We start from the raw sequence: 64,815 nt of genomic DNA on the forward strand, positions 1-64,815 counted from the left end.
CTCTGTGGGTTTCAGCCTGAAACTGCTGTTGATGCTTCATTTGATGAATTCACGGTTGTTTTCGCTTCCTCGGTTATTGCTACATGAAACCTTATACTTTCCTTTCCAGGTTTCAATTAGCATCTACAGACACCATTAACTACTGCAATTGGCCAAATCAATACCTTCCCAGAAAGCGTTCAAATCAGCTCAAGATAAAGTGATCATTCTCTGTTTTCAGCTCAGTTCTACCCTGACTGTACATTTAACCGCATACAGAACTTCAGAGTTTTAAAACCTACAATTATTTAAACTGCAACAACCCAGTTTGCAAATCTCTTCCTTTCAGTACACTCTCCTCGTTCTCCTAGGAATCTCTACTATGTAATCTATTCAGCAGTGAGGAATGAAAGCAGAACTTGCATTTTGAAGTTAGTTTAACCTTGCTCTGACACCTATTGCAAATGCTTTGAAATGGTCGAAAAAAAATAGTTTCCGCATGGCGGGTTCTGTAATTAGGCGGCACATCTGCACCAGCAGCGGTATCCCAGCATCCCTCCAACGTCCAAATCCGGCGTTCTCTGAGATTGGTGTTGGTTTGCAGCCAACACAAACAATCCCCTGAATAACTGTGAATAATTTTATGAGATGGATTCCGACCGGCCAATTAGATGGGTTTCATCTGTGAATATTTCGAGATCGCCGTGCATTTCTAATCAGCGGGAGGAAAGGACCGATCAAGAGAGCGAGAGAAACAGCGACTCAAGTGAGGGGGCAACACGGGGCGCAGAGGGTTGAGCAAAGTGGAGAGGCAAAGAAGGATCAACGGAGAGGACGATGAAAGAAGGGGAGGAGAGACAGTGACAGCCACGAGACTGAAATTTACAACCAGATCATCAGTTAACCACTCCAATCACAATGGATCAAGCCATTAAATGTGCATTTTCGTTTAACGACCTCCTGACTGACAACGACTACAGATCACGAGCCTGTATTGATGGCCGCTGGAACACTGTGCAGTCCCCGTGTCAGAGGAGTTCACTGTTTCTCAGTCAATCCCCGCACATGCGGTCAGGAACAAAACAAATGTCTCCCCTCTCAACTTAGGCACGTCTCATTAAATGCAGTCCGGTTATTTCAAGCTACAAGACTAATGTTAGTGCTCTCAAGTTGGCATGTTTACCTTGCTCTCGTTTTTCTTGTGCTGAATAAGCACAGAATGTGACCATTAAATATATTGCTGATGGAGAGACAAGGAGAGGGAAACATCAATATTAAAGTGAACTGAAGTCACTGCCAGCTGTATTACCTGATCGGTGACATCATCACCCGGGTTAGATAAAGGATATGCTTTGTGAATTCACGTATTAAGTTTAATTGATGAATGTGTAAGCGTTACTCTAATGTCGGAATCCACTAATGTTCTGGGAGATAAAAATGGGCGGATAAAAACACACACGTTTTAAAAATGTGAATTATTCACTTTTCAATTATCATCACGATTAGCTTCTGTGTAATGGAAAAAACATGGGAAAGAAAAGACTTCAGGATACGGCATACTCCATAAAGTCCTACTTTCAGCGCCTCTGAAATTAGACCTGAAGTCCCCCAGAGGGGTTATTAGACGACAAATCCCTGCCATTGACCAGGTTCTGCCCTCTGCTTGCTCATGACTAATGTTCCAACCTCTTTGAAGTCCCTTACCACAACAACACCAGTGCTACTACTACTTCTCCTCCAGAAATACAAAAAAAAAAAAAACTTGAGTTGCCCCTGTTAGAATAGCAGAGGAAAAAAAAAAAAGTAGAAGGTTTAAGGGAAGAAAGGGGAACCTCCAACATTCATAATGAGCCAGATGTGTGCGAGCATGTGGAGATGTACATTTGCCGTGGGCCTGCATTAATGAAGGTTGAGATCCATTTGGAAGGGCGGGGGTCTGATAGGCAAGGGGATACTGTGTGATAGGCCGTGGCCCGTACACACACTCACCCGGTCACATGTGCAAGCAATAAGTTAGCCTCGCTGCCACTCCGAGCAGATGGAACAGGGCTGACGCACTTTTTAACCGAGATGAGAAAGAGAATAAAAAGCCTCAGAGAAGAGGCATATTCTCATGAAATGCTGCCAACAGAGCGGATTTCAAAAAGGCTGAAATTAAAAATATCGGGCTTAAGGGGTTAGAGAGAAACTTAAAAAAACTATGTTGGTTATTAACTATGATTAAAGTCATTGTAAAATCAATGCATTTTCTTGGGAAAATAGACTAAAATACCACTTCTTTTTTTTAAATCAATGTGTACATCATGTGGAGACATTTTTTCATAATTAATATGATCACTATCACAGTGCTGACGACTTGAATTCTTCTATTTAAGTTTGACAAGTATCTGTGAGTTTGAGATTGAATTTTTAAACAGCAAATAAAATATAATGCTTTTGTAATGGATATTATTGTGGTAATATACCATAAAAATGCATTCAACTGAAATATGTGCTCCCATTCACCCAAAACAAATACTGCAATCACTCCAACAATGTTAATATAACGTGAATATAATCTTTCCATTCTTTGGTATGAAGTCCTGAACAATTTGCTTGTCAGTCGTAATTTGCAGATTTATGTACTACACTTCTATGCCATTATTTGTGTTTATCCCTTAATTGACCTTTATGGCTGGCATGAATAAGGCACTTGTCCGTCAGTACGTCTAACTCTGTTAAATCTCTTCATACAATGGGTCTTTCAACTCGACTAAAATTCTTCAGACTGGAGAGGGTGATTGCCGAGTGGTTCTGGGATTATGCTGGTTGTCAATACAGACACTTACATAGATACTTATAGAGAAATATCACTATATCATTTCCATAAATATAACAACAGATTTGCATTTGCAAGTGGTTGCTGCTTTACTTTTATTAAGAATTTTAAAACCACAATTAAACGGCCCACTTCACCCAAAAAAAAAGATACAGGTTTTTTTTTTACTCATTTCCAGAGTTAGATGTGTTATTTGGTCATTTGTGTCATTCCCACAACAACAGAGGAAGTTGGTATTGTGGAAAAAAATAAATAAAATTGACAAAAAGTCGATGCCAAAGTCACTTCCTTCAGAGAAAATAAAAGCCCTACACCGTTTACTGCTCAGTGTGTTTCTGTCACGTTTTAGGAGTAAAAGATTTATTTAAAAAAAAAAAACATAAATAAATCAATAACAAACACAGCAGCATCATCATCATGATTATAAGTTTTTCCTTCATTTGACCAAGTGGGGGGGATGTCAAAGAACTGCTTTCTTCGACATTCACCGAGGAGCCAAACTCTTTGACTATCTCGCATTTCATACTATTTCTGGCCCTATTGCCCAGCCCTTGTTCCAGTCCATGCATTGCAGTGTGACTCCGTCTCTGTCACGACTCCTGGGCAAAGCGCGAGCACGCACAGCATGAAGAGCAAATTATGTCCACGGTGAGAAAACAACTGCTCAGATGGTAGCGTTACAAAACGAGACAAGGGGAAAACCGTACACATCCGTGAAAGGAGGGAAGGGAATAAGGCTGTATGAAAATGTCATGGCTGCGTGGAATGCTCTTGCGTGAACTTTAAATGAACCGCTGAACCCAAATCTGACCCCCTGACGAAATCTGGTCTCTGCCCCGACACACAGCTACAAGAAGGATTCAGCCAGCAGGAAGCAATGTCACCTCAAGATCACAATTACAGTAACTCTCTGTGGGCGCTAAAGGGAAATATTTCCGTCCCAGGAGAGGCTGCAGAAATATTATACAATTCAATAATTGAGGATCTTTATACACTCAATATGTTATCATCCTGCTTTCTATGATTGTCTTTGGGGAAAGAGGGAATATTCGCAACCATGATACCTGAAACACACACTAAGGCCTCCTCAGGGAAGTGTTGACTATTTGAAACTGCAGGGCTTGTTTTGGAAAAACAACAAAGGGGCAAAAAGGTCACTGAAGAACACGAATGGGATATTCCTCACAATAACACGCATTGTACACTCCGAGATTAAACTTAATGACCTCGCGTACAAAACATATGAAAGTTACAGTTGGAACATTTTGCATCGGCCTGGACGACGTCCAGTGCAACACGTCTGTAACGTGGAGCCACACTGCCGGCTTTGTGATGTCTCTCAGCTGTCATCGGTAGCACACGTCGCTTTAAATCTGTGATTGAAGCGAGGTAATGAGAACCACAGCAGCATGGTTAGAATGGTATTTGAGCAGCCTAATGCCCTGTTTGTTTTCCTATGTGCTCTCCCACCGGTGCTCTCAACCTAGTGAGAGTGTGTCGAGTGCTACCATTGGTGTGTTTTTGTCCGCGTGCTCTGCTAAGCTGGGCAGGTCTCTCTCTCTCTCTCTCTCTCTAATTCTCTCTCTCTCTCTCTCTGGGACTGTCTCTCTCCTTCATTCAGTCGCTCACTTTCCCTCGCTCGCTCTTTTCTTTCTCCTTTTTACTTCCCCGCTTTATGTCTGCTCATTTCCTCCTCCTTCTTCTTACTTCTCCCTCTCTCCTCCCACAGGGCCTGTGTGCATTCCTGCCAGGAGGGGCAGAGGTGTCTGTGATCCAGGCTCGATAAGGACCAGGCCTCGCTTCCACGCCACCGTCCCTCGTGTTCACCCTCACCCTCACCCCCTCCCTGGGAAAATGGGTGCACCCTCCTCCCTGGCAGGGCACCGGCTCCCCTTTGAGTGTGCTGCCAGCCGTGGCAGCAGAGACTTAACATGATTTGTTTGTCTGCTGCTGCACGTTTGCACCAAACGTTAGCGCCGACCCCCCCCCCCCCCCCATTTCTCCTGCTGGAGATCCAAAGAGCTGGTTAGCTGGTACAGAACAGGAGTGAGGCTCCTGGGGGCAGGGGGTGAAGGGTTAAAGGGGTGTTAAAGAGGGTGAGGCAGAGGAGACAGGGGATATAGGGAAGAGATGAAGGTTCAAATGAGTTGGAATATGATCTACAGGCTCGAAACATTTTTTAAAAAAATATGTCTGGCTACTGCAAAGGGCTAGGCTCTGTTTATATACGCGATACCAAAAAACACACACACACACACAGGCACACGACTTTTTCACTAATCAGTCCGTTTGAATTCTCAAACACTAAGGGTTTTCCCATTTTTTTCCCCTCTTTTTTCCTGCTGTTCTGTAATTGGCTTGCTTCCCAGTGCAGTGGCGGTCAGCAGACGCAGCAGCGGTTGCCCAGTCGGCCCATTGATCTTTCATCAGCCCATAGACTTAAAACTGAAGGCATGAGGGAGAGGCTCGAGAGGCAGCCCTCTTTTTATGGCAGCCCACTGGAGCCTGGCTAAGATTGTTCCCCGCTTCCTCAGATTGTTTTTCATTTAGTCAGGTTGCAAAGCTGTGCCGCTCTGAGAAGGTGAGGTGGAGTGCTGCAGACATTTAGGGGAGCACGTAACAGCCGCAGCCTGGGTAGGTGGATACAATGGTATGGCAGGGGCTTGTGTGCTGATAACATTTTGGTGTGTGTGTGTGTGTGTTTGTTTGTTTGCTTTGCCTTTATGTTTCACGATGTGTGTTAAGAACGATTTTCATATGAATGTGTACATGTGACTGAGGTGCCAAGTACAGTGAAGATAGCAGCTTCTTTTCTTGTGGATAAATGTAGGCCGTAAACTGAGATGATAAACAGCAGCACCACTAATTAAGAGGATTGAAGAGGAACACTGAGCTTGATCATGGAGAATATCTCTCTGTGGAATCCCAGACTATTAATCAAAAAACCCATTTTATATTAAGAAAAAGTAACAAAACCTCTTAACAACACATCAAATTTCACTTAGGGGACTGAGATTACCTTTATCAATTTTCATGAAAGCCATCACAGTGGTCACGACATCCACGTGATATCCAATCAGAGGGTCTAATCAGTGTGTGGGTGTGGTCCAACATATCCCAGGCAGTCGTCCATTGATCCAAGCTCCAGCACTGAGCTGCAGCAGTTGTGCAGGCCCTGAACTTGGTCATCTAACTGATATGTGATATTAGCCTCCTTCTTCGATGCAGTTCCACAGGGATCTGGTCAGAGCGGGGGAGAGAGGGGGAGAGAGAGAGAGAGAGAGAGAGAGAGAGAAACAGACTTCAGATGAGCAGATCAATTTTCACTGGACCTTGAATATTTCATGTAGATAGTGTTGAAGCAGACACACAGATGAGCTACAAATCTGGCCGACAACCATGTCAGCTCACAAACATACAACCTGACTGTGTGTGTTTAAAATGTGGGACACACACACACACACACAGAGAGAGAGATCACACCAGATATTTGTACAAAAGTGTCATGTTTTCAATCTATATTTATCTATCAGGAAAAACTGGACCACGTTGGCTCATCCAGGATCCAAAAAAAAAATAATGTCATGACCCAAATGTTACCGCAACACAAAAAAAAAAAAAAACAACGACAATAAGGTGGTTTCAAATAATGTAAAGCAAATGATTATAAAGCTACAAAAACCAGAGTATGACGAGAACATTTCCGTGAGAAGATGTTGCATAGGCGTGCACACACACGCACACACACACACACACTCTTTACCCAAAGGGTTGGGTTAGGGGAATCATGTCTGGATCTTGTTTCTAGTCCAAGAAAACATGTGGTCAATATAAGGCTGTGATATACTGACTCTACATGAGAATAGAAAAGGGGAAACGGGAACAAAAAAGCTCTTCTAAGCGCTTTCTATGTACAGAAGAGATGTACTCGTGTTCACAGGTGAACTAATTTCTTAATGTGTGTACTTTGGCTTTCTATTTGATATGTCCTCTGTGATTTACCTTCTATTAAACGGCGCAAGATCATAAAAAAAAAACTTGGAACGTAAACGTCAGATAATTCCAAAGAAAATGTGAAATTATGCCCCGTGTAAAACGGACAGTAAATCCATCAAGTGTATGAGCAGCAACAATGCAACGGCATGACACGCTCTCGCCGCAATAACCCACACCTGACCCCTAAACCTTCACCCACAGAAAGGATGTTGTTTCACCGACTGTCTTCAAATACTTTCCTCCCAGAAAGACATCAGTGAAACCAGAGCTTGTCAGACCCTGTATTTGTTTATTAAGTATGCTCTTGGACTGGCTTGGTCCCAAGATGGCTGTAACTGAGAGATTTGTTCATGTAAGCATTAGGGCTGGCTATCAGTGGTGAATTATTTATTGAAAAAAATCTCCCCATCCTTGACGGATGAGAGAATATGTAGGGCTGCTGCTCACCGACTCTGCCATATATTACAGGATTGATGAAAACATTGTTAAGCACTGCACTAACTAACGAAGGCTATAAATAACTAAAAGAAATTGGACAAAATAACTAAAAAGAAATTGGACAAAGTCTGGAGGGGTAATGTTTTTAAATATACGGAAAAGGTAAAAGTGATTCTCGGAACACAAACACATGACCTGGATAAACGTGCATTAGTCGGTGCTTCTGCCACAGTGCGCAACTTTGAAATCGAAGTGAAAGAAAATGATCTTCAACACAAACATATAAACATAATAATAACAAAATAAGATTCCCCATTCTGTGTTTCCATGTGGCTCGTTATCCCAATCTTAACCAAAGCTTTGTTATCATTTCATCTCCTTCTTAAAATGTTTGAATAATGTATTTTTTAATTCTTTTTTTTACAAACCGTATCCTCTAGAATAAAAAGCACCAACTTCAATCTATAGTGTGCAAGCATTCCACAGAGAAGACGCTGCCATTGTGAAATATGTGCTGATGAGCCCTCGATATCCCCCTGGTTTTGGCTGCAATTAAATGCACAAAGTACAAAGACGGCACGGCATTGCACGGCGACAAAATACGATGCTGCCATATTTACATCACAAGTGATTTGTTCAAATCAGAATAAATCACATTTGGTCATTTTCTCTGGCCGCTTTATTATGTTAGTTTTTGTAGTCTGTGGCAGTGAAAGAAAGAGAGACAGACAGAGGGGCCTGGCTATTGTCATTCAATGGCCAAGCCATTTTGGAAATCACCGCTCTCGGTTTGCTCCCGCTGTCTCCCTCTCTGTATTCCCTTATGGCTGCACTAGATGGGAGGCTTCCTTTTACAATTTCTAAGCTGCACATAGGCCACCAACCCCCCCTCCCCTCCCCTCGCCTCCCCTCCTCCTCAGAATAACATACACATGTCAAAGGCTGAGTTGCATGATTGAATGAGTCAGTGACAGAGGTAAAAAAGTGAGGAGGGGCACACTTTTTGAACGTATCCATTAACTGTCAGTGGACAGCAGGATGCAATTATATTGATAAAGCTATTAAAGCCTTGTTTAAGATTTCACAACAAAATACAATTTAGCATCTCCCAGGATAATTTACAGTTTACAGACATCCACATATTGGTATTTAAGCTAAAAGCTCCTCCATTACCAGAGGAGACTAATAATCATGACCTATGCCTGCTCACTCAGCAAATAATCAATCATGCTTATTCGGTGTGTTTAAACTGGGATTTCACTTTGGAGTAACTGGAATTCACAGTGAAATATTGTCTTACATGTGAATGGGCACATTTTACGTCTAAATGTTCAGGAGACATTCTCTGAAATACACCAGTGTATTGGGTATAGAATGCCAGCGCGAACTGTAAACTTCAGACATTATTTAAACAATAACACTCTGGCTCTGTGACCCAGGGGGATGCACAAACTATTTTCTATCTTGGCCCATATTTTTCCACAAATGAAACATTCTGGAAATGCCGTTTCTCCATGAATCAGCATCACACTATAAACAAAAAACTGAGAAAGTTTGGTGTGCAGACGTTTAGTGACGAGAAACACAGGGGAAAAGTGAACAAACTAGAACACACTGCGTACAATCTGAGACATACATGGGGGAGCTAAGCATGTGCACGCCGGCAGCTTTTCATTTGCAGGAATCAGGCCGAACCTCCACACTGCCAAACCAACAGTGTGAGAATAAGCCCCCTGAGGGAGACTCTATTCTCATCAATAGGGCATGAAATTCACTGGCTGACCACTGGACATCCTGCCCGACTTGAGGCCAACAGAGTATAACAAGTGAACGAATGTGCCAGCGTGTGTGTGTGTGTGTGTGTATTTGTATTTGCTACTACTTTAGAACCTTTTCTGGCATATACACTGACCTTGTCAGGCATGCGCGTGTGTGTGTGTGTGTGTGTGTGTGTATTGCTGAAGTATACATCTTTAACAGTGTGGTGGTGTAGTTCTTTAGAAGTTCTGTTGAATTCTTCTTTTTTTTTTTTTTCCTGCAGACATTTTGTCTCTTTTACAGTTGAATCAAAGTTCAGCATCTGACATCTCTGTATTTTCAGACTTACTCTTATCTTGCTATAAGAACCAGGGAGTATTTCAACCAAGTATATATTGTTTTTGAAAGTGGAGCATGATATATTTTAATAAATCACCATTAATGATTCCCCCAACTGGAAATGTGACCTTACAGGTGTACGGGATAAGATCCACACACTCGGCTCAGCCCAAAGGTGCAACTTGTTGAACCCTATAGATTTTAATAAGTGCTGCTATGTTCACGTGAACTGTCATGTGGAGATATGAGCGAGTGAATGGATTATCCACCTCGTGAGATAGTGCCTAAAAGTGCAGTATAATGCTGCAGGACAAGACTGAAAAAAAAAATAATCAAGATCCACAGGCTGATTATCGAGGCCTATAATGAAGTAATGACGACACGGTTTCTCCTCTAATGTGATGAATTGATTTCACCAGGTGGAGAGGTGGCGGATCAGACGCACAATACGCATGCCACCTTTGGAGTATTTACTCCAACATGTTGAAACAGCCATAGGCCTACTTAACTGTAACGACCGCTATAAAAGCAGAGTTTCTAATGGGCAACACTCATCAGTTATGGGAAGGAACGCAGCAGCAGAAGCAGGTAAAATAAAGGTCAGATGAAGTCGGTATGTAGTCCGTGTGTGTGTGTGCGTGTGTGTGAAGCTTATTTATAATGTAGCTCATGCAGATACATTGCATTCATCATTTCCAGGTCTTTGCAAGACAGGAGATATTGTACTAATTAAGTTCTCTAAATTGTCAGAGCTTAAAGTACAGGGTAAATAAATAAATATCTACAGCTGCCTTCTGTCCTGTGGTGTGTTCAAAGGCTCTGGAGGAACTGTGACTCCTCATCTTGTTACAAATGTCCCTGCAGCAGCCTCCCAAGAAGTCAGTATTTACATGAGCGGGAAGTGTCCAGAGACGTGTGTGTGTGTAAGTGGCTGCTGAGAGAAAAAAAAAAAAAAAAAGAAAAGGATGACCAAGCAGAGCCACCCTCGCTGCTGGTGGGAACACATGGCTCCTGGACGCGTCTTGCCCTTTAGCGTTGAGTTTGTGCGCCAGGCGCCGAGGAGAATAATCTGTTTACAGTGCGCGCGTTGATGGTCATTTTTTATGATGTTGTTTAATCCACAGTGGAGGAGGGGGCGGGAGGGAGGGGGCGCCCGTCTAGCAGAGCCCCAGACAAGCTGGCTCCAGTGGCCATCATCTCTGTGGGCTGCAGGCTCCTCTTATTTGAGCAGAGAGACAGGTGTAAATCTCTCCCTGCGATCTTTACTCTGCACTCTCCGCGACACTCACCTGGAGGTAAATAAATGCTTTATGGCCAAGTAAATGAACCACTTGTTTCGTCTTATGGGCGCGTGCACGGCGACACAACATCCCCCCCGCAGGTGTCGCGCATCCACGTTGCGCAGAGAAAGAAAAACATCGAATATAAATGTGAATATTTGAAGTTTGGGGAAATTAAAAAAATATATATATAATTACACAAGAGGAAATATTAAATCACATTTTATTATCAAATGAAGTTATTTCTAAGAATGTATTTCGGTGTGCAAAACCATATATTTTAAAACTAAACAAGTGATGTGCTGACTTTAACTTACAATATATAACAATAAACTTCATTTGCAGAGGATATTAATATTTATATAGACGTCTGATGTAAAAATGTGCGTGCGCAATAATATATTTTTTTTTTTAATCCAAATATGACTACAAAGGACTAATCCAAGAATCACTTTGGCACAATGTCACGCGGCACCCCCACGTCACGCAAAGTGTACGTATTTGCAGCGAGAGAGCGAGAGGAGCGGGGAGAAGGGGCTATTATACCCAACTTGGACAAAGTAGGTCTGTGCCACTCTTGATTAGGGTTTGTTCCCGAAAGATGGCTGCAGACATGAGATAATGAGGTCCTGTGATAACGCGGGTCTCCTTTAAGTTTTTCCCATGAATCGAGACAGTCGCCAGTCCACAAAAACGACACTGTGCGTCGGCACCACGCTACTCACTTCTCATTTGTCGAGCACAAAAGCTGATCCAGGCCAAACCCGCGCTAACAAACCAGCGAGAGGGAGCAAATCATATAATGTTCAATCATATTCACTTCGCCCACTAATTAACTGGAATCCCACCTTATTCATAAATACAGTGACCAATTAAAGTGCCATGTATGCCAAAGGTCTCAGGGGCCACAGTCGGTCGCCAGGAGCATTTGTGAAGGTCTGCGGCTTCACTATAGGCAATGGATCTTATTAGGTGGGTGACCTCAGCGGGGAAAAGGTTACGGGCTTTTTCACTGCCCTCAGTTGGAAAACTAAGATGTTTCCTAATCGTATTTTAATTGGTTGGTTGAGTGTGTGGTGCTTGTGCGCACTGGGAAGAAGCTGCGAGTTTGCGTTTCTCATAAATCACAGCGACAGCATTTATATTCTTCCCTATTTAAATCACTTTTTCTTTTAATTTTTGTTAACAGAATTGTTAACAGCATCAAAGATTTATGCTAATTTTTACACAATTCGTTTTAACTACAGCCTTTTCCAAAAGGTCGCAGTGGATTGAAATAAAGTTATAAAGGCGCCTACAAACATGACCATCAAACACTGTCACATTAAAGGGTCACAGTTTTCCCCCCTTAAGGAAAACATGCATGTGCTACTCTGTCGTGTTCCTTGGAGGTTACAGTAGAATCCTATAGGCCAAGTTAAGCCAACCAGGTTCAATTTACGTTCAAATACTCCCCATCATTATAATGATGGGGAGTATTTGAACTTTCAACTCGACTCGAAAAATGTCCTTTATGCAAAACATCTGTAGGGACTTCAGCAAATGAAAGCACGGCTCCAAACCGCATCATACTTATTTTATTTCATGTGGTTTTCATGTGTATTGTCTAACTTCGTAAACACCACCACTCTCATATTTCAAAAGTCACAAGACTTTGACGACTTGCAATTTGAACATTAAAAAAAGAAAAAGGAAAAAAAAAAGTGCAGCAAAGGCAAACAGTTAATAAAAGAAAAAAAAGGGGGGGTAGAAAGTCTCCAAAGCGGCATTTAACCCATAATACATCTAAAGAGAGGGTTTTTTAATTCCACTGCAGACTGAGCTCAGGGCAGACTGTAAGAGGGTAAACTGGTAGTTTTATGTCAAACCTAATAGATTATTAGCCTGACTGGAAGTACAGTGGGCTTTCCTTTTTTTTTTTTTTTTTTTTTAAATGCATACAGTCTGTCCAGAGTGGTGTGTGCACTGTGCCAGATAAACCTGTTGACGCACAACATCAGTGGCTACATAACACACCACAAAGCAAATAGACAACTTAATCTGTCTCGCGCACTGTAAACACGAACTCACTTCAAAACATTATTAATGACCCTGTGCAAAATTCTGCGTCTTGTCCAAGACATAAACAAAGAAATCCACTGCAGGGATTGATTTGTAAGTGTTTTTCTCCACCGTACAGTCGCTACACAATTTAAAAATATATTTTTAAAGTCGCATTATTATTATTTGTGTTGTTTTTGATTTAATATAACCCGCATATAATCCTTCTCCAGCTCTACAGCTTAATGCAAGACTATATACGCAGAGTTTTCCGCAAACATTTACGCACTTAATAGCGGCATCCATCCAGTGCACATGGAAACATGTGGGAGACTCAATTGACCGCACTCAACTTTGCCGCAGCTTGAGCTGGCCGCATACACTTCAGATTGTTGTTCTCGCTACTGACAAAACCGTTAATTCAACCAGAAACGGGAGGTCAAGTTTCAGCAGGAGCAGAGGAAAGAAAAGAAAGAAGAAAAAAAAAAAAACAGGAGCTCTAACGTTTCTGTCAGAGCGCAAAGCGCAAAGCTTTCTGCACATAAAGCTCTGCAGCAATATTCACCGAGCATCATAAACTTTTAACACCTGTTGCAAGTATTTATAAGAGTGCGTGGAATAAAAAAAAAATAAAAAAACGTGGGGAGTGTGAGTGTTACCAGCAGCTGAGTGAGACAGGTCAGCTGAAACATTTCATATTAAAAAAATATATATATATGTATGTGCAAGAGGAGAAGTGATGCTGGGAAACTTAAAAGATGGAAGCAAATACCACAAAGGGATATCAAGACTTTAGCACTTTTCCCCCTCCCTTTATGTCGTTGTAATTGTTTAATTTTGGTTCTGTATGTTCTGTCTTTTCTTACAAGCTACAAAGAAGTCTGGTCACTGAAATCTAATACACACACCGACAAAATGTGGATAATCCCAATGTTTAAGTGCTGTTGGAGGTGTTAAGACTTGAAGCTAATAATTTTACTATTTGTAAATGTATATCCAATACAATCTGGATATCAATAGACTGAAATTTAGAGTCGGAAAAACACACCTCTTCTATATTTAATTTAAGCAGTAGTTAGAAGACAAAAGTATATTTCTCTCACTAGAATAAACATTCATATACATTACAAGGTTTGGCTTTTTAAAAGTGTGATTTAAAACAATACAGTGACCAATGAAAAAGAAGAATTTCTGCTACATTTTCTTTGAATCTTCATCATTTTCTTCATCAACGGATTAAAATCATTACAACAGTAAACATTAAACAATAAATTCTCTACCAAAACAAAAAAACAAAAAACTTGGCCACTTTTAATTCCTCCGCCATTTCTTCGCCTTATTGGAGTCAAACAAAACAAAAAATCTGGTGGGATGAGGTTTAGCAAAAGCCACACTAAAATAGGTGGATTATGGGCTCAGGTCTGCACACAGCACCTGTGGGGAGTGTCTGGAGTATCCCTCTCAAAATAACTCCAAAAACCTTATCCCAGCAGGTCTGCAATGAGGTCTAACAGGAAAAATGACAGTCCACTTGAGGCACAAATCCAGATGGACCTCGCTCAGCCTACCTCCAGGGGAAATGACACCTAAGTGAGTTTTTACAAGGTCATTTAGGGATGAGCGCACTGCTGTTTATGTAGCATAAACTGCGCTGCAAAAATTCCTTTACTGCATTTAAGGAGCTCCACTGCAGCCACAGCCACCACAGTTCAAGATCCGTGCGCGTATAAGCACAATGCCCCCCAAACCTCTGTGTTTCCTAAATGTCCGTCGTAGCTCTTTATGTGGATTTACTTTTTTACTTTAAGATTGGCACTGCACTTGATCCATTTACCTCAATCGCCACTCAATGCTACAAACTGTGATTGTGGGGCACGGAGACATAAAAGACATGTATTCAACCGTCCCATCAGAGGAAATCAGTGCTGGTTTCTTTTACCCAGCCTTTCAGACTGCATGGCACTTGCTTTTCCGCCTATGGTTTTCCATTTCAAAGCCCTCCGTCTCCATGTAAATACCAAAACACACGTAATCCAATCTGACCCCATTGCAAATTTTCCAGAAACTATTGGGGGGTAGTGGGGTTGACATGAGCCACACACTTATCCCACTTAACCTCTAGAGAGAAGCCACCCTAACCCCTTAGCCCAGGATTCCCTTAGTGGAGGAATGCACTGCTTTATGCCGCTCTCCCCTTAAAAGCACTGGGTTTTGATGTTGGGCTCAATGGCAAAACCTTGTAACTTTGGGAGACTGTAAAGTCAAAGCAGCACAAAGCTGATGCCAGTGGTGGGGAAGCTAAATGGACCGCAGACACCCACACTTGGGCCACCTCCCTGCGTTTACCTAAATCCTTTTTTCTTTTTTTGTTGTTGATTCAAATCCAAAATAGTCACATAATCAATGCAGGAACATATTTATACTGTGCTAACGTGACGACAAATAACCAGAGGAGTTTTTTCCTGGTTCCCATTATCTATTGTTTGCTTTCTAGAATGCAAAACAGGGCTCAGTAAGAGATGGAGAGCTTAAAATATAAAAGGGAAAAAGATGCTTATCTCCACTGTTGGCGAGTGGTGGCACGTAAAGACAAAGCTAAAGACTTTCTGACACATGGTCTACATCTGATGTGAGGCATTCACCATGAGCATCTTGATCACACAGCTTGGAGCTGCCGAGAAAGCCTGGAGGCTGTTTATGGGGCTGGGCGGACAAAATCCTCTGCATCATGCTCTACAGGTAAAGCATGTTTGCAGACTGGTGTGTAGTTGTGCCGAGTACAAAAAGAGCGACATGGTCCTTATTCTATTCTACAGCAACAGGTGATAATGAGTGTAACTTATGTTTTTGTAAGGCTTTTTACAAGGCCAAGATTAACTTAAGTAACTGTGGTACATGATTCAAAAATATTGTATACTAATGTAGAATGATCCGTCATTTCTGTTGAAATGAAGATCACAGAGTCATATTTCCTTATTTACATAATGGATCAAAAGCCTAACATGCCCCATTTCAACTGCCCCCGTCTTAACTACTCAGTTAAAAGTCATGAGCTTGCAACACTGCTGCTGAACAGCCTCAACCACTGGAGAGCAAATGTCTCTCTAGCACGCTATACCATTTTCCCTGTCAATCTGTAGTCAATGGGCTGCCATCAATAAGCACATCCCCTAATTAACTAAAATTGTTTTTCATCAATACCCATAACTTGCCTGTGCAGGAATTGATGAGAGCAAGTAAAAAAAAAATGCCTGACAGGGACAATTCATCAACAGGTAGAGAATTCCCTCATTCCTGCAGTGGATTGACTAAAACATGCGTGTGATTCTGAAAAGTGCATTTTACAATCCGCGCCAGTTCGGGGGGGCCAACATGGATCAATTCTAGCCCCGCCTAAATCTTTAAAGGGAAATGTTTTTTTGCATTCACGCTATCAACTTAACAACCCCCCCCCCCCCCACACACACACACACACAAACACACACAGCACCTGATGAGGAGATGTCTATAATGAAGTTTGGGGCTCATTAGTTAAATATATGAATCTTGTGACATTTCCTCTCCCTACCATGTCGTGTTAGGGCCGACAACTCTCACCAGACAATCTCCCCTTCATTCAGGAGCGGTGCCACCGAGTCTGTCCTTGCTTATCATTAACAATCTGCAAATAAACAGGACAGCATACATTACATCACTTGCAGCTCCATGATCAATTCCAGGAATGTCTTTGAAGCTTTGCTTAATGAACCTACACACTATAGATGCAGTGTGTGTGTGTGTGTGTGTGTGTGTGTGTGTGTGTGTGTGTGTGTGTGTGTGTGTGTGTGTGTGTGTGTGTGTGTGTGTGTGGGGTTGGGGCATTGAGGCTTCATAACCCCGTGACCATAATGCGGTTTTCTTCATTGATGATATTGGAAGGTTAGCAAAAAGGGGGCCAAATAGTAACAAGGATATTCAATAAAAATCACGTAGTTCCAGGTGGAATTAATGTCGCCGCAAAAACCATGTGAGAGGAGCTGCTTTTTCCACTCAAGTGCTAATGTCTTGGAGCACATTTTTCTCCAAGTCCAACTCCCGCAAACTTGTGATGATTTTACATATTAGACAGATTTAAAAACACAAGCTGTCCCCAATGACCTGTCAGAAGTCACCCACCCACGTGGAATGGGAATTTTTTAGAGCCTGTCCAGTCCAATGTATACTGCCCCTTTTGATTTTGATATGCATGATCTGTGTAGCTGTATAAAAGGGAAGCGCTGACAAAGTTGGCGTCATCAATCAGTGGTGTCAGCTCTGCTAAGACCTTTTTATAGCCTCCTGCACTCCCTGAGAGCCCTAACCCTGTAAAAGTTTATATAGTGTATTGACCATTCTCTTCTTGCTTAGCTAATGAAGCCGGCTTGGCCACAGAGACTGAGAGGCTGCCGCCGTGTCAACACTGCTTCCTATTTGATGACACCTTCCGCTAAATTGAAATGTGCTGCTAATGGGGGCGAGTGTTTAAAGAAGAATAAGCCCCAGTAATTGACACAGACCTGACCTCACTTACACAAAGAGAGGGATGGAAGGCCCCCACGTATAGCAGGCTGCAGTGGAAAGAAGAAGAATCCTTTATTTTGGAGCACATGAGCTATTGACTCCGGGGGAAGCAACACAGATTTTCTATTGAGTAAGATGTTGCTGTGTCTCATCAACAAACACCACATTTGTTTTCTCTTGCAAATCAAGAACGTGAAACACATGCGCTAGACATAATTGTGTTTCCTCCCAGAGGAATAAACTATGGTCTCCATTCTTGCAAGACCACTCACACACACACACACACACACACACACACACACACACACACACACACACACACACACACACACACACACACACAGGTGTTAGATGGACAGTTTTCTATATAAGACCGAACGTATAGGACAAAAAGGGATATGTGACCATTATTGCTCGTGTTATGATAAACGACAAGTGAGCCGCAGAGAACAAAACCTGTAAAACGTGTCAGTGATGGTTTCTCTGGTGCCGGTGAATTAAATTGAGGTTAATGCTTGCAGAGGCTCTCAATTTGAGCCCTAAGGCGATTAGTGATAATTTCAAGCTCCAAGCACAAAAACAATGCTTGCTACAGGATTGTATGAAAGGTGTAAAACAAGCAAATCAGACCTTGATATATTATAAAACGGGCTATTTTGGGATGATATACACCTCGAAAGCCCTTTGCAGATGCATTATTATTATTATGGGGTGAGTGAAAGAAAACACTGGCATGACTCAGTCTGTGGGCCTGCTGCTGCTTCTTCTTTTTTTTTTTTAAGGTCTCACTCTGCTGCCCTGGAGGACTTTAAGATCCACCACTGCACCGGTCACAGCCTGAATAGAAGGAGACAGACAATTGACTGAGAATTGATGGTCAATGTTTGTCCAGGGTGGCTGACTGGACACTGCTCTCTAGTTTACTTGTGAATTTGTGGTTAAATAGCACCCTAAACAGCAGCAGCAGCAGCCTGTCTTTGTGCACATCTTGAGGCAATATTGAGCCACTGCACACATATACATTACACATTTCAGCAGGTCTACACATCTTATTCTTAATTACTTTAATATATAATAGGATAATTATGTGACAGGTTAAAGAATGCAACAGAATTTGAAATTATCACAGAAATAAGACGTGCCATGACATGCAAAACATACTCTTGCACATTTAGAGATAATAAATAACATTCTTGTATTATTAAAAGCACCTACTTGACGCATCCAACACAGTGTAAAAGTGATTTGCTTTCCAGAGGCAGCTGCGCCGGAAATGCGCTACATATATAATTGACGAGTATGATTCAAAACATATACTTTTTTTTTTTTTTTTTAATACTGAGGTGATGATATGGCAGACAGACACGAGGACTCATCCTCACAGACGCTGCTCCTGTGCTTGTTTGCATGCAAACATGTGGTGCGTGATGATCAGGCTTTAGTGCGAGGTCTAAATATATTAAAAAAATATATATATATATCCAGCACGGTTGAAGACGGTTTGCTGCTCGGCCAAAAAGCTTTATTAGTTCATCATGTTTCATCGATTACTACATTTCCACACACAGTCACCGGATTGGACTCAAACCCAAATCCAGGCTGCATGGAGAGAACAGAGACGAGGTGCCAAAGTATCCATGACAATACAATACAATTGATAAACACAATCATTCTTCTTTTAAAATATATATATATGAATTATTGAGCGTTTCATTGGCGTCATAACGTTGTTATTAACATTACATGACGAATGCCTCATGTCGTCATCCGCTCGTGTTTGTCTCAGCTTTGATTCCAGAGGAGGATGTTACAAGAAATGTTGACAACCCGCGTGTATTTCAACGCTTTTAAATGTGCGCGGCAAATAATGGACACGTTATTAAATAGGAGTCAAATGCGTAACTGCTGTATTTGTGACTCTTAAAGTGTCTTAGTTTATAGTGCAATGCGGGACAAGGAAGTCAAACAGCCCGACAAAACACAACCATCTCGCCGACAGAGAGAGCCGGTTTCCCGGCTTCTCCCCTCTGCTCTCTCCACCCCTCGCTGCTGCTGCTGCTGCTGAGGCGCACGGATCGACCGAGAGCGCAACTTCTGTAACGATGTTGACATATTCACACAACAGCGACTCGGGCGGGGTGGCGTTTCACGGCAAAAACCCTTTTTGAGTTTTCCCAAACACCTTTTTATAAGTCTGAAGTCTGTCCCCCTCCACCCGACCTGTGAACACCACGCCTCCGCAGCCACACAATTGGTCCGAACGCGTCAAAGAGCCAATCAAACGCAGCGCTGCCACTCGTAACACGCAGCACATCCATACAGTATGAAGCCCTATGGGCCACAGAGGCGCTAGGAAAATCACGGAGCTGGGACCTTACCACCTCTGTCTCTCTTTCTCTCTCTCTCGCTCTCTCTCACTCCCCCTCTCTCTCTCTCCTTCTCGCTCTCTCTTTGGCCGTCAGCGGACTCCTTTCTCTGCACACGTCTTTCTCTGAAATGTGTGTGCGCGCCAGGGAGAGCGGAGGAAAAAAGTGTGTGTGTGCGTGTGAGGGTGCATGTCCGGAGCAAGTAAAGGCAGGGGGATTATTCGGCGCTATCGAAATATTTCAACACGTCGCCCTCGCTGCAGGACTGGAGCCAATAAGAAGGAACGCATTTTAACAGGAATGCCGATATTGTAAACAGCAGCAGCAGAGAAAAGAATGCGCCGCAGTCAATTAAGTGACTCACCCGAAGTGGTTCAATTCGACTAATGTCCACAAGACAGCGAGACTCGGAGGTGTCCGATGCGCGTCAGCCTCTGAAGAAAGTCACAGAAGATTAATGGAGAACATTTTGGCATTTCTCTGTGCAGAGTTTTGACCAAAAATCTGCTGAGGACTGCAGAGACTTCACAGCAACTCCTTCCCCAGAAAGTGGATACTTGTATTTATGCAGAACTGAAAGAGGGATTTCCAAATTCAGATTTGTTTTTTGTTTTTTTTCCCTCCCTCTTTTGTTTTTATTTTTGTTTTGTTTTCATTTGCTCCTCCAGCGCTCGAGTGGTGCGAGTCGTCAGTCAGTATTGTTAGAAACATTGTTTCGCATCCAACCAGCACCAAATACTTTTGTTGCCCGCTCTTGGATGAACTTCCTGATGAGAGATCCAGTCATACAGGGATCGAGTATGGCATATCATCCCTTTATGCCTCACCGGGGTCCGGAATTTGCCATGAGTGCGATGCTGGGCCACCAGCCTCCGTTCTTCCCGGCGCTGGCGCTGCCTCACAACGGCTCCCTGTCACTGCCGGGCGCGCTGGGAAAGCCGATCATGGACCAGCTGATGGGAGCAGCAGAGACCGGCCTGCACTTCTCCTCGCTGGGACATCAAGCCGCGGCCGCGCACCTCCGGCCTCTCAAGACTCTGGAGCCTGAGGAGGAGGTGGAGGATGATCCTAAAGTTCACCTGGAAGCCAAGGAGCTTTGGGAGCTCTTCCACAAGAAAGGCACCGAGATGGTGATCACAAAATCCGGAAGGTGAAATACATTTGTGATGACTTCTTCCCAAAATATTGTCTAACAGAATAATGAAAGCTATAGCTAATGACACTCAGGTTTCTTTTTTTTTTTATAAATAATGTAACGCTCTATAGCCAGTATCTGAATTTCATTTAATTATATTTGCATTGTTCCTCAACAAGTGCCACAGATATTCTTTTTTTATTACCCGAGGATTTTTGCTCAACAAAATATAAACGTGTCACCAAAAAAAATTGTAAATACGTATTCAAATTCATAGAACATGTGGGGGAAATAATACGATCAAAATGCTAGCCTTGTTCACACAGTCTGAGGTAAATGTTCATAAAATAAACCTATTTTAATTAACACACAAGATATTATAGCTTATTAAAGCAAGGAAGCCCCAAACTTATTAGATCCATGTATTCATTTCCTCAGATTAATATTAAACGATGTCTTTGTTCACATCTTCCCCATTGTTAATTGTCAAGCTTAATACTTTATCAGATTAATGTCGTCTTTAAGTGTGTGGAGCTCTACAAATATTGTCGTCATCCTCATAGTGAAAGTGGGGCTAAACAAAGATGGCTGCTGCGTGTGTGTGTGTGTGTGTGTGTGTGTGTGTGTGTGTGTGTGTGTGTGTGTGTGTGTGTGTGAAATCAAGACACCATCCATAAGGAATTTAAAGGAAATAGAAGATAAAGGCAAATTATTATTTTCTTAAAATTAAATTAAAAGCAACCGATATTAGTTTACATCACGGTACTAATAACACACGCACAGATAAAGGGCAAACCCATATATTTGTGTCTGTAAAATCGGTTTGTTACATGACTTTGCCACCATGCACTAACTTATTATTTCCTCTCCGTGTCACAGGCGGATGTTTCCCCCGTTCAAAGTGAGGTGCACTGGTCTGGACAAAAAGGCCAAATACATTCTCTTGATGGATATAGTTGCAGCCGACGACTGCAGGTACAAATTTCACAACTCCCGTTGGATGGTGGCCGGCAAGGCCGACCCCGAAATGCCAAAGAGGATGTACATTCACCCGGACAGTCCGGCCACTGGCGAACAGTGGATGTCAAAAGTCGTCAATTTTCACAAACTCAAGCTGACGAACAACATCTCCGACAAGCATGGATTTGTAAGTTCAACTAATGTATGTATTTTCCTATTTACCAAATTACACTTGCAACAAACACAACCATTTACATTTCTGTCACATTTATACGAAAGCATTGTTTAAAAAATACGTTTGTTTTTTATTAATTATATGCCTGATTATAAAACGCTTGTATTTATGTACACACCCCTGTTTATAGCCATAGCCTATTATGTAAATACTCTATTCAAATGAATGTTATTCTATAATTATCCCCAGGATGTTTTTAAATGTGTATTTTTTATTAGACTGACTTATCTGCCGCTTTGTAATTTAACATTTTTTTTTGAAAATGCGTCATGTAGCCTGGGGGTGCGTACACTCATAACACAAATAATAAATGTCAGTTTAATATAAAATACTGCACTAATCTCTTTTTTTTTTTTTTTCTGCTTGTGTGTTGCAGACTATTCTTAACTCGATGCATAAATATCAGCCTCGCTTTCACATTGTGAGAGCCAACGACATTCTCAAACTCCCGTACAGTACCTTCAGGACATATGTTTTCCCTGAAACGGATTTCATTGCTGTGACTGCTTATCAAAATGACAAGGTAAGCACAATAATAAATAAATAAATACACACATATATATATATATAGCCATGTAATGTTAAATTATACTGTGCCCTGTCAAGAGTCACTTCCCTGTTTTCCATGCTCTGCGTCAATTTGTTGTCATAAGAAAATGTCAGATTTTTTGGAGGCATGTGAGAGTTTATGTAAGTTTATGTGTGTATGTGTGTGTGCGTGTGTGTGATAAGGTTGTGGTGATGATGTTTCAGCCTCTGGTAGGAAATTAATAATTCCGAGGAATGTAATACAGGTTATCTTCCCTTTATTTAATCACGTGGAAGAAAAAAAATTGGCACAGACCCAGACTCTCTCGTTCCCTCTACACGTCTGTGTGTGTGTGTGTGTGTGTGTGCGTGTGTGTGCGTGCGTGCGTAAAGCTGTGTGCGTGCGTGCGTAAAGCTGTGTGTTGGGGGTTGTGTGACGAGAAAAAGAAGAGGGTCAACTCTGTGCGGTTGAATGGAGAAAAAGAAAAGAGGGACTGGTTGTTGCAGACTGTGCTGCATGGTAACATTTTATTCCCTGTAAGACATAAAAATAATGAAAATCATCTCCTGGGCTCTTTGATATGTTTGGGAAATGATGGCGTCCCAAACCCAAACCACACCCTCCCCTCTCACATGTGCAGTGGTTAAATCAGCCAGACGTGGAGAGGAAGTGGTGTGGGACTAAAGTTTAACAAAAGTTTATTTAAATCGGGGGGGGGGGGGGGGGGGGGGGGATGCATGTTTCACTGTCGAAGTGCCAAAATGAGGAATCGTGTGCTCTGTGAACACGTATGTGCGTAAAAACCATGTTACTGTAGCTTTAGAGCTGTGAGCCTAAAACAATAAGAGGCGATAGGAAAGTGACATTACAGTGGTTAATATTTATATATAATATATATTTTTTTTAATTATTGTTATTTTCAGATTACGCAGCTGAAAATTGACCATAACCCATTTGCCAAAGGATTCCGTGACACAGGCAACGGGAGACGGGAGAAGAGGTAAGACAGTGAGGATAAGTGCATGGGGGGGGAAGAAGAAAAAAAAAATCCAGATGTCTTCAGATTTATACATGGAGACAGCGTGATCTCAGTGGATTAAAGCAGCGACACAGTGTCCATATTAACCCACAGGGTGTCTGGCTCTTCACAGTTTCATGATCAAATTCAGAAACAGAACCTGGAACAAGGCCTGCTTCTCTTTGCCAGTTCCAATGTGCTGATTAAAACATTCAAAGAAGCCAATTCCACTTCGCCCAAAGCTGACATTTTAAAAACGTGGTTGTGTTTGCACTGGTCAGTGTGGCGTACCAAGACAAATATACAACACATTGCACATATTCTCACCTGCAGCAGGTGAGCCAGTCCCACTCAGTCCAGCCCAAAATAAGCTCCCATACACCATTCACCCTGCTGCTGATACTGTGTCTGACCCGAGAGCTGTGACCACCCTCCTATTATCCCTGACTAACGCGAGTCCTCCTGCACAGGAAACAGCTGGCTCTGCAGTCCATGCGTTCATACGAGGAGCAGCAGAAAAGAGAGAACGGGGCTTCAGACGACTCCTCGGGCGAACAGGCTCCCTTTAAATGCTTCGGCCAGGCCTCGTCCCCTGCCGTGTCAACCGTGGGCCCCCCACACCTAAAAGGTAGGTTGGTAGACCCCACAGTGAGTCACACAAGCTGTGTCAAGTCATACAACTATATTGTGGCAAGATTTTCTTCTTCTTTTTTTTTTTTGACGAGGTGTGTGTAGAATAAGATATTAGTGGATCAATGCAGCCATGCTTGATTTTGTTATTGGCTGCAACATAAGAAAAAGGAGGACATCATTGTTGTTGTTTTTTTTGATTAACTGCAAAATGTTGAATTGTACTACCGCCACGTACGCACTCCCTCTCATACTAATACTCCTTTGTATTTTTTTTTTTTTATGAAAGTCAGCATCATGTTGCCCGTTTGTCAACGGATATCATTTAAGAAACCACATCGTGCACGTGACTAATTCTGTAAAGCAGAAGTCGTCTGATGCATCTGTCAACTACACTGAATATTGTCTTTGCTGCTGGCAAACCCCAGATTATACCTTAATAGTCATATGTGGATATATTTATGTTTCTCTCTGCTCTTATGTGTGTCTGGTGTTTGAATACTTATTATTATTATTGCTTTCAAATACTACTGTTAGACTCTGATGTAGTGTGGACTTCCTACGTGAGTGTCCTTGTTGGACCAAAGTGCAACAAGGCTGAATTTAAAGATGAATATGTGCAGAAAGTCAATTGATGTTCTACTCTCCACTCTACTCGTGCAGATTTCTGCGACAGCGACGAGGACAGCGACGACGAGAGCAAAGATGGACATCACATCAAAGACGGTCCGGACTCCAGCAAGATCTCCACGACCACGGAGGACGGGAAGGATCACGAGGCGAGTCCGGCTAAGGGGCATCCTTTTAAAAACAGTGACACTAGCAGCAGGATGCGGGACAGCAGCGGCTCCAGGACTGAGAAGAGCCAGGCGGACTCGCGGCAGAGTCCCGTCACCGTCATTTCCAGCACCACGCGCTCCGCGGAAGACCTCAAGAGTCCGAGTCTGGATCCGCCCAAAACGGACGAGTGCAGCAGGTCAATCGGCAAGGACAGCTTTATGCCTTTGAGCGTTCAGACGGACAGCGCGCACATGGGCCACAGCCACTTGCATAATTTTGGATTTCCTACGGGTCTAACAGGACAACAGTTCTTCAATCACTTAGGGAGCGCGCACCCCTTTCTTTTGCACCCCAGTCAGTTCAACATGGGAGGCGCGTTCTCGAACATGGCCGCGGGCATGGGGCCACTATTGGCAGCTGTGTCCACGGCAGGGGTGAACACCATGGACACAGCCAGCATGGCATCATCGCCGCAAGGCCTGACGGGAGCGCCGGGCCTACCCTTTCATCTGCAGCAGCATGTTTTGGCATCGCAGGTAAAAAAAAAAAAATAAACCTGTTTTCGTGCTCGCAGCTTTGCATTAAACACATGTTGCTTGACTGTGCAGCGCAGTATAGTACACCCAAAAGCCTCGGAGGCCTGCAGGCGACATGCCAGATTTAATAGCTTAGGTGTGATTACAAACGTCTTTAATGTCCTCCTCATTAGGTTTATGTGCTTGTGTTTAAACACAAGTGTGAGAAAAAACACGGGGAGAGTGTGGGGTTTGTTTGCGTGCGATTGTTTGTTTAGTTTTATAGACAAACATGCTATAGTTTTCAGAATGAAGTTATACTTTGACCCTGCTATTAAACGCACGTTGATTACACCTCTCGTCAGCCTTGGTGCTGCTTGTTATAGATGTTATAGAACTAACACTCTGAAAGCAGGACAGACAAAGACCATGGTACAAAAACTATAGAGAGGATATAGTTTTGATATGTTTACAATAACAAGACTAGGTTGTAAATGCACATAGGCTACAAAAGAGAGAGAAACGCCATATACATTCATGTAAGAACAAGTCTCTCGAGCTGAATGTGTCTGATGCTTGTTTAAGAACTTCTCAAAATCTTTTATGCTACAATCAGAGCAAAGCTGTTTACATGCTGACTCAGTTATGCTGCTGAATATTCTTCTCTTTTTTTATTAGGGACAGATTTGGGGAGGGAAAAAAAGCGATTGAATTGAGGCAGATTGGGCCTGGATTTCTTGTATCAGGCCAAGCTTTGCTGCCCATTATTAGTGTCAGACACTGCCATTGGCTTTGTAACGATGCATCACTAATGTTGTTATGATGGTGTGTGACGGAAAATATTTGCTAAAGACTAAAGTGAAAGTAAAGCTCAGGAAATGCCCTTTCAAGCTCACATTTTACGCATTTGTTCCACGATGAATGCGCCTGATAAAACTCTCTATTTCCACACTCTAACGTGTGTGTGTGTGTGTGTGTGTGTGTATACTGTATGTATACTGTATATAACACACGCCTGTTGCCTCACACTCGGTCTCTCATTGTCTCCACAGGGCATTGCAATGTCTCCGTTCGGCAGTTTGTTCCCCTATCCATACACGTACATGGCCGCAGCCGCTGCAGCCTCATCCGCTGCGTCATCGTCCGTGCACCGACACCCTTTCCTGAACGCGGTGCGCCCCCGACTCAGGTACAGCCCTTACTCCCTCCCCATGACGGTACCGGACAGCACTCTGCTCACCACCGCCATGTCGTCTATGGCGGGCGCCGGGGCCGACCTGAAGGGAGACGGCATCGTCCCGGTGAGCCCCGGCGTCACCCTGGATTCCACGTCGGAGGTGACGAGCCACTCGTCCACCATTTCCTCCGGCTCGGTCTCCATGTCCCCAAAAACTTGCGCGGAAAAAGACGCCGCCAACGAGCTGCAGAGCATCCAGCGCCTGGTCAGTGGACTGGACTCAAATCAGGACAGGCCACGGAGCGGGTCCCCATAGGAGCTTATTTGTTATTATGTTTTTCTCCTTTTAAAAATACACACACACACACACACACACACACACACACACACACATCACCTGCTTCTCGTTTCTATGTTGTTGAGAAAAAAAGAAGACAGAAACACTACTTTTGACACTTGCCTCAAATGCAGATTTTTGTAAAGAAAAGAAAAGAAAAACTTAAAAAGAAACTGTTGGACGTTTTAGTTTCTGAAATGCACTTTGGTTAATACACGCCTGATATGTATGGTTCCTTTTCTCCCTCATCTTTAGCTCTACCTTTTAATTTTTTGTTAACTTAAACAACACTTTTTATCCTGTCATTTGAATACCGTACAAGTATTGAAACTGAAAAAAAAGTTGGCATGGGTGTGACTTACAGATTTTGGGGGTGAAGTTGCTGCTGTGTTCTGTCTCCCAACTTGAGGAGAAACGTGATTTTTGTTTGTTTTTTGTTCTTTTTTTGTATGCACTCTGATTTGACGTACATGAATCCACTCTCGTTTACAGACTGCTGTATTTTGTTGTACACTATTTTTCATAAAAATTGGCCAAATTTTGCATGATCCACCCCTAACAAAACAAACAAAAAGAATCTGGAAAACACTTTGTTTTTCACACACATATATATATATATTTAACATACCACATTTAATTGAATTGACAGTTTATTTTAAACACTTTCTTTTTATTTCCATGCTATTTTAATATCAGAATGACGTACATGACTGATGCTCCGAGACTAAAAATGGCTCTCAAGCATGCGGGATTGACCCCAAATGTCCACCAGGCAAAGGGAAGCAGAAATTTAAATACTTAAAAAACAAAAACAAATAAACAAAAAGGTAGTCATGATTATAGGTGTACATAGAATATATAAAATATTTATGTAATTATTTCATATTGTTATTTCGTGTAAATAGAACTGAGTAGTTTGTTTCTAGGGAACTGTTCTTAATTTATTCTCGATATACCTGTGTTAAAAAAAAAAAAAAAAAAAAACAGTTTGTGCGCAATTATCATTTGGTTGCCATCTGCATTTATACCCCCTTCTTAAAATATGGACTTTATTCCTTCCCCCAAAACAATATCCACTGATAGTTATTCACACTCATGTGCCATTGTATTTTCACTTGTTGTCCCCGTGTGTTAAAGTGCTACTGTTTAAAAACAAAAAAAAGAATGAAAACGCGACAACGCACTGCACCAATGGCTTGGAAGAAAAGAAAAATGTTCTTCTTATTTTTCTTTAAAGAAGAGCAAAAAAAAGAGAGGTGTCGTTGGAGTGTGACAAAAAAGTGGACTATTTTTTTCTGCTATTAAAAACAAATACTTTGCGAGATGATCGTCAAAGTGCCGCATTATCGAAGAATATGAAGGTTTCTTTTGTGTTTCTTAAATTGTCAGTGGGTTATGTTGTATTGGAGTTATGTCTAGTTTACAACATCGACATCGTGTTCTTGAAAGTTTCAATAAAACATTGAAATGCCGCTCGCTCCTTTTTAGTGTGTGTGTTCCTCGCCTAATCCCGCCATTAATGGGGCCACTAATACAGGGATTAACTCCTGTACGAAATAAATTAGATTATCCGAGAGTGACACTGGATGAGAGGGGGAGAAGCAGTGATTCATATACAGTTTGATTGAATGATGTCTCTGATGCACATAAAGGCCTATTTAATCCCAGTCTAGAGTGAGATAATCCCCTCAGATTATACCTGGATTCACACCTGAACAAGAGGCCTTGCGCAATAATTGTGCGTTTTCTTCCTTCATAAAAGGACTTCTCTGATAAATTTGGGTGTTACAATGACGGTGAGGAGATTATGTTTGCATGATTCACATTTATTTGTAAATTATTATAAGGGGTCTCTACTGAGACAATCATAACGATGTTTCTGTACATGTTGGAGGTCGCTCACAGTGTAAATTTCCCTCGTGGTGCTGAAATTTAAATACACTTTTATATTTTCTATAAAAGTGAGTGCATGAATCTGACTCTGTGGTGAATTGATGAGCCTTGACTGGAGTGTATAGTGTTTCCCTCGGCCTGTGTGAAATTTGGACAGGCCATATCATTCCTTGATGACTTCTCTCTATTGCACCTCGAGTCAGGAGTTTATCAATACCCTATCTTTATTTGTATATTGTCTGGTTAATGTGTAGCAAACCTGGCGCTAGTGAATAGGTGTAAACATGACACAAGCTGTCCCAATTGTTCCGTCTTATTGCTCACCTGGCGCCTTCCATGGGCATATCTTGCACTTTATTGCACGGAAGGCGACAATGCGTCTGTAATCGCGCCGAGGTGGGACGCCCCCAAGCGGTTACAACACAGGCTTTTAGGCTTTTATGAACACGGCACATGCAGCAAAAAAAAAAAGAAAAAGAAAGCAAAGGACAACTCCGAGGTGACAACTCAGAGACAGGTCAGAGATTAAAAAAAAAAAAAGAAAAGAAAGTGACTGACTGGATCACACAGCTTCTGTCGATTCTATGGCTTCAGATAAACACTCTGCACGTTTACATCCAAACCAGTGTGCGCTTCATTGCCTGCGATACCAGAGGATGACGCACAGGTTTTAGAGAGGGCAGTTTGTTCCTACATTAAATTAATATCCGAGAGAAGATACAGAAGAATAAACTCAGTGCTACCAATCCGTCATTCATCATAGTATTTTATTTAATTATATACTGATTATGATAGCATTCAATCTAAAAAAATAACAATAATAATACATTCTAAATTCATCTGCGCACCTGCACAGATTCGCAATATGGACTTCACTTATTGCTACAGCTGTGACTTTGTTGGGTATTTCATTTGCGCATTTTTAACCCTGTTCTCTCTCCTCATTGCAATTAATGTGCGTCAGTCTACACAATACATCCTCCATTCATGACTGGACTGCTGACGGTTGTCCAGAAAGTGGAATTCTAGTGTTGTGTGTGGATCTGTCTGTCCAACAGGTTACTGTAACTACATAGAGGATGTTACAGGTCAGTTGCGCCACCTAGTGGAGAATCATGGACGAGTGGGAGAGCATCGACTGTCAAAAGAATCACTACTGTCTTGCCATTTGACAAGGTTGTTTAGTGGCTAAACTTTCCAGATTTGTTTTAACTGAACATGCGTAAAATCGGATTATGTAATCCAGAGATAACACGAACGTGATTTGGACATTTCCCCCCTGCAGTGTGAGATCAACAAATCTTCAAAAGGTTTGAATACTTAAGAGGTATTCAAACATATTAAGTCCAGAAAATGACACAATTATGTTTTCTTTTGGGAGAAGAGAGCAGCAGACTACAAGTACAAACAAAAGACAATTGTAATGTTTCAGTTACTGCATTTTTACTAAAGGTAGAGAGGAATCTAATTTGTGATCTTAAACATTTAATCCAGGGGTGTCCAACTCTAGTTCAAGGGCTACATATACGGCACAGTTTGATCTCAAGCAGACCAGTAAAATAATAACATAGTAATCTATAAAACAACAAGTACTCCAAATCTTTCCCTATGTTTTGCATTTAATAAAGTATCTTTTTACAAAACATTATGAACAACCTGAAGTTTTGTGAGAAAAAATAAATGCAAATTCGACAATATTATGCCTAAATTTACTATGCACATGTTTGCATTACAATTTATAGATCACAGTGGATCTAGAAAAGGCACAAATCATTTAGCCACAAGTGTCTGGAACTGAAAAATATAATATTTATGACATTTTGACCCCCTGAAAGGCCGATTCTGGGGCAACGGGCCATACGTTTGACACCCCTGATTTAATCCATTAGGTTTCATTACAAGAATATGGTTCAACATGAGGTGAGACACTGCTGAGGAGATCAGGAAATCTGTCAGTTTGTAAGAAATAAATGAGAGGAAAAGAGCGCAGTGAAAACACCGACTATATTATCTGACAACTTTAGTTTGAGAAATATTTTTACGAATGAAATAATAGTGTCCTATAGTCCTCCAAAGAGCACCGGCAGTCTGTAAATGATGAATTGTTCATAATGCAATCCGTGTGTTACCCGTGGAGACAGAGAATCATGTTTTTATGACATTAGTAAAATATGACAAAGGAGCAGCATCTGTTTTCAGAGAGCTAAATAGAATTGTGGGGGGGGGGACTCCAAAAAATAAATACACACTTCCAATGAAAATGTATGCCAATTGTGTAAAGACGTTTACATCCATTATCTAATCTAATTCCATGACATATTTGAACCAAATCAGAACCGAAAAACAAAGCCAAAAAATACTTTTTTTGTCCTCAGAAAAGACGACTATAATCACATGTAAGTGAATAATGTGAAGCTAAAAATGTAATATTTGTACCTCGCAGACGACATCGATCATAAGGATAAAGAAAAACACAGATCACGTCAAGAGCAATCATGTTGTTTTGTTTTTATTGTCTGAGGCTTTAGTGAATAATTCTGTGCACAGCAGCAGCAGCTCCCTTTATGATGTGGCAGCACCCTCTAGTGTCCAACAAGCATCACTACAGAAAAACATATTTCAGCTTTAGTTTTATAGGAAAAGAAAATAATGTCGTTTTTGTGTGGTGAATACAACTCTTCCTGTATGCATTCAGACATTCTTTAAATTAAGAGAAAGGAAATTATAATTTACAAGGATTATCAAAGTGTGTCAGTTTTGCTGGGTCAACTCAGTGATGAAATTAAATTGTGTCAAAACACTTTCGGGGTTCGAAAAGTTTGGAATGTAAAATAATTACAGCTTACAACGCGAATTGAAAGTCTTGTAAAATAATTTTAAGTGCAATGTTTTATGTATTTACTCAACATTTCTGATTTTCTTGGTTTTTCCTTATGTTGTACAGGATATAAGGCAAAAAAATAAGCCATGTGCATAATTGTGTTAAATGATCTCACTTTATGTTTACTTTACTAGATATTCATTCATTCATTCATTCATTCATTCATTCAAGTCAAGATCCTCCAAACTCAACAGGTTCTTACACTAACAACAATAAGAAAGTCAGTCTCTGAGGTGTGTGTGACGTTCATTAAATTCCCAAAGAGCATTACATACAGGATCCTATTCATTTGGTGACAATGTGGGAGTAATATTATCGTTTAATTTAAGCGATCCGAGCGTTTCAACAATAGACAGGGTGGTTTGCTTTTTTTGATATTTTTCAAAACATGAAAAAAGTAGATATCGATATCTAATAGTGCAGAACGATAACGGAGACGGTCGAGATGATCGCTGTGTGGTTAGATGTTGCCTGAAGGAGAAGAAGGAGGAGGAGGACTGTGTGGTGGAACTAAACCAACATCAAACAAGACAGTGAAGCTGAGGAATGACAGCCTGATTTCTATCTGTGTGATTGTTGCTTTAAAAAAAAAAAAAGGGGAAAAAAAAGAAAAAGGAACAAGCCCAGGAGGAGTACCCTGGATCGTTGTTGTGAAAAGGTGCAGCTCAAAATATCACATCAGAGTGTAGAGTTGCATTGTTCTGAGGTATTTGCAGCTCACGAACACGGCGACCTGTCACTCACGGGAATCTTCTCCCTTTCTGTTGCTGTTGGCCCTAATTCTACTCAGTCATAATGAGCTGCCCTGCAGCTGTCGAGGTGTGTTGTGACTCGCCGCGGACATGATACTACAGTAATCTGCTCTTTAATCAGTCGTCTGCATCGTATTTCTAAATTTAGTGGGTGGTGTGTATTCAGCTGTGCCACGTGATGTCATCTCGCCTCAAACGTGGATTTCGATGCAAATTCATTTGTCAGAAGTCTGTCCAAGGATTTGCTCTTTTTTTTTTTTCGTACCGACACTCCATGGGTTCTGTTAAGCTCAAGTGATTAATGCACCCTTTCTCGGGAGTGATGATCCCTCAGTCGTCAGTTAGGGGCCTTCTGTCCTTCTCACAGTAGCAAAAACATGATTGTCACTCAAAAAAGCTCAGCTTCAAAGTGCAAATACATATATCCAACTTGATTTATTGACTATAATATGTTCAAAGAGTCAAGTATTGGGTTTGTTAATGGTTGAATAGAATATTTAAACTGTAAAACAGCAAACTTGAGCAAAACTGCAAATGTAAGATTCTTAAGAAATGTCTTTCTACTACTTTAAAATTTGGATTTGTGGCCATTTTCACTTGTTATAAGAAAAACAGAAAACCAACCAGGTCAATTTATTCTCAGGAGCACACAGGCCAGTGTTAAATAAAAATCAATATTTTTTTACACAACCTGTCAATTACACTATCCCTTCTTTGCGATAAACTTTTATATGGACATTCAGAAATAAGGAAACAACATTCATTCAAACCTCTTCAACAGCAAAACATGTCGACTTTCCATTTGTAAAAACTAAAAGCAGGCGACCAGATGTACAAGCAAACCAGGCCACATGTGTAGCATGTCGTGTGAAGCATCTTGCGATGTTTGAACATGCACACCCACTGCTACGCTGTTGCCTAATGCTAAATGGGTTCTTTACATGCTTTTCACTCATTCTACTTTCTTAAATTGCAGCCCAGGTCCGACCACAGAATCCCTCCATCTCAGAGAAGATGTTTCATCTCAGCCATCCACTGGAAGTTTAAACGAGCTGCGGGAAATTGTAGAAGACAGCAACTCTCCCCTACAGGCCTAATAGTCTCCGCCATCAGCGACACGTCATATACAACCTCTGGCTGGCAGATTAGAAGCAAACGCTCGACCACAAACACGGAGAGACGCACGCACGACCAGGACCAGTGGATTCAAACCTCTACGCATTACACATGAATCACACAGCATAAGGAAAAATACACAACCTCTTCAAAGACTACATGGATATGAACACATATGGCGCCCTCTATGGGCTTTCACCACTCCTCTGTCGAGCGGTGCAGTGAATCGACACACACAAACCACTGGCTACAAACAAAAACAACCGGGAAAGAGGAACGCAAAACACAAACAAGTGTGAAAGGCAGGCACACAGTGAAACCATGGACCCGTCATCTATGATGGACCGAACCCAGGCACGACCAGGACGTACTGTTTGAACAAAAATATAAGAAATCATCCTTAAATGTTCAAACGCTCAAAGTTCAACAGGGTGTTTCTATGGAGAATTGAAAAAATGTGATAATAATATCATAATAAGGTTGTTATGCTCTCTTACACACTACTTCTCGCAGAAGCTGAGTTGCGAGAAGTAGAATAATATATTTTTAGGGCTTTCATTTGTGACTGGTCTAACATTTGGATATGGAATTATTTAAAAATCCACTGGGAGCTGGAGCCTTGGTGCCTATGGTTATAGCACCATCTACTGACTACATGAGACAACCTTTGTGTGACAGTCTAATTTTCATTCACTGTTCATATTAGAGATCTGATCCATGCGCATGCGGGTTCCCCTCAGTTTCCTCCTGCAGTCCAAAAACACTATGTGGCTCTGTGATGGACTGGTGACCTGTTCAGGGTGAACCACGCTTTTCACCCCATGTCAGCTGGGCATTGGCACCAGTGACCCCCGTGCGACCCTCACGTGGAGGATAAAGTGGAAGAAGACTGGTGGATGGATGTTTTAACTGCTTTCTCCAGAGCAGCATAGTGGACAAAGGAGGTAAAACGAAACACAAACAGAGTGTGATGCACTTTACTCAAGCTACAACACTTTTGAGTAGTGTCAGATATATCACTGAGAATTCCCTCTGAAATTGCAATCTACATGCTGAGAGGTGCCTGGAGCATAGTCTCTTAAATGGCCATCAGGGGACACTGCTGCAAAACAAGTCTGTCTCTACATTGTCTATGATAGGGCTCTCAAGTCTATTCACACCTAATAGTCTTAAAGGACATAGACCGGAAGCTAACGCTGCGTTTGTGTGTGTATCTGCGTCATTACCTCATTTATGAAACCCTAAAGTTTCAGAACAAACAAGAAAATAGGGTTTTATTGTTTTCCTGGGCTCCGCGAAGTGAATCGGCACTTCCGTATGTTGATGTTGTCGTCAGTATCCCTCACCACTCACTACATTCAACCGCAGAAGAAGAAGAACTACTCTCGTTGTAGCTGCTGAGATGCAGAGCATCCACCGTGCCAGAGGGGGGAGCTGTGTATCTGAGAGCTGGCCTACCAATTAGGTCACTTCCAGGTTCCTGGCCAATCACAGGACAGTGGGAAAGCTCTCGTTGGCTGGCCAATCACAACATAGTCCACGTTCTGGGGGTGTGATTTTGGTCTGAAACAGCGCGGCTGACGAGAGCGTCAGTGAGGAGATATTTTGATCGGCTCGTTTGCAGCGACTAGGAGGTTTTTAACCATGAAAACAAGTTAATATATGTAAGTAGACCTCCATAACTAACATATATGTGTGATACAAGCATTCAATGTCACCTTTAACCTTTTTGAGTAATGTATTCCCCTCCTCGCCTGAAGCGGCGCTGCATCAAGAATTACTGAAGAGACAACAATGAACAAGAAAAGTCACTCATCTGTTGGTTAATGAAGGATAACTTCTGTTTCCTCCACGTAAGAGCTGCATCAAATCCTGTCGTTTTATGTGAACACACGACACATGAACACTGCAACAATGGGCTCAGACACTTCTCCCGTCTATCGTTCTACACGCGCGTATGTTTTGAATGTGTTTACTCACAATGCCCTGCGTTGTAGTCCGCTTCCTGTATTTGGTTCACCGAGACCTAAGTTTTAGGCGGACCAGAGTTTGCTTCTTTGGTGCGGATCAGAGTTTAGTTGCACATTCACACCTACCCAAACAAACCGGACTTTCCGAGCAAACGAACTAGGATCGGAATTTGAAGGAGCTGGTGTGAATTCGACATCAAACTCAAATGACCTGGGGGGGCCCATCAAAAGGTTATCAGTTATCAAAAGGGCTTGCAGATTTGAATGGGAGTGGCCAATTGCGACCATTTGCCACAAAACAGGAAGTGCCCTGTAACTTCACTGTATATTTACCGATTGGCTCATGTGACACAAGAGACCCAGGCAAAAATCATCATCATGTGAAAACTAACCACACATCGCTGCATGCAGCTTTACCTCCTGATACTATTTGACTACTTAATTTCTGAATACCATGATATTTGAACCTATAGCATTGATATTGTTTTAAAAAACATATAAATAATAAATAGTTCAGACCAACAAAAAAGATGTATTTTAAATATGTGCAATGTGTATTAAATATGTTTTTAATTTCCTAGTTTAAGTTAAAGAAAGTAGCCCCTAAGACTAATGGAATATTATCTCTCCACTGTTTGTTTGACCAAAGACAACAGACAACACAAATGTAGGTATCTTTAAAATGTGCTTACATTAACCAACCATGCAAACATTTGAACACTCGAGCGAGTAACCGCCATTGAAACGTTAAATACGGCTACGAACAAACATGTGGCAGCTCACCGGTGCTGAAGAAGCAGACTCCGTTTTCCCAGTAGTTCTGTCCATGTCCGTCCATGTTCGCGTGAGTTTTCCTGATTCATCTCCAAACAAATCCAAATATCCAAACAGTCGAACATCAACGCTGCAGACTTCTGTGCGCACGAGGCAATCACCTGTCCCGCGCAGGTAAGTTTGTATTTGAACGTACTTCCGTATCAAAGATGCTATACTGATTTGCGCACGAAGAGGTTTCACTTGGATGGGAAAAGAAATGACCTGAAAGGTCAAAACCTTTCCAGAGATCTTTGGTAATTGAAGATGGTTTACCTGTGAGGTAGAACTGAGCAAAGATCCTTTATTGTTTTGTTTGAACAGAGGGTTCACTCTGAACGAGTTTAAAAAATATATACTTTTTTTGTTTATCTCTGGATTTTTGGTGACTATAATTTCTTCAAATGGAGATTTTCTTTGGCAGATTGTTGAAGTACATTTTATTTATGCTATATTTCCTTGGGTTCCTTCCCAGACCAGTCAAAATATGTTTTAGATGACTGAAATAACACTGAATACATTAAGTGTGTATGTGCTAACTTTCTGTTTGCATTGTTTTGGTGCATTGCATTGCTTTGGTTTCAAACTGGACTGGCTGACACTCAGATATGAGTGAATAACTGATTACTAGTATAATAAAGGTAGTTGTTATAAAGTGTATCTTAATTAGAACTGGCTTAATAACTCTATGTAGGTTTAACTTTGATTAAAACCTGAAAAAGGGGTTGGATATTTTTTAAGTTTTTCTTATACACAAATGTATGTTGTTCTACATTAAGTGCTCACATAAATTATAATATTTTCTACATAACACTACATGCTACATTTTGCATGGTTCTCATTGAGGAAGCCTGAAGACAGATGTGCTGTCTGCACTTCCAAGTTTAGCATTTTTACTCTATTTAAGATTAGCTGGATTTGGCTTTTATCTACATTGTGTTACATCCCTTTTATCAGCGTGAACCTAACGTCCCCGGAGGCAAAGCTGATCCTGGACATACCAGAGGCACAAAATGAGGCAAAGGAAATACCTCATTCATAATTTCTGGATTTGACAGAGTCATAAATTGTGCATTTGAACATGTCAGGGTTGAAGGTGTTTGGACTCGACTGAGGTGAGACGTGATGGCCCACAGGCTCTCGGGGTCTGTGAACGTGGCCATGACTGGAGCAGAGACCACACCACATGATACCCACGCTCATGACCTCAGCTCTGTAGGTGGCCAAGTGTCTGTCTGTGGTAGAGTCAGTGCCAATGTCTCTGTTTCACGTGTTTGTGCTCTGAAGGCTCAGGGTATTTGTTTGTTTTTCTTCTCCGTCTAAATTGTGCAAGGCTGGTGTCTGAGGATTAATGCAGTGGAAAAACTATCAGGGACGAGGATGTCATAAGAGCCACATCACAGATCGACTGTGTATTTACTGATTGCAACATAGACTTCACTGTACTGTTTATGTCATCAAAGTGTTTCTTTGTTTTTGTGTTTAGGTTTGTACGATGATAAGTTGCTTTGTGTCATTTATAAATGAATCATATTTCCCAGACAAAATGCTTGCTTGGTTCAGACCACAGTAAAAAAAAAAAACACATTGCCATCATTTCAATTGTCAGCAAAAGTTAAATGTGTTGATTAGTTAAATCTTGTTGTTTAAAACTAAAAATTGTCGGCAAATAACAAACTAAATTTACCTTTTTATACTCAAATGTGAGCCAACTCACTGGGCTAAAAACTAAATAACTATAATTTGACATCTCAGTCAAGCAATAATAATGTGATAGTTATTATTGATGCAATAATAACTATTTTTTTGGTAAAACAGTACACTTGAAAATGCATGGCTAACAATAATAATTATATTTTAGCATTAAACTAAAATTAACCATATTGGTTAAAGAGCTTCTACATACTGGTGTATTAACCATTACAGAGACATAAAATATAATTGTGATGATAATGACCAATGTTGTTAATTTGGTGCAGCTGTGGCTTTTTGGTGGTTGTCTTATATCTTTGTTAAGCTCTGTATGTGAATGGGCACTCACATTTAGAGGTTTGCACATTGTTCAGCCTTTATTTATGATATTAATATATATTCAAAAGCCCTATGTATATCAGTAAGATAAGCCTTATGACTCAAGTCAAGTCAACTTTATTTCTAGAGCACATTCAAAAGACAAGGTTGACCAAAGGCCCAGCAACATAAATCCCATAAAACAGTTGCTTTAACTGTTTTATGGGAACCATTGACAAAGAGTCACTAGAGGGCACCAGAGTACATGGTATCCACTGATAAAGCCCATCCATACAAAGCTCATATGCCTCACCTAAATGACTTACCAACATGTCAACATGAATTAGATCCAGATGTGCTGCAATTGTATCAACTTCAATCACTTAATTCCACAGTATATCTTAATGTGATCTAGAGCAGTTTTAAACAGCTGTGATCTGAGTGACTATATTTGCTTTCCCTCCCCTCCTTTAAAAATCTCTGTGTTTATCACTCCATATGTATGTAAACATGTCCATGAAAAAAAAACGTTTCCCTGAAATCTGTGCACTGAGTTCCAGAGGAGGAGGATGATTGTGGAGGTGGACCAGGGAAACAGGGCAGCGGGGGCATGAGGGGTGTGGGGGGGGGAGTGATCAGGAAGTTGGAATGTGGTTCCCTGTGTGTGATGTGATTGTTAGCAGAAACGTGTCAGCCCCCAAGCCCACCGCCCACTGCCCGCCGCCACTGAGCCCACAACCCTGCTCAGGTTGTAAAGTAGAGCTCTGTGTGTGTGTGTGTGTGTGTGTGTGTGCGTATACATACTGTACCTCTTATAGCCAAAGCAACGCTATAGCAACTATGGAGACCCAGATACCTTATCAATGCCTTTTCCAAGTGCAAACAAGGGTAAAACTGGCTCACAGGGCAGGAAGTTTGCCAATATAAAAAAGAAAGACTGACACACTGTGGGTGGACGCCATGACCACAGGCCCATGTGTGGCCATGGAGGGTGAAACCATACTGGATTAGGAGTGCGTTTATACTGCTCCATCTTTATAGAGAAGACCTGACGGCCAGTGGTGGATAAGTGGGAGTTTTGCATGCTACTTACCAACAAATGAGGCATCAAAAAAATATACAAATCTAGTGACATAATGTGCAGGTTCCTGGTTTATTTTTCTTTCCTTTATTTTGTCCACTGTAGTTTTCTTCATTGTCAGTTCACTAAAGAATTCATAAAAACCTTCTATTCTGTATTTTATTGTTGCCTCATCTGATGTATTTTAGATAAGATGAAGTAGAAAAGTTGTTTTTGCTCCAGAAATTGGTTGTGGTTCCACTCCAGTTCTTGTTTATATTTAATGCTTATTCATACAAACTAACAAAATTATGATGTGATATTTGCCAAATGATGATATTTGTATATAGTGACACCCATAGTGAAAGAATTACAGTGGCTGTGGCTTTTGTTTTTCTTCTCTCTCCTTCATTGTCTCTCCTCTGAGCTCTGCTCCATATGAGAGCTGATGACTTGTCAGCCAGTTGTCATTGGTGTGTGTGTGTGTGTGTGTGTGTGTGTGTGTGTGTGTGTGTGTGTGTGTACATGCATCTGGGCAGGCTCCCATCACTAATCCCAGAGTCCAGGCAAGACTGGACTGATGGTCAGACACACCAGCACTTTTACCTGCTCCAAACAAGCAGTTGCCATCATACCACACAGCCAGGAGGTAGGGAGCATGTGTGTGTCTGTGTGTGTGTGTGTGTGTGTGTACTTGATGGCCTGCATTCATATTTGTTCACTCTTTATCACCTGGTGCCTTTTTGGCACCTTGTCTTTTGGATTTGTCGTTTTAAAGTTCTTTCAATCATTCCACTTTATTATACGCTTTGTCTCTGGCTGTGAGATTGTTTTTATGCTCTAACCTTATGGAGACACTGTTTATCTTGCAGTAGTGTGATTCCACTGCAGCAGAGTGAGTGGTCACCGGTCAGTGTACAGTGGTGGACACACTGTGTGTCCACCAGGCTACAGATAGACTTAATGTTTCAGAGTAAATACCTTTTTTAGACGTGAAAACAGATTTTTATGACCTCAGCATCAACATATAGAGAGACTCACTGTATTCGTTCACAGACGGGGGTTTAATTCAAGAATGCAGTCAAGGTCCAGGGAAATCCACAAATGCAGTTCTGCAGCTCCGTGTTTTTAATTTTAATCAGATGTGATGTTCTGTGTTCCATCACCACTCAGACATCCTCTTACTAAATATTAATTAGGTCTTGCTGAACCTGAGCTGCAGGAAACTTTGGCATAGCCACTCTTTCATGCTTAGGTGTTTTTAACAACATGTTTATATATTTTATTTCAAGCTTTAGAAATGGAGAAATAAAAATCTAAATATACAAAACAGAAATTGTAAGATACTTGAAATAGAATATAATGTATGTAATATAATAATAATTGTTATTATTATCACTGTTATTATTATTATTAGTTGTTCTCAAACTGCAGCATTTTTGTTTTTATCCCCAGCTTCAAGTGTTTATATAATGTGCAGATGTTGAATTGGCTGGCTCTACTCTCAATTCTCCAAAATAAAATAGTCCTGATTTTAATTAAATTGCGAGGTTTTAATCCGTTTCTACTTTTATTTGAATGATTTCATCTGGTATTAATTGGTACTTATGTGGTTTTATCTGGTACTGGTATCATATTTTTTTTAAATTCAAATATGTTGTCTTGTTATTAAGCCATTGCAACAGCTGCATGACTTTTGTAATTTAAGATACATTCATTCATTCATTCATTCATTCATTCATTTATTTATTTATTTATTTATTTATTTATTTATTCATCCATTTCTTTCCTTTTTTCGGTCTGCAGCTGTATTAAAGTCTCGTGAACTCTTTATTCTGCCATATAAGGTGGAATATTTCCTCTTATATAATCAGAGAAGAAATCTGATTTAATCGATTTTAACTTTTGCTTAAATATAACATTTATATAACATTAATTCAGCTGTATTGGTTTCAAATGTGTCGTTAGTGTGACGCATCGTCAGCGCAGCTGTGAGTTCACGCTGCACTCGCACATTCACGCTATCTGATTGTGAGATTTTTAGTTAAACTGCAAAATAATGTATTTCGTCAACTAACAATTTTTTCGTTGTAGTTGCTCGTTAGGCCTTCGATCGGTTTGCACGTGTGTGTTAATGATTCACTGATGAAGTCAGTTAATAAAAACAATCAGCAGATGTTTTCACACTAAGGAGTTTACGTTTTTGTTTTTATTTGTCGACAAATAAAAACAGAAAAAAAAATTCTATATAAAACTCTTTAAATAAACTTTCTCGGGCCCTGAATTTATTTTCAAACTAATTCGAGAACTGCAAAAGCACAAAGATTAAAAAAATAAATAGGAAGAGGACGCATTGAAAACGTTGATTATCTTAAAAACTTGATGCAGGAACTTTAATGTCTATGTGACGTGTACATGTTTAACTCTTTAAACGAATTTAAATGCAAATGCGTTTTCCATTTTCCATCACCATACTGTGCAGTTTCTTTATTTACGTACGTATTTATTTGTAGGTATGTTTTCTTGTAGCTGCTAGTTGTATCGTGAAGCAAACAGTTCAGCATGTAACAGCATTAAAACCAGTCATCACGTTGTTGCACACAGTCTATATGTGTGCGCAATGTTGAGGTTTCTAAAATGATATTATTATTTTTTTCTGAAGACAATAAATGGTTCTATTTTTTTAATTATCAAAAAATTGCATAATATATAAAATACGTGTAGCATTTACTTTTTATGATATCTTATCAATACGTGTTAATATTGGCACCTTGCTTAAAAAAGGACAAATACTGCTGACTCTACTGTCTACCGTCTCTATTGGCGCGTGGAGAAACTTTGAAATATTTATATTTTAGCGCGCGCACACTGAAGATAATGACAACTTTGGCAGATAGTACGAAATCACACTGCTCCTGACTTTAAATTAAATTAAAAAAAATACTGCCGAAAAACAAAGGTTAATAAAAGAAAATGTTTAACTAACTGTAAAAACTGCAGGCAAACGCATATGGTCGATTAATCAGAGACGTGGTTATTGACAGGATGCAGCTGTCAAATGTGATGTGATGATGTTTCATGAACTTTATTAGTCGTTGTTTGGAGGACGCGGCTTTGGAGGCGAAGGAGAAGAAGACGCGCGTAATTGCGCATGAACACCAGACTATGAAGAAGTTTAGAAACGCACTGGGGTGGAGACCTGGGGGGAATGATTATGATTTCAGGGCAGCGAACACCAGTGCTGTTTCGTTACGGCTCCCCCTCATTCTCCTCCAAACGTACTGGTCTACGTATTGGTCTCTGTTTCCGCTTCGCACGGTTGGTCATTGATGCGCAGTGGAGTGAGTGGGGAGGGACGGCGCGCGCTAGAGTGGGAGACGTGGGGTTTGACAAGGCGGAGAAAGAGAAAGAGAGAGAGGAGGTGGAGAGAAGGAGGTGACGGACCTGCTCCTCTGGGACTCGGCTGTTTCTTACTGCTCGGTGCTATCGGCGGGATCTGCTCACAAAAACCGTCCAGGACTCTGAAATCAGGCTCCGAGAAGAGGTTTCCTCTGTCACTGAGCTCCGCGAGGATCTCCACGCTCGCTCGCTGCTGCCTGCGCTTGTGGGAAAACGTTGTGGGAGTTAAATGCGGAGAGAGCGGGATTCATGGAGGATCTGCTGTGCAGCTTCATCGACCACAACCGCCTGGATTATCCGATTTGAGACGTTTTGAGAGCATCATTACACCAGTTTGAACAGAAAAAAGGGCGACGATTCTCTATCGTGCCATCGCTGTGTTCCACCCCAGCCTGCGACGTGGTTTTGTTTTAGGTAAACTGATCCTCTAATCCGGCTGCATGTGTCCATTGTTGTCGTAAGAAGATGTTTGCATAAAGGCAACCCAGTGTTGGTAGAAGCAGAAGTGACACCGTGTGAGTGTAATAGTGGAAAGTGAGAGTATTCTTTTTCTGGTTCTTCGGTGTCTTTCACTTTGTCCTGGACATCATCATGTTGAGCTGTAACAACACAGCTCAAGTCTTTTGTTTATGGAACATGGATAGGATAATGTGATTCCTAAAAAGCGAGGGCCCTACCTCTATCTGGGCAGAAGTTCTCTTCCTATAACTTTTTTATTTTCCTAATAACCTGCAATTGACCTTATTTGTTATGACAAAGGCAACTCAAATCGTATTGACCAATGACTTTATTGGTTCAATTAAAAATGTTGTGGTTCTGATTTGATATCTTAGAATTGGATTTTAATTCTCGTGACAATTACAATATTATAGGACGTTTAATTCTTATAAGTTGCATCCCCGAGCTTGAATTGTGCACTAAACCTACCATCCCTTTAGTCAGCATATTAAAGCTATTGTAAGCATATTAAATTCAACATTTTAATAATATGGATACAGACACGCTCGCACACACACATACACTGACATACTGTATCTGTTTGGTTTTTGCAGCTGGGGGCGTTGTAGTTTTCAAGAGATCCGGTCATGGCAGACCAAGAGGAGACTTTTGGTCTCCCAACCTCTCCTGGTGGCTCTGATTCAAGGGAAGCGCCGAGCGAGAATAAATCAGAGAAACAGAACGGAACCTCAAGCAAATCCCCGTCATCACAGACAACCTACATCCAGCAGGTCAGTACTGGTCAGCGCGCAGAGGCCTCACTCTCACTCTGCTCTGCTCAGGCTGCAAACTGAGGTCACGGTCACACTTTCACAGTAAAGAAATATCCCCCCCAGTTACACAGTGTTGCTGTGGATCATAAAGTATCCACTAATGTCTTAAAAGTGGTAATATAATGTACAGTACATGTGATTGGTTGCGAAAATATTATAAACCTCCAAACTATATCTACATTTTTAGCTGTGTTGGTATAATTTGAGTAAAACTGTCTCCCAAAAAAAATAATTCGAGAAAATAACATTTTAAAGTTTTTTTTAATTGTGATTTCAAGACTAGATTATTGTGGAGGAATATGAGTTGTTTTTACAGTTTAGCTCTGCAGAATGATTGTCTGCATGCGTGTGTGTGCTGGTTATATTGTATATACACACTGTATTACTTATCGTTTGCACATGTGCAGCATATCATTGATGCACAATTCTTATATGTCTTTAAATGTAAAGTAAACTAATCATTATTTTATAGAATAAATGCTAACAATTTAAAAAAAAGAGAGCATCATTTGTTTTAGTTTGACCAAATCAGATGCAAAAATGTAACTGTCGACACACGTAAAATGAAGGCCCGTTCGTTACAAAAAAAGATATGAATGTGTTTTATTTTGAAGGGAATGGAGGGAATAAAGGTCTACCTGCACGAGAGGGAACTGTGGGTGAAGTTTTACGAGGTGGGGACAGAGATGATCATCACCAAAGCAGGAAGGTAAGAAGTAAAAAATAAATAATGAACATTGCATTATTGTTAGTATTATTGTTAGTATTGTTAAGATGAAATCACAATAGCAGTTAAGTGACAGTCCTCTCATTGTCAGCCTGTGTGGATATTATCTGGACCTTATCTGTGATTTGAAACAGGGACACATTTCAATGTCTTTTTTTTTTTTTAGATTAAAACTAATATTATTCTATTTATGAGTGCTGTGGATTTATGGCACGTGCCTGCAAGGAGGCTGTTGTTGAGGTTTATCCTTTTAGTCAACACTTTTGTGGGTTCACTGAAGTGTGTTTTTATACCAGTTTAACTCACTGAAAACAGTTTTCTTATGGAACAACACAGCTTCTATCTATATCCATCTGAAATTATGCAGGAGATGTTGTTTTTGTGTGGAGCTACAGTAGAAACACAGGGCTTCTCGTGGGCGCTTTAGCGATTAGGGTGCATGTACGTTTTAGTCTTGTCTCTGGTGAAAATGATCCGTCTCTTCTACTCAGTGTCTCTGCCTCTGCAGCTTCTGCATATGTTGTGCGTCTGTGTAATTATGCAAAGACACGTTTTGGTTTGCAACACGTCTTGCGTGGACTGTGCACGCATGTGTCAGCTCCACATTTGCCCTCAGACATTCATGCAGTCTGAATAAGTAACATGGATCCATGCATTAACGCGTGAAGCTCGCATGGTGTCTGGTTGTGACTCACTCACTTTGTGTGTATAATATGAACATTGGACATGTATAATTAATTAAACACAGATACATTTCAATGTGGGCTTTTTTTCTCTCTCGCTCACTCACTCACAGCTGCACACAGACTCAATTATACTCCCGTCACTCATGTTTCTCACATATTTTTTGGTGTGAAACGGTATTTACGCGCAACACTTGAGCCACCACCATCACCCCCCCAGTGACTGCTGAGAGCAGATGGCCTAATTCACATCACATGTTGACAAATACCAAGTTAATGTGCAAATGTTTCACTAAAAACATCTGCTTTATTAAGTTTTATGCGTAAAGTTCCACTCAGACCTGGCGCACTGAAGTAGTCCTTACCTTTCCAAAGCAGATTTAGACATTTATTTTATGAGTTCACGTTAAATTTTGTTTAGTTTTGAGTTTGTTTCATCTTTTTTTATCACTACAAATTCGTGCATTTATTTACTTAAAGTTCTTAATCATAATTTTACAATGGAGGAATGGATGCCTGCTCCCTCTGAATATTTTTAAACTGTCCTTTCTTTGATGTGAAATCTATCATTTCTTCCGCAGAACAGAAAACCATGTTACACACACATACACACACACACACACACACACACCGCAGTCTATTTTTTGCCTGTGTGTTTTTCCAGAGTGTGACAGAAATACACCACACTGCGCTATTTTGTCCTTCGCAGGCGAATGTTCCCCAGCTTCAAAGTGAAGGTCACGGGCCTGAACCCCAAAACTAAATATATTCTCCTGATGGATGTCGTCCCTGCGGACGATCACCGATACAAATTCGCCGACAATAAATGGTAAGTGATAATAAAAACGAGGACTTGTAACTTTTGATTTTACGCACGGTTCATAACAAAATTTCAGTGCCACAGGAAAACCTAATTTGGTGTCTTGATGGAAGTGAATTGGAGTTTTATATTGTTGCCCAGAAATCAATATAGGGACGTTTCTGTCGGAGCGGCCATTTCAGTGTCGAATAGAAAGTTTGTTTGACTTTTCCCAAAACTCTGCTTGTCTTTACGCGCACCGCAACCCACACTGCAGCACAAACACACTTATTTAGTGTCATGTTGATCTCTGTAACTTTGTTTGGGTCAGTGCCTTTTCATGAGGAGATATTTTGGCTCTGCCAATAGCGATAATGACCTGTCCAAAGTCTGTCCTGGAACTAATAATCCCCTCTTGATCGATAACATGCAGTGTTGGGAACGAGTTTACCAGCTCTGCCAATTAACCAGCTAATGAACGTACTTTAAGTTACTCTGAATAAGGTCCAGTGCAAAGTTGTTGTTTTTTATGTGAAGTGTGTGCAGAAACTTTATAAAACAATTGATTTGGGGGTAATTTGCTGGTCTCACCTCCCCCAACTAAGTAATAACTCAAAAATATTAAGTATTTCTCTTTCATACGTTTAATAATATCGTTGATAGTTGTGTGTGTGACGGTGCTGTTGTTGTGATCCAGGTCTGTGACCGGGAAGGCTGAGCCCGCTATGCCCGGGAGGCTCTACGTTCACCCGGACTCTCCCGCCACGGGGGCGCATTGGATGAGGCAGCTCGTCTCTTTCCAGAAGCTCAAACTGACCAACAACCACCTGGACCCGTTCGGACACGTAGGTGCCTAGGCCTGTCATCTCTTTTACTAAACCACATCGCCACATCGCATGACACGACAAAGTGCAGAAATATAGTTATTTGTCTCATGGTTTGTTGCTCAGAGGCACTTAAGCAGCGTGGGCTCCTTTTCCACGCACCAACAGATCACCGTTTATAACGAAAATGTTGTTTTTTTAACAGCTGATCAAAAAACTGTGTTAAAGCATTAAATGCGTCAAGACTCAGAGATGAATCTGAACGACCAACGCTAAAGGAATGTATTATTATCATCTTATCACATGAAAAATGTTACCAGATAAAAAATAACATTCGTCATTTAAAGTCATAATAAAAGACTGAATTTAAATTACGTTTAAATAAAAATGATTAATGTTAAGTTCTAAAGTAAACAGGCCAAGCTTTATGCTACTTTTTGAATACTTGCAAAGTGCAGTCTGTTTTGTTGTTCTAGGTTTAAAAAAAAAATTGCTGTTTAATTTTCTTTTTAATCTTTAAAGCTATTTTCGTTCTTTTTTTTGTTACACATATTCTGCAGGGATATTTGGACAAAGAGGATAAATACATATAAAGTGTTTAAAAAAAATAGTATAGCGTTTTTTACTGTGTTCCTTTCAAAATACATTAAAATGTAATCCATTTTCATACTTACAAAAAAGTTGCTTGTAACTTTTAAAAGTAAAATATATATATATATATATGCAGTTTTCAATGTCACAAAATTATTTCTGTTTTGAGTGTATTTTTTGACAGATAAAGTAAAAAAAATGATTGTGGAAACTGCAAGATAAAGCAAAATATTTTCAAATCATTTCGAAATTTAAATTAATATACAGCAATATCATTTTCCCTCACATACTGTTTGGCTTAAAGGAAATTGCTTATTGAATAAATGCCTTAATTCTTTAAACATCATTGGATTTAAACTCTCTTCAATCAGCCAACAAAGTTCACAAAACATTCTGATATTAACGTGATTAAGAAAACTCTCTTAATTATTTCTGATTACCTTAATGATGCCATACTGTGAGAACTACAAAAAATCTGATTGAGAAATGCGGAGTATTGTGATCTTAGTCACAGGCTTTCATACATGTTCATGTCTCGTTTCAGTGTTTGCTGCTATAGAAGTAAATGAGACATTATATTGTGCTCTGTGACATGTAAATGTCAAGCTGGACTGTTGGTGTCCACATAAATATAGCCACTGATAGTCAAGATGAATTTGTTGCTCCATCCTGGAAACGCCTCAGTGTGTTTTGTTGTTTGGATTTATTAAATATCTCCCTGGAAGCATTAAAAGGTGCAGACCTCCTGTGAGAAATCTGCTTTCATAGAAGGGAACGACATGGACTCTTTTCAGGAAAAAGATAATATGCAGTTTACACACTTCACTTTTTTGCCAGCTTGCAAACTTTAACTCCTCGTTATTTTAAATTCAGCCCCTGGCTCCATGCAGGCGTTTGTATTCCTTGTCTTGCTTATAACACAAATATCACTCACTTTATCATCATATTTTCAGGCTATAAATGAGTCTACTGGCAGCAGCTTCTCATAAAAGTTTGAATTGATGAGCTCATTAATTCAAGCTTAGTAAGATGTCCTTTCAAACTATATGGGCCTTATTAAAATGTTTAGCTCGTGTTGATTAAAGCCAAAAAAAAAAAAGCTGATTGGGTACGAGCACTTTTATCTTGTAAATGTGTTTAATCCGGTGCAGAGGCAGCTTTAAAACTTCAGTGATACAGTATTAAATGTATTCCTGAACACACACAATTATTTAAACACTCTGCAATAAGACGTCTTTCAAGTATTTGGTTACCAAAGCAAAAAAAAAAAAAAAAAAGATATATATTTAATATTTTACACACTATTCACAAGACACCTTTGCTGCTTGTTACCCTGCCAAAGCCCAGCTGGTGAAATAGAAGTGGAGCTCAGTCGGGAATGTGTGTGCAGTGTTGTAGATTTTGGGTTAGAGTGCATTTCTTTTGATTGGTTGCAGTGGTTTTCTGTGCAGGGAGACGGCACCATGGGATTCATAAATGAAACACTGGTGACTGGCCAGAAAGTCAGTCGACTCCATCAGCTTGTTGGTCCAGCTGGTTGAAATAACTTGTAGATGATTTATAATAACCATAGGAGTGAGACACGAGAGCGAAACATATTGCTGATGCTAGATTGGAGCGGCTCGGGACGACAGCAGACATTATTTCTCTGGAAATGTCTGGTTATTAGACACATGTCAGCAGAACTCACAGCTCAGCAGCGACTGAGTGTATTTGTTTAAATTACGATGTCTGAAGATACCGTGTGTAACATGTTGCAACCTTTTCTTAGTTGAAGTTGCATGTTGCAGCTATATAACCTCACCTCTCCCTTCAGTTAACATCAAAACTCAACACATGTTCAGTTTGTGCATTGTGGTGCAAAACGGTGGCCTCTGTAGAACTGACCTGGCTCCTGATATTAATGTAAAATAAATAAAATACAATCACATACATCAGGGGCCTCACACTCAACATGATCTGGGGGCCAGTGAACTTCTAGTCAGGTCAAGAGGGAATCGGGGGCCAGTCAAGCGGAAAAAAGACCAACATTTTAGGGAAAAATGAACTAGTGATTAGAAATGAATAATTATATCTTGATAAGGATGATAAGGACGTGTTTGTTTTGAATATATATAGATAGATATAGGGTATATGTTGTTCACAACAAAAAAACACATATTTCTGATGCAAAATGAATCTGTAAATCAGAAAAATAGACAGAATAATTTAATAGAATGGAAAATAACATGTAGACAATTGAAATTAAAGCTTATATGTAACTACATGTTGAATGTATTCTTTTTAAATAAGTGTAGGGCCACAGGACATCGACTGGGGGGCTGCATGTGGCCCACGGGCCGCGAGTTTGAAACCCCGATATACATAAAAAGGTTGCTTGGTACTTTGTTATTTACTCCCCTATAGAGACACTTTTCTCTGCATTTAATCCAGTGGGTGTTGGGGAGACTTTGCTCAAGGGTACTATAGCCTTTTTTTCTACTAGACGGGGATTCAAACCAGCAGCAACCCTCCAGTTACAATCCCATTTCTCTTTTGTGGCCAAGTTGTTCCTGAGCGTTTCCATTTTATGCCACTTCAGGCTTTTCAAAATATAAAATATGAAGTGTTAACAATCCAAGAACATGGTGTAAAAATGCCACTGATTTAAAAAAAAACAAAAACAATAATAATCTAATAGTATAATATACTGTATATCATAACATTGTCATTGCACTCTTAAGTGTGTCATCTTAAATAGTCGAGGTTTTATTCCTCACAGAGAGACTCTCAGAGGACATCTCTACCCTCACTGTTATGAATCTAAAGTAAACAAATTGGTGTTGTTTTCTTAAATTCCACCAAACCATTTGTTTTTGTCTCAGGTTTCATACCAAGCTGCACTCTCTGCTTTGATCTCCCTCTTCCCTCTGAGAATATTTCTCAGTGTTATTCATCTCCCCGCTCTCGTCTCCCTGTCTTCCCACACATGTTTGGGCCGGGAGGGTGGAGTGTGAGGATCGCACTGTTTATGTTTGACTGGCAGTGTGCGATGAGCAATAGATGATGGTGTACAAAGCCGGCTAATGCCGAGGCTCGGGGGAAACTCTCTGATGTGCGGGAACTTGAAAGCAAAGGGCAGCGGCACGAGACCCAAAGTGATCCCTCACTATCATTAAATACTATCATCCAGAGGCTGGGAGGGAGGAGGAGGGAGGAGGAGGGGGAGGCAGAGATACAGAGATGCAGGCAGGGCAGCGACTGGGCCGGGGAGACGAGGCGTGTGCTGGGGCCCCAGTGGGTGGTCTACAGCTACCCCCCCATACTATAACACACATACTGGACTTTGGGAACCCACAGTCAGTGGACCATGTTATTTTCCCTTGAGTGAAATATCTATGCACCACACTTTTAGCTACTAATATCATGTCACTCTGCAGACCTTAAATGAACCAGCGGTGACTACATGAATGCAAAGAAATATGTTTTGTTTAACTTTATTTTTTTAATATTTCTCTTCACTGTGTGCTCTGATAGTGTTGGAAAAAGCTTTAATTGGACGTAACATCATCTTGTGACTCCAACCGGGGTGGAAATACTGCTTGATAGTTGGAAAATATGCAAGAATCTGATAAATAAACATCCCGCTAAAGAGCTGCTGATACAGGATATTTAAATATATTAGGATACAACAACACAAGGCAAAACTCTCATCGGAAAAAATAACAACTATATATATATATATATATAACTATATAAAATAAGAACTCAAAGATGGCTGCCAACTAGCAGTTGGAGGCTTAAATGCAGGAATATTTTTCTGATATATTAATACAGTATTGCATTTTTTTACTGAATCAACATTATCTTACACCCCTAATTACTAGTTTTCAGTGGGGCAACAATTGTAACAGATTTACTTGTATTTCAGCAGTGAAATTTATAATCCTGAGTGATGTTTTCTGCATGGTGCATGGCAGGCAGATGACACACATTTTGATGAAGTTACATCAAGTTAAACTGAAAAAACTGGCTATTGCATCTCTGGTTCACTTGGCTCCGAGAATGAACTTGGGGTAACGTCTGTGTGCAGTAATGCAGGACTCACCTCCTCACAGGCACCGACACAGGGTCACATTGATCCCTTGTCTGTTCTCAGGCTGGCAGTGAAAGGCAGGTACAAAAACAAGCTTTGAGATAAGAGATAAAGAAGAATGCCTATATGGGACAGAAACATGTGGGAGGAAGGGGCTGGGGGGGGGGGGGGGGGCTTTATTTCTTTTTAAACTTTAAATGTAAGTGTGTCTGGAGAGAATAGAATGAAATAACATTAGATTCCCAAAAGGCTGATGATTACGACTGTACTGTGGTTGCAAGTGCCAAAAAAATAGAAGTTCAAAGCTCAAGTTCAGCAGTGTGGACCGGGTCTTGATGTCACCACCGGTCGAAGTCATCACTTAGCACAGAGGGAAGACACTCATCTGGTATCTCATCTACTCTGAGTGGTGGCTGTTACCATGGGAACCATTCAGTAACATTCTAACACAATAGCCTATGTACTGTAATGAGATTAAAATTCAGGTTCCAGTCTGAAATAGGAGGGTTTCCAACATTGTATTTCTTTACATGGAGAAGGCAGGGAGTGAGGGGAAAAAAAATCCATATGTGATTTTTTTTTCTTTGATTAGTCGTTTATGAAACAAGAAATTACTAATTTGTTGTTGTAGTGCAATTTAGGTTTTACCTGTGGGTAAATGTGTCATTTGTTAAAAAGGTTTGGTGGATTGTGGTCTACAGTGCTTGAACTAAAGTAAAAAATCACTTTCTTGATATAAATGACAAATCTATTTGCATTTTAGTGAATCATATCATCATTAGTAATATACATTTGCCTCTAGTTTTGTATATTTAAAGTGAAAAATACACAAATGTGGTGGATGTGCATTACTTTTAGTTTATTTTATAAGGGGATCATTTAAGGGATAATAAATCAATTCCTGTGTCTTTCCTTTTTCCCCTTAAACGATCACCTTAAAATGTTCCTTAACTTATCATCTTAAATGATCACTGCTGTTTCATTTATTTTATTTAAAGTTTTTTGGTTTTTTTGTATATTAAAAATAACACGGCTTCTGTGCACATTTGGTCAATTGCAGATCATCTTGAATTCGATGCACAAATATCAGCCGCGGATCCACATCGTGAAGGCGGACGAAAATAACGGCTTCGGCTCCAAAAACACGGCCTTCTGCACTCACGTCTTCCCCGAGACCGCCTTCATCGCGGTCACGTCCTACCAGAACCACAAGGTAAGAGTTCACTCATCACGTGTTTACTGCAAACCGAGACGTGGAAAATATGTGTAACGTGCAAGAGCGTGTTTTTAATGAATGGATTTAATTTGTAAAACAGTGTTTTATGTATCTGTCAAATAATTAGACGCATTAATGACTTTCATCCAATGCTCTGCATTTCCAATGGGGCAAACTGAATTCGTTGTGAGTTCACAGATTCTATTATATTTTATTATTATTATTATAATAATAATAACAACAATAACAATAATGATAATACTATAAGTTACAACTAATAATAGTACTATTTATATTTAGGTGAACAATTGGAGATCGAATCTGTATTATTTAATTAACCTATTTCTTTATATAGTTTGTGCCCGTTATTTGTCTGGTGTAAGGAGGAAAAGGCACGGACTGGTGTGTGTATTCGATTCCTTACCGTATTATTCGATTAAATTATCGTTATAGAATCAAAGTGATGCATCAACAAAACTGTCCTGCTCTGGTTAAAACGATACAAATGGAAAGGTTGATTAATGGAGAGCTGCAATTATAGAATAATATTATTGGTCCTTTTTGCTTTTTTTGTGAGTTTGTGTTGTCTTGCACGTTATTAACCTAAATAACATCCTATAATAAAACTGGGGACGCTGTTAATATTCGTGTGCGCAGAGGCTGGATTTATTTTGTTTTTCCGACACACGAATTTATAGATTTAAAGGTAAACATCGGAGCTGTTTGTGTTTGCTCGAGGCCGTGCAGCCTCGTACTTGTTGATAATTGGACTTGCGTGTTAAGAAGCAGAAATAAAACTGTGTATTTACTCAGTGGACACACACACACATCGCAAGACGTGCAGATATCTGTAAACAGCGCCTGTTTAACATCATTTAACCGTGTGTGTGTGTGTATGTGTGTGTATAGACCTACATGTTTTTAGTTTTAGGGACATGGGAGAATGGGGCGAAAGCTCATAATGTCCCAACAGCCAATCAGAAGCATCTGCGCTTCTGGGAACAGGAAGCGCAAATGACCGACATTCTGAAGAAACCATTCATTATTTTTCAAACATGTTATTGGGGGCCGAGATCGTAACCCGGGGCTAATTATTGGGGCTTTCCAGAGAACTGCAGGAAAACAAGCATTTCTGATTTCCTGGCAGTTTTTTTTTTTTGTTTTTTGAACCACAACTGTCTAATCTAACAGTCTCACATCTGCTGAAACAATATGTGCTGCAGGCACGAGGCCAACTCACCTGCTGCACTCTCAGCTAATGAAAACGCCTAATGTCTCTTACTTCCTCTCACAGCTGCAATTTCTTTTTTTTTCTTTTTTTTTTTTAACCAAGCTTTTGTTTTCTAAAATAATGTTATTGTTTTTTATCAAATTCTTTTCAAAATGAGGCATTGGTTATTTTTAATGAGTTTGGACACTGTGCGTTCTTTCCTTTTCTTTCTTCCTTCTTCCTTTCTTTCTTTCTTACTTTCTTTTCAAGTTGTGAAGTCGTAGTGTCTCGAGGCCTATACTCTCAAATTAGGTTTTCATATAGAACTTTTTTTTAACGTCTGAGCTCAGTTAAAAGGAAAACACATGTGGGTTTGAAAAATATATGAGTTTCTTTTTGTGATAGGGTCAGACTCTCACCCTTGTATAAAGTACCTTAAAGCGATACTTGAATAAAAGTACAGAGTAAAAGTATATGCGGTTTACCAAAATGAATTTTCTGATATAAAATGCACTTCATTTTTAGAAGTAAAAGTATTAAATAAGTGAGGAGTGAAGATTGAGCCATGGTAGCTCAGTGGTAAGGTGAGTTGTTGTTGTTCAACTGTAAGGTTCTGGGTTCAATTCCTGGCTCTGCTAGTCTAAATGTGACCTTGAGCAAGGTGTTGAAGTGTGTGAGAAAGATGGGTGAATAGCAAAACTATAGTGTAAAGCAGCTCATCAAGACTAGAAGACCAAACCATTACCAACTCTTCTTCTGATTTTATCTGGTAGTAAAGATTAACAAAGATAGTTAGAGGAAAATGTAGTAGAGTAAAAGTGAAAGTTGCTAGAAATAAAGTACAGACATGTGAATGTTGTACTTAAGTACAGTAACAAAGTATTTGTACTTTGTTACATTACAACACTGCTTTGATTTAGATCATTATTTGTCATGCTGTATTTCGTCTTGGGCCGCTTTAAGAGAGTAAAAGAGACGCTGAACTTTTGCGTTCCAATTTTTAACAGGGAACAAAACAAGGTTTGGTGAAGGTGTCAGTTTGTGTGCAGACAAACCTCTGGTCTTGTCAGAAAACTGGACGCACACACACAGGAGCTGTCAACTAATTGCCTGCCAGAAAGCACTACAGTACTAATGAGAGGGATATCCTGGATTTTTTCCTTTTCTCAAAAAACTGCACTTTTAGTTCTCGATATGGCTGTGTGTGTGTATGTGTGTGTGTGTGTGTGTGTGTGTGTGTGTGAGCCAGAGCCCATCAAATGTAACATTATAAATGATGTCTTATTGAGACATGATGTTTATGGACCTGTTCAGCTCCAGGATGCCTAAAAGCTTCTTGGGTTTCTGCAAATGTGATGTTTTATGTCATTCTCTCCAGTGACTCGTAAGCATATTTTGTTAGTTTCCCAGTGCATCCAAAAACCCATCAAACCTAAGCTGCACACAACTGTCTCGCGTGCAGCCTGAAGCCGAGGAGGCTGCTCGTCTGTATACCGAGTGTAGGAGGACACTGAAATGTTGCAGAATAGCTATTTTTGGACAAAGAGATTGATGCGAGTGTGTGTTTAAAATCTAGTGGGGGTCAAGTGTTTTTCATTGCACTGTGTATGTTGCTTTTTTGCAGATAACCCAGCTGAAGATTGAGAACAACCCCTTTGCAAAAGGGTTCCGTGGAAGCGATGACATGGAGCTGCACAGGATGTCCAGAATGCAAAGGTATAGCTATAGAAAGTTGTATTAGTGTCACTAATCCATGGGCTCTGATTTGTAGAAACGCTGACACAAACGCAAACGACGGCAAACGAGTAGATAAATACAGTCTGACCACAATTACTGACATCCTGGTCACATTGTCACTTAACCAGACCCACTTCAATGCTTCTATCACCTCAGCGTAAGCCACTTATGACTTATTCTCAGTGATGTAAGTGTGGCTCTTGATCTTCAGCCAGTTTTCATGCTGAAGACTTTTATGGCTAATCTGGGAAAAAAAAAAACCCTCTGAAAGACAAACTGCAACATCTCCTTTCCACACTCCTTCCACCAGGATATTCCAGCTGCTTATGTGTTTGGCTGCATGTGTATATGTGTGTGTGTGTGTGTGTGCTGGACTGGTGGTATCATTTGGTCCAGCAGCCATGACCACGTTGCGTTCTCTCTCTCTCTCCCTGTGTGTTATTCAGTCCAGATGAAGGATCTGAGTCCATATTGTGTGGAAAACACTTTTTCAAAGGACAAAATCTGGTTTCTAAACTCAGAGCACCCCCCCCCCCCCCCCCCCTCCCTTTTTAGTCCACCAATGCAGATGCTGTGTGTATTCATATGTTGAATTTCCATATCGTACTAAACTTTAACCCTTGGAACACAGAGCATTTAGGCTGCTTTTTTTCCCATGACTGTTAAAAAGTATATATACACCAGTATTATATGTGTCTTATATGCTTTTTTTCAGCAATCTGACCATTTTCACCAACTATATAAACACACCTGAGCAAAAAGTACTCACATTTCTTTTTTTTAATCGGATTGAATTTGTGAAATTTGTTAATACGTCACGTTTCAAAGTTTGCTTGGCTCATTTTTTATGAACAAAAATAGAAGAAAAATTGTCTATTTCGTGACTTCGGCACAATTATCCCTACTCCCACTTTTTAAAAAGCAAAAACTCCTAGGATGTCCATATAAGGAGTTGTGTATTATTCCCACTGCAATTTACCAAGGGTGCACCTATGGCACAGATGGCTGTTTGGCTGTTCCTAAAATTCTGCTTCCTTACCGTAATCCTCCATCTAAACTACAGATTAAAGGTTTTTGTAATTATGCTGCAGAGAATAATCTATGAACACCATAGTAGATTTCTGCACTTTCAAGCTTTTTTTTGGTTTTATATATAAAATGGCATTCTCGATCACATCAGACACACGTTAAGTTCCTTTAAGTAGGTGCGTGCCACAAGATAATACGACATTTTAAGTGAAATGAATTTCACCCATCAAACCTCGCAAATATATATAGAGGTTGGTGAGAGGCCAAACCACACCATCAGTCATAGGCGCCATTGTCCGACCCTGCCAAGTACAGTAAGCTATGCACGTCTGCTCCTGGTTACAATTTTACAAAAGGGAGAGCTTTACACGCAAAACAGGACACAGTTTCAAACTGAGGCGATCCCTGAAATCAAAGACCCAAAAGTAGCAAAAATGATCTATTGAAGGATCCTGTGGATGAATAGGAGTGAAATACACGCTGGTGTTTCCACTGGGAAGGGTTTTCCCCCCACAGAGGAGTGTCTATATCTGTGAATCCTGAGTCTGTGTGATTCACCCACGGTGAAGTTGTCTTAGATTCAAGTCAAGTGCTTGTGTTGTTTGTGTATTTAACTGTTTAGTGCCCTGATATAGTGCGCCATGGAAGAAACTTGTTGTGGTTTGACATATAACCTTTTTAATGGGTTCAGATTAAGGATCTTGTTTGTACAGCCTCCATACTTCTGCACTTTGCTTTATTATATTTCTCTTTTAATACTCTCTTTTAATTACCTCCTCTTAACTTTTAGATTCTGTTGTGACATTGTCTCGTTTCTGTAAGTATTTGTACTATCGATGCTGCTATCTTGACAAGGACCTGGAAGTCTCTCAATGGGGCACTCCCTGGGTAAATAAAGGATAAATAAATAGAAAAATGAAAGAAATAAAATATATGCTATGTGAAATAATGTTCATATGCGACTAATGTAAAAATCACACACACAACTGCAACTACAAAGACATACAGCACAGAGTACTTTATACCAACAGTTTACGTTGACTTGGCTACTGCACCTTTATGAACGGCTCTTTAATAAATGATGTGTGAATTGTTGTGTTGTATTTTCCGTCATGTTGTCAGTGGGATCTTCAGATAATCTGCCAAAGGGCTACAGCTTTAAATTAGCAGCTTCTGCTAACTCCAGCAGATTTACATGATGTTCATTAACATGCTCAATCCCTTTAAGAAAAAAAACAAAAAACATTTACTAACATGTCTATTTGTCTATCTGTCTATCTGTTTTTCGGTCTTTAGTACAAAGGAGTATCCAGTGGTGCCTCGCAGCACAGTGAGACAGAGAGTGGGCTCCAGCCAGAGCCCGTTCAGTGGGGAGGTCCAGGGCATGGGCACCCCAAGCTCCCTGAGCTCCCAGTACTCCCAGTGCGAGAACGGGGTCACGAGCACCTCACAGGACATGCTGCCCCAGTCGGGCTCTTACCCTGTGCCGCATGAGCACAGTCAGGACTACCACTGCATCAAGAGGAAAGGTAGGAGACTCGACTCTTTAAAGACTGACATGACTCAGCTGAGGGATAGACAAAGAAAAACACAGATTCTTGTGTCACATGGGTTGAAACCTACCAATATCTGGAAACATGTAGATTATTGTTGAGGATTTATTGTAAATGCTTTTAAATGTGTGTTTTGTTTTTCACAAAAAGCACATACAAAAAGTATTAAACTGTAAATATGTATGTATGTATGTAATATGTATCCTGTGCTCTTTTACTGGACACCTTTTTGCATTAAATGCTAGCACATGTTGTAGTTCAAAACACATAATAAAGCAGCATAAACACAGTTTGCAACTCACAAAGGCTGCAATGAATGTTTCTATGAGCTATGCAAATGAAAAGGCAACACATTTTCAATCTATTTTCAATCACAGTCAATGTGTCCAATCACAATTAGATATTTTCCCATAATATGTAACAAATGTGCATGAAAGATACAATGATAGTCCAAGTTAAGTCTCTTCAAACACTGTGTTCTTTTCACTGTTTTAGTGCCGCACATTTAATTTCAGTGTCATAAAAAGTGAGTAACTCTCCTGGTTATCTCTGTCATTCCACCTGTAGTCGAGGACGACTGTCACTCAGGCGAGCACACCTATAAGAAAGCCTACCTGGAGAGCTCGTCCAGTGAAGAGGACCATTACTACCGTCCTGTCAGTTACACCCAGAGCCTCGGCCTGGCCGGCGGGCCCTACCGCAGTGAAGCCAACCAGCGGCAGGCGTGCATGTATGCCAGCGCGTCACAGGGCGCCGAGCCTGTTCCCAGCTTGGAGGACATCAGCTGCAACACATGGGCCGGCGTCTCGCCCTATGGGAGTTGCTCCGTCACCACCATGCAGTCGATGGAGAGGCTGCCCTACCAGCACTTCTCTGCTCACTTCACCTCAGGGTCCCTGGTGTCCAGACTTGGCGGGGTTGGGGGCCACGCCTCGCCGCAGCTGGGTGACGGCCACCATGCAGCCATGTACCAGAGCTCCATGGCCCACCAGACTCTGGGCCGCCAGTGCAGCCCCGGTGCTGGGATCCAGTCGCCAACAGGCAGCCTACAGGGAAACGAGTACTTGTACACACACGGCATCCCACGTACTTTATCGCCACACCAGTACCACAGTGTGCATAGTGTCAGCATCATGCCAGAGTGGAATGAGAACAGCTAAGAGAAAGCTGGAAGGAAGAAAACAAAAACAAAAAAAAAGGACCAAAATAAGGCAGGGTTTTAGATAACTTCATATTTATATTTTTTAGAGATGCAACAGTGGACATTTGTGAGACAAGCATCGCCTCACTAAACTTGTCGTGATAGCATCTGCACTTATAAGAAAACAACATAAGTATGAACAAAGATGACATGGACCGTAAAATGTTACACAAAGACTTTCCACAAAGTGAAGTCAAAGAGGAAACAGTGGAAATGCAGACACTGACCACGAGGAGAAAATGCTTCCGTTGCTTCGCCAACAGTCTCCCAGTTTATAATCATGCAGAGGAGTTTTTTGTGGATGTTTCAGAGATGAGAGAAAATGCTTTCATCATACAGACTCTTCTCTTCTATCCATGTCCCAAATTCATGTAAAAAAAAAAAAAGGACATTGTCTTCTGCTACTTTAGCTTTAGTTCTCAGTTTATGTCTCTTTTATTGTAGTTTACAACTTACTTTGTAGTAAAATTGCTTCTTCTTTTTTTAATGAATAATCAAAAGAGAGCCTTTGTTGTGGCTCTTTGGTAACTTTGCATGCTCTTACATCTGTTAAATTATTTGGGTTCATCCATTCATTCATCCATCCATCCAGAAAAGCTGGAATACGGGGAGGTACACAAATTCCCCTGAAGTAAAATTATAGTAGACTGCTCAATTAACCATTTTAAGATAATGATGCCTTCAATCCAACAATTATGTTTTGGGGCTTGCAAAAATAAAAAAAATGTTTGTGTTACTATGTATAACATTATTATGTCTGGTTATAGTTATCAGTCACAGCTGTCCCAATCCATTCATCAATACAGATATTTATTGGTGGTGGCCAGAAACACAACTTGAGGGATGAAAACAACATAAATGTTTCTCTGTGTCAGCTAAAGTGTAAATGGATGTACGTCAGACTGAGTGTTTGTTGAGTTCCTCTGCCCTCAGGTGGCCAAAATAAAGGCATTCAAAGTCATTTTTATTTAATCATCTGCAGTATGTAATGCTATATGCACTTACTCTGGATGGTACTGAGAATAGTACTCAATGAATCCATAGTAGTCGCAGTGGACATTGGTGAAATCCTGATGTGTATGGGAGAAATACAATTTCAAATTTTTTCCAACAAAAAATATTTCAAATGTTTTGCTCCTATGGTTCAGGGTTGGTTTCGCTTTTGGTAAAACTGGCTGTTTGACATTAATTAAAATTAATGAAAAACCTCCATAAAATCTGTTTTATGATGCACTTGTTGACAACGTCAGACCCAAAAATAGTGAAACAAAACAACAATACAATGGGACCCATCAATATATAAAAGTGGAATCGTTTCAAAAGTAAGTCAAAGCTTCCCTCAAAATGTACAAGCAAAAGGAAAATGATTGCGTACGATATTTGTTGCTTTGAGGAAAAACTCAAACCAGAATGTTGTGGGTTGTGATTGTTTGACAATAGTCAAAAGTAAGAGTTGGAATAGTGTAGAATGTAAAATGTAAAACTCAAAATTGATCCTTTACACGCTATAAAAGTTTCACCATGCAGATGACAAAGGCAAAACTTTCAAGGTATGTAGTCAATAGAATGTTATTTTGTCAATAGTATTTATTTTTCAGCCTGCTTCTGCTCGTATCAAATATAGAAGGTCCAGTTTCTTTTTTTATTGTCAGTTTTCTTTTTTTTAATTACTGCTATTGTTTATAGGGTTTTTGTAATCATACTATAGAAAGGAGAAGATAGACAGCTGTCCGAGGAGTATCAAAAATAATGTTGAAACACATAAATAACTTTGTATATAAAGATGTACATAACGGAATACCTGCAATAAATTTGAAAACATGAATGCATTGAGGGGTTTTCGTCTCTCTTGTGTTTTACAAACCCTGCTGTTGTAGCTTTGTAACCTGGTAACCAGATTATATATCCACCATCTGTCTAAGCAGACATCTAATCAGAATAACTGGAAATAACTACATGGGCTTTAAACTGTTATATCACTCATTTTGATAATGTAAAGCACCTGCCGTGACATCAATAATGACAGCAGAGGAAAAACATTACAAATCACACTTCTCTTTTTTAATTATTTGGTTTGATTCTATTCAGTTCATTTCGATGATGAAGTCGTTTTTAAGTTGCTAAGTTAATGTGATGCTGCAGTTAAATAATATGTTTATTCTGCTGCTGGTTTATTAAGCTAATTACACTAAAAAGAAAATGGTCTACAAACAAAAAAAGATACGGAATATCTTGTGTTACAGTTTGGGAACTTTTTTACCCATGAAGTAAAAGCAGAAGTGCTTCCTGTATCCAGAGCCAAAGAGGATTTCCACTTGAACGAGGATGTTGTGTTTCTTGGGAGTTACAGACCTGCAGCTGTACAGGAGCATCAGAGTTGAGCGGACTGGACCACAAAACACTTACTACTCACTCGTTCTAATGAGAGACAAACAAAAGCATCCTCAAATCAAACCCATGATACACAGTAAGAGTGCATTACAATATTTCCTAAATCAGCTGCTAAAACTATGACTGTGGACATATATGAACAATTTGGTTTGTTTAAACCACCATAACGGCAGGAAAATGAACAGCACCAGTGCCAGTCTCAAGTCAGCAAAGTTCACAGCACTTCAAATCCAAGGAGATCGAGCAATTCATCACAGAACTAAAACAAATTATCATGCCCGTTGGGTCATTATTCCACACTTCTAGAATTCAGCCGTCTTCAAATTACGGATAGATTTTCAACTCTCCTAGACTCTAGAAACTACTTAGTCATCTAAATAAAAGCATTTGAAATAAAGAAGATATTAAAGATACTAAGTGTTGGATTCTGATATAAAATTATTATTACACACGTGGAACTTGCTTCGAGTGAGTTATATGGCAGTGATCCACCCTCGCCATCTCTTGGGAGTTTTGGGAATCCTTTCTCCTTTCTCATCCTGGAGCACGACAGCTCTCCACCATCTTCACTTTATATCAACACAGCGGGCTTGATATACAGTATACGTTGCCTGGTGTGTACTGTGCATCTATGGAGTTGAACAGTGCAGTTTCCTGCCAAAATGGCGTTGTTTTGATTCTGACCGCTGCACGATGGGATCGCGTGACGTCAGCTCCCAGAGCTCTGTCGTCCCAATTTCCTTCCCCCCATTTGTCTTTCACTGCTCCGCCCATCAATTCTGTGTCTTCAGCTCCTCCCCCCCCCCCCCATGAACCTATTCCACAATCCCTCCACATACCCCTCCACTGTCTCTACCACCCCATGGCCAAGCACACTGACCTAGACTCCCCAGCCTGCTTTGATGTGAGTGATGTGACCTCTGTGCTCCAGATGCCCCAACACCGCCAGTCTTATCCTCTCTGAGAGCCAGCACAGCCCACAGAGAAGGCCAGTCATTAACCCCATACAACCTGGGCCTCCCATCCACTGCTTAAACACATGATGTATCACAACACCCACCCCCATGTGTCTCCCTCAGATTTACCCAAACATGCATGCGTGGGCGAGGACCGATGATGCAATAGGCTCTTTAAACATTTAAAGAACAGGTCAGCTTTTCAAAGGGAGGAGCTGGAACCTTTGGCCACAGCTTCAGTTATCATAGTCAGCGGTTGAAAGTCTGGTGATATGTCAGAAGGAAAACAAATGAGTGTCTAAAGAAAGGACAGTCTGGATGATGAATGAAACTTCACACAGGTACATTGCTGGATTATTTGGATTATACATGTATATCATCGCCCTACCTGGAATAAGAGGGATAGACAGGATGGAATAGAATAATATTGTTATATCTACAAAGTCATTAAAAATGGGCATCATAAGAGAACTGATTACTACGCTATGTTGGCATTTAAATGGGACGATGCACACACACATACACACTGAACCCTACTTACATGATTTCTGTTTCTGCAGCAGACAGAAAATTAAAACAAGTCATCTCAGAGTAATGATGAGTCATGATCTCAGTCACCCGAAAATCCAAAACCTAAACAAATCATCGTCTGGGTGCCCCTCATGACAAAGTAGACGAGTGCAAGAACAAGAGCATTCCTAGGGTTAGAAAAACGAGGGAGGGGATTACTTTATTAAGACGTACTGAAACACAGATCACCGTAGATGGATGAGCGCCTCGCACAAAGAGGGTTTTCAGAGAGTCAAATCCATCTCATGCAGGAGTCCCAAACATCTGTTTAAAAAGTCAAAGTCATGCAACTTTAGGTCTTTCATTAGAAACTATAGGAGCCCCCTTTTCAAAACCTTTAGATAAAAGGCTAAAACATCAATGTCATGGGACAAAGAGAGGACGGGCCAAAGCAGTGAGCTCTCCTTTTAAGAAAACAGGTTTGTGATTTAAACTTAGCTTCAATCAACAGAACATCTGGGCCATTCCTCACAAGGAGGCAAATGCTAATATTGCTCTTGCTGGAAGATAAAATAAAGTCTAATACACTATATATTTGAGATGTTCTGAGGACAGATGCTTGATGCCTGGCCTTGAGGCTTGCACACGGATGGTAGTAGAAGACGGTCTGGAATTAAGGGAGCCCTCCATCAGATAACACATTTTCTGGTTCATGTAAAGACATCCAACACATCAGCAGAGACATGCATCACTGTGATGTGTAATCTGCATCTTCGCACAGCGGACGACTCTTGCCTTCACAGGTCTGGACGGGAGCGCTGAAATGGGAGCACCGACCTTTCTCTCTCCCACCGTTCAGTCTTTCAGCACCACTCCTGGTCGGAGCCTTTGGAGGAGAGTGGGAGGCGAAGGAGGAGGGGACGGAGCGTCCTCTGGAGAAGGCAGACAGGGACGGTGCAGTGGTGAGAGGGTGAGAACAAGAGAGTCACAGAGCGTACAGTGTAGTGTTAAAGATGTTAGGTATTCCATGTGGTAGTGGAATCAGTGGAATCATAATGTCCTATTCCAGAGGAAAATAATCTTCTGCTACGGCTGTCCAGCTTTTCATGTTGTCACATAACCAATTAAAGCAAACATTGTGCTTTGTCGATTGCAGATCACAACGTTTCAGTCTACCTGGTCTGTGTGACCAGGTAGTGTTTTATGTGACTTAATGTGTATCTGTTGTTTGTTGATTTTAATATGTTGCTGCCTTCTTGGCCAGGTGTTTCGATCTCAA

General features: G+C 40.7%; 2 protein-coding genes across 3 annotated transcripts; both read left to right on the forward strand.

Moving 5' to 3' along the window:
• The first annotated feature begins 18,677 nt into the window (after positions 1-18,677).
• tbx3a (T-box transcription factor 3a) lies at positions 18,678-28,341 on the forward strand. 2 transcript variants are annotated; one of them, XM_058617778.1, is made up of 7 exons: positions 18,678-20,703; positions 21,568-21,835; positions 22,260-22,406; positions 23,336-23,412; positions 23,901-24,058; positions 24,724-25,376; positions 26,408-28,341. In XM_058617778.1, the coding sequence occupies exons 1-7, from the start codon at positions 20,312-20,314 to the stop codon at positions 26,846-26,848; spliced, it is 2,136 nt and encodes a 711-aa protein (XP_058473761.1). In that variant the 5' UTR covers positions 18,678-20,311; the 3' UTR covers positions 26,849-28,341. The 2 variants fall into 2 exon arrangements, with proteins under 2 accessions (XP_058473761.1, XP_058473760.1); XM_058617777.1 differs by having other exon boundaries at positions 18,679-20,703; positions 21,568-21,850.
• Positions 28,342-42,821: 14,480 nt separating this feature from the next.
• On the forward strand, positions 42,822-59,638 carry tbx5a (T-box transcription factor 5a). The gene is made up of 9 exons (XM_058617475.1): positions 42,822-43,177; positions 43,816-43,992; positions 44,649-44,743; positions 46,154-46,273; positions 46,941-47,088; positions 52,794-52,946; positions 55,784-55,875; positions 58,222-58,454; positions 59,046-59,638. Exons 2-9 carry the CDS (start codon positions 43,849-43,851, stop codon positions 59,636-59,638), a joined length of 1,578 nt encoding a protein of 525 aa, XP_058473458.1. The 5' UTR covers positions 42,822-43,177; positions 43,816-43,848.
• The last annotated feature ends 5,177 nt before the right edge of the window (positions 59,639-64,815 follow it).

The sequence above is a fragment of the Solea solea genome, chromosome 19, assembly GCF_958295425.1.
Source record: "Solea solea chromosome 19, fSolSol10.1, whole genome shotgun sequence".
Lineage (NCBI taxonomy): Eukaryota > Metazoa > Chordata > Actinopteri > Pleuronectiformes > Soleidae > Solea > Solea solea.

What these genes read in the sequence shown, in the direction of transcription:
- tbx3a (XM_058617777.1), top strand. Translation starts at nt 20,312, where the DNA reads ATGAACTTCCTGATGAGAGATCCAGTCATACAGGGATCGAGTATGGCA. An exon ending in AACGGGAGACGGGAGAAGAG is followed by an intron (nt 23,413 to 23,900) that starts GTAAGACAGTGA and finishes CCTCCTGCACAG; the next exon opens with GAAACAGCTGGCTCTGCAGT. An exon ending in AGCATGTTTTGGCATCGCAG is followed by an intron (nt 25,377 to 26,407) that starts GTAAAAAAAAAA and finishes TTGTCTCCACAG; the next exon opens with GGCATTGCAATGTCTCCGTT.
- tbx5a (XM_058617475.1), top strand. Translation starts at nt 43,849, where the DNA reads ATGGCAGACCAAGAGGAGACTTTTGGTCTCCCAACCTCTCCTGGTGGC. An exon ending in ATCATCACCAAAGCAGGAAG is followed by an intron (nt 44,744 to 46,153) that starts GTAAGAAGTAAA and finishes TGTCCTTCGCAG; the next exon opens with GCGAATGTTCCCCAGCTTCA. An exon ending in AGGATGTCCAGAATGCAAAG is followed by an intron (nt 55,876 to 58,221) that starts GTATAGCTATAG and finishes TTCGGTCTTTAG; the next exon opens with TACAAAGGAGTATCCAGTGG.